The following is a 72,089-nucleotide window of genomic DNA, read 5'->3' as shown; positions in this document are numbered from 1 at the left end:
ACACAAGGAGTGAGGGATCACCCACATATTTTTTTACAGGTATTGAGATTCACCCACCCAACTATCTATCTAATGATTTACCATTTATCCACCCACCCGCCCATTTATCTGTCTATCTAATGATTCACTATCTATACACCTACCCACCCAACAACCCACCCATTTGTCTACCTACCCATCTATCTATCTACAGATAATATGCTCAGTGAAAAAATATGTGGGGCCCAAAGGATAACAACTCCCTGCTGGCTGAGCTGCACTATAACACAAGGAGTGAGGGATCACCCACATATTTTTTACAGGTATTGAGATTCACCCACCCAACTCTCTATCTAATGATTTACCATTTAGCCACCCACCCGCCCATTTATCTGTCTATCTAATGATTCACTAGCTGTACACCTACCCACCCAACATCCCACCCATTTATCTACCTAACCATCTATCTATCCATATATCTATTTATCTATCTACAGTTAATACGCTCAGTGAAAAAATATGAGGGTCCCAAAGGATAACAACTCCCTGCTGGCTGAGCTGCACTATAACACAAGAAGTGAGGGATCACCCACATATTTTTTTACAGGTATTGAGCTTCACCCACCCACCTATCTATCTAATAATTTACCTTTTATCTACCCACCCACCCATTTATCTGTCTATCTAATGATTCACTATCTATACACCTACCCACCCAACATCCCACCCATTTATTTACCTAAACATCTATCTATCTATCTATCCATATATCTATCTATCTATCTATCTATCTATCTACAGTTAATGTGCTCAGTAAAAAAAAGGGGTCCCAAAGGATAACAATTCCCTGCTGGCCGAGCTGTACTTTTACACAAGGAGTGAGGGATCACCCACATATCTTTTACAGATATTGCACTTCAACCACCTAGCCATTTTCTATTTCATGATTTACCATCTACCTACCTACCCAGTTAAGGATCCCACCCTCCCTGCTGGTCAAGCTGCAACATTACAAAGGGAAGAAAGTTGCTGACTGAAAAAAAGTGGGTTACTGACTTCCCTCCCACCCCCATGTCCGTTAAGCTGCCTTAGCGGACAGTGGAGGAAGGTATCAGTTTATCTTTTACTCTTTCTATTTATCTCTACCTATCTCTATCTATTTAACTGTACACTAAGTAATCACAAAGTACAATAATAGAAGAGTTCATAGCTAGAAGTCCTATTTGTGAAGACCAAATGTATACCAAAAACATATTATCAGTAATTAATTTTCATTAATTACCTGACTTCGGTCTCCTGTTGCTCTGCTTAATCTTTGTTTTTTGACTTGAGGAGGATTCTGCAGTCCAGGTCACTTTGCAGTAGTCAGCTGTTATGACCTCATCACATGTCTTATGGAGAATTCTCACCTAAAAAATGGAAATAGGCATGATAATATGTTCTCAGTATACATTGACCGTAAAGCCCTGTCTCTAAAGAAAAGAGATCGCTCAAAAATGCCATTCTGAGCGATAACTTTTCTTTTTGAGTAGCGTTTATGGGGCTTTAGAAAAATTAGAGGGATCCCTTACCTCTTTATCCATGCCTCTACTTTATGAACTATTCTAGCTATGATTTGTCTATTTAATTAATAATTTACCATCTATCTACCTATCCACCCAATTTATCTGTCTATCCAATGATTTACTATCCATGTGCCTACACATCCATCTATCTATCTATCTATCTATCTATCTATCTACGGTTAGTGCGCTCAGTTAAAAAATATGTGGGTCCCAAAGGATAACTCCCTGCTGGCCGAGCTGCACTATTACACAAGGAGTGAGGGATCACCCAAATATATTTTTACAGCTATTGCACTTCTACCACCCACCTATCTATCTAATGATTTAACATATATCTACCCACCCATTTATCTGTCTATCTAATGATTCACTATCTATCCACCTACCCAACCACCCTCCCATTTATCTACCTACCTATCTATCTGTCTATCCACATTTAGTTTGCTCAGTGAAAAAATATGTGGGTGCCAAAGGATAACAACTCCCTGCTGGCCGAGCTGCACTATTACACAAGGAGTGAGGTATCACCCACATATTCTTTTACAGTTATTGAAATCCACCCACCAAACTATCAATCAATCTAATGATTTAACATTTATCCACCCAACCGCCCAGTTATCTGTCTATCTAATGATTCACTATCTATACACCTACCCACCCATTTGTCTACCTACCCATCTATCTATCTACAGATAATGTGCTCAGTGAAAAAATATGTGGGGCCCAAAGGATAACAACTCCCTGCTGGCTAAGCTGCACTATAACACAAGGAGTGAGGGATCACCCACATATTTTTTTACAGGTATTGCGCTTCACCCACTCACCTATCTATCTAATAATTTACCATTTATCTACTCACCCACCCATTTATCTGTCTATCTAATGATTCACTATCTATCCGACCTACCCAACCACTCTCCCATTTATCTACCTACCTATCTATCTACAGTTAGTGCGCTCAGTGAAAAAATATGTGGGGCCCAAAGGATAACAACTCCCTGCTGGCTGAGCTGCACTATAACACAAGGAGTGAGGGATCACCCACATATTTTTTTACAGGTATTGAGATTCACCCACCCAACTATCTATCTAATGATTTACCATTTATCCACCCACCCGCCCATTTATCTGTCTATCTAATGATTCACTAGCTATACACCTACCCACCCAACATCCCACCCATTTATTTACCTAAACATCTATCTATCTATCCATATATCTATCTATCTACAGTTAATATGCTCAGTAAAAAAAAAGGGGTCCCAAAGGATAACAATTCCCTGCTGGCCGAGCTGTACTTTTACACAAGGAGTGAGGGATCACCCACATATCTTTTACAGATATTGCACTTCAACCACCTAGCCATTTTCTATTTCATGATTTACCATCTACCTACCTACCCAGTTAAGGATCCCACCCTCCCTGCTGGTCAAGCTGCAACATTACAAAGGGAAGAAAGTTGCTGACTGAAAAAAAGTGGGTTACTGACTTCCCTCCCACCCCCATGTCCGTTAAGCTGCCTTAGCGGACAGTGGAGGAAGGTATCAGTTTATCTTTTACTCTTTCTATTTATCTCTACCTATCTCTATCTATTTAACTGTACACTAAGTAATCACAAAGTACAATAATAGAAGAGTTCATAGCTAGAAGTCCTATTTGTGAAGACCAAATGTATACCAAAAACATATTATCAGTAATTAATTTTCATTAATTACCTGACTTCGGTCTCCTGTTGCTGTGCTTAATCTTTGTTTTTTGACTTGAGGAGGATTCTGCAGTCCAGGTCACTTTGCAGTAGTCAGCTGTTATGACCTCATCACATGTTTTATGGAGAATTCTCACCTAAAAAATGGAAATAGGCATGATAATATGTTCTCAGTATACATTGACCCTAAAGCCCTGTACACACTGGGAGTCTAGGGGCACCATCTATATAGTCAACTATATCTGTGGTTCCACTATTCACACTGAAAGAAATCTGTTACCGATATCATTCAATGATGTCCCAGTGACCTGCTGAACATGCGGGTCATAGGCTATATGGCCAAAGATGACCTGTATGTTCAGGTGAAGGGGCAGGAGGGTGGTCGTTAAGGATGCGCGGGAGCACACATCATTAACTATATTGAGTATACATACTACAGATTTGTTTTAAAGAAAAGAGATCGCTCAAAAATGCCATTCTGAGCGATAACTTTTCTTTTTGAGTAGCGTTTATGGGGCTTTAGAAAAATGAGAGGGATCCCTCACCTCTTTATCCATGCCTCTACTTTATGAACTATTCTAGCTATGATTTGTCTATTTAATTAATAATTTACCATCTATCTACCTATCCACCCAATTTATCTGTCTATCCAATGATTTACTATCCATGTGCCTACACATCCATCTATCTATCTATCTATCTATCTACGGTTAGTGTGCTCAGTTAAAAAATATGTGGGTCCCAAAGGATAACTCCCTGCTGGCCGAGCTGCACTATTACACAAGGAGTGAGGGATCACCCAAATATATTTTTACAGCTATTGCACTTCTACCACCCACCTATCTATCTAATGATTTAACATATATCTACCCACCCATTTATCTGTCTATCTAATGATTCACTATCTATCCACCTACCCAACCACCCTCCCATTTATCTACCTACCTATCTATCTGTCTATCCACATTTAGTTTGCTCAGTGAAAAAATATGTGGGTGCCAAAGGATAACAACTCCCTGCTGGCCGAGCTGCACTATTACACAAGGAGTGAGGTATCACCCACATATTCTTTTACAGTTATTGAAATCCACCCACCAAACTATCAATCAATCTAATGATTTAACATTTATCCACCCAACCGCCAAGTTATCTGTCTATCTAATGATTCACTATCTATACACCTACCCACCCATTTGTCTACCTACCCATCTATCTTTCTACAGATAATGTGCTCAGTGAAAAAATATGTGGGGCCCAAAGGATAACAACTCCCTGCTGGCTGAGCTGCACTATAACACAAGGAGTGAGGGACCCACATATTTTTTTACAGGTATTGCGCTTCACCCACTCACCTATCTATCTAATGATTTACCATGTATCTACTCACCCACCCATTTATCTGTCTGTCTATCTAATGATTCACTATCTATCCAACCTACCCAACCACCCTCCCATTTATCTACCTACCTATCTATCTATCTATCTACAGTTAGTGCGCTCAGTGAAAAAATATGTGGGGCCCAAAGGATAACAACTCCCTGCTGGCCGAGCTGCACTATTACACAAGGAGTGAGGTATCACCCACATATTCTTTTACAGTTATTGAAATCCACCCACCAAACTATCAATCAATCTAAAGATTTTACATTTTTCCACCCAACCGCCCAGTTATCTGTCTATCTAATGATTCACTATCTATACACCTACCCACCCATTTGTCTACCTACCTATCTATCTATCTACAGATAATGTGCTCAGTGAAAAAATATGTGGGGCCCAAAGGATAACAACTCCCTGCTGGCTGAGCTGCACTATAACACAAGGAGTGAGGGATCACCCACATATTTTTTTACAGGTATTGAGATTCACCCACCAAACTATCTATCTAATGATTTACCATTTATCCACCCACCCGCCCATTTATCTGTCTATCTAATGATTCACTAGCTATACACCTACCCACCCATTTATCTACCTAACCATCTATCTATCCATATATCTATTTATCTAGCTACAGTTAATGCGCTCAGTGAAAAAATATGAGGGGCCCAAAGGATAACAACTCCCTGCTGGCTGAGCTGCACTTTAACACAAGAAGTGAGGGATCACCCACATATTTTTTTACAGGTATTGCGCTTCACCCACTCACCTATCTATCTAATGATTTACCATTTATCTACTCACCCACCCATTTATTTGTCTGTCTATCTAATGATTCACTCTCTATCCAACCTACCCAACCACCCTCCCATTTATCTACCTACCTATCTATCTATCTACAGTTAGTGCGCTCAGTGAAAAAATATGTGGGGCCCAAAGGATAACAACTCCCTGCTCGCTGAGCTGCACTATAACACAAGGAGTGAGGGATCCCCCACATATTTTTTTACAGGTATTGAGCTTCACCCACCCAACTATCTATCTATCTAATGATTTACCATTTATCCACCCACCGCCCATTTATCTGTCTATCTAATGATTCACTATCTATACACCTACCCACCCAACAACCCACCCATTTGTCTACCTACCCATCTATCTATCTACAGATAATATGCTCAGTGAAAAAATATGTGGGGCCCAAAGGATAACAACTCCCTGCTGGCTGAGCTGCACTATAACACAATGAGTGAGGGATCCCCCACATATGTTTTTACAGGTATTGCGCTTCACCCACCCAACTATCTATCTAATGATTTACCATTTATCCACCCACCCGCCCATTTATCTGTCTATCTAATGATTCACTAGCTATACACCTACCCACCCAACATCCCACCCATTTATTTACCTAAACATCTATCTATCTATCTATCCATATATCTATCTATCTATCAATATATCTACAGTTAATATGCTCAGTAAAAAAAAGGGGTCCCAAAGGATAACAATTCCCTGCTGGCCGAGCTGTACTTTTACACAAGGAGTGAGGGATCACCCACATATCTTTTACAGATATTGCACTTCAACCACCTAGCCATTTTCTATTTCATGATTTACCATCTACCTACCTACCCAGTTAAGGATCCCACCCTCCCTGCTGGTCAAGCTGCAACATTACAAAGGGAAGAAAGTTGCTGACTGAAAAAAAGTGGGTTACTGACTTCCCTCCCACCCCCATGTCCGTTAAGCTGCCTTAGCGGACAGTGGAGGAAGGTATCAGTTTATCTTTTACTCTTTCTATTTATCTCTACCTATCTCTATCTATTTAACTGTACACTAAGTAATCACAAAGTACAATAATAGAAGAGTTCATAGCTAGAAGTCCTATTTGTGAAGACCAAATGTATACCAAAAACATATTATCAGTAATTAATTTTCATTAATTACCTGACTTCGGTCTCCTGTTGCTGTGCTTAATCTTTGTTTTTTGACTTGAGGAGGATTCTGCAGTCCAGGTCACTTTGCAGTAGTCAGCTGTTATGACCTCATCACATGTTTTATGGAGAATTCTCACCTAAAAAATGGAAATAGGCATGATAATATGTTCTCAGTATACATTGACCCTAAAGCCCTGTACACACTGGGAGTCTAGGGGCACCATCTATATAGTCAACTATATCTGTGGTTCCACTATTCACACTGAAAGAAATCTGTTACCGATATCATTCAATGATGTCCCAGTGACCTGCTGAACATGCGGGTCATAGGCTATATGGCCAAAGATGACCTGTATGTTCAGGTGAAGGGGCAGGAGGGTGGTCGTTAAGGATGCGCGGGAGCACACATCATTAACTATATTGAGTATACATACTACAGATTTGTTTTAAAGAAAAGAGATCGCTCAAAAATGCCATTCTGAGCGATAACTTTTCTTTTTGAGAAGCGTTTATGGGGCTTTAGAAAAATGAGAGGGATCCCTCACCTCTTTATCCATGCCTCTACTTTATGAACTATTCTAGCTATGATTTGTCTATTTAATTAATAATTTACCATCTATCTACCTATCCACCCAAATTCATCTGTCTATCCAATGATTTACTATCCATGTGCCTACACATCCATCTATCTATCTATCTATCTATCTATCTACGGTTAGTGTGCTCAGTTAAAAAATATGTGGGTCCCAAAGGATAACTCCCTGCTGGCCGAGCTGCACTATTACACAAGGAGTGAGGGATCACCCAAATATATTTTTACAGCTATTGCACTTCTACCACCCACCTATCTATCTAATGATTTAACATATATCTACCCACCCATTTATCTGTCTATCTAATGATTCACTATCTATCCACCTACCCAACCACCCTCCCATTTATCTACCTACCTATCTATCTGTCTATTCACATTTAGTTTGCTCAGTGAAAAAATATGTGGGTGCCAAAGGATAACAACTCCCTGCTGGCCGAGCTGCACTATTACACAAGGAGTGAGGTATCACCCACATATTCTTTTACAGTTATTGAAATCCACCCACCAAACTATCAATCAATCTAATGATTTAACATTTATCCACCCAACCGCCAAGTTATCTGTCTATCTAATGATTCAAACCAAACTATCAATCAATCTAATGATTTAACATTTATCCACCCAACCGCCAAGTTATCTGTCTATCTAATGATTCACTATCTATACACCTACCCACCCATTTGTCTACCTACCCATCTATCTTTCTACAGATAATGTGCTCAGTGAAAAAATATGTGGGGCCCAAAGGATAACAACTCCCTGCTGGCTGAGCTGCACTATAACACAAGGAGTGAGGGACCCACATATTTTTTTACAGGTATTGCGCTTCACCCACTCACCTATCTATCTAATGATTTACCATGTGTCTACTCACCCACCCATTTATCTGTCTGTCTATCTAATGATTCACTATCTATCCAACCTACCCAACCACCCTCCCATTTATCTACCTACCTATCTATCTATCTACAGTTAGTGCGCTCAGTGAAAAAATATGTGGGGCCCAAAGGATAGCAACTCCCTGCTGGCCGAGCTGCACTATTACACAAGGAGTGAGGTATCACCCACATATTCTTTTACAGTTATTGAAATCCACCCACCAAACTATCAATCAATCTAAAGATTTAACATTTTTCCACCCAACCGCCCAGTTATCTGTCTATCTAATGATTCACTATCTATACACCGACCCACCCATTTGTCTACCTACCTATCTATCTATCTACAGATAATGTGCTCAGTGAAAAAATATGTGGGGCCCAAAGGATAACAACTCCCTGCTGGCTGAGCTGCACTATAACACAAGGAGTGAGGGATCACCCACATATTTTTTTACAGGTATTGAGATTCACCCACCAAACTATCTATCTAATGATTTACCATTTATCCACCCACCCGCCCATTTATCTGTCTATCTAATGATTCACTAGCTATACACCTACCCACCCATTTATCTACCTAACCATCTATCTATCCATATATCTATTTATCTAGCTACAGTTAATGCGCTCAGTGAAAAAATATGAGGGGCCCAAAGGATAACAACTCCCTGCTGGCTGAGCTGCACTATAACACAAGAAGTGAGGGATCACCCACATATTTTTTTACAGGTATTGCGCTTCACCCACTCACCTATCTATCTAATGATTTACCATTTATCTACTCACCCACCCATTTATTTGTCTGTCTATCTAATGATTCACTATCTATCCAACCTACCCAACCACCCTCCCATTTATCTACCTACCTATCTATCTATCTACAGTTAGTGCGCTCAGTGAAAAAATATGTGGGGCCCAAAGGATAACAACTCCCTGCTGGCTGAGCTGCACTATAACACAAGGAGTGAGGGATCCCCCACATATTTTTTTACAGGTATTGCGCTTCACCCACTCACCTATCTATCTAATGATTTACCATTTATCTACTCACCCACCAATTTATCTGTCTGTCTATCTAATGATTCACTATCTATCCAACCTACCCAACCACCCTCCCATTTATCTACCTACCTATCTATCTATCTACAGTTAGTGTGCTCAGTGAAAAAATATGTGGGGCCCAAAGTATAACAACTCCCTGCTGGCTGAGCTGCACTATAACACAAGGAGTGAGGGATCACCCACATATTTTTTTACAGGTATTGAGCTTCACCCACCCAACTATCTATCTATCTATCTATCTATCTAATGATTTACCATTTATCCACCCACCGCCCATTTATCTGTCTGTCTAATGATTCACTATCTATACACCTACCCACCCAACAACCCACCCATTTGTCTACCTACCCATCTATCTATCTACAGATAATATGCTCAGTGAAAAAATATGTGGGGCCCAAAGGATAACAACTCCCTGCTGGCTGAGCTGCACTATAACACAATGAGTGAGGGATCCCCCACATATGTTTTTACAGGTATTGCGCTTCACCCACTCACCTATCTATCTAATGATTTACCATTTATCCACCCACCCGCCCATTTATCTGTCTGTCTGTCTGTCTAATGATTCACTAGCTATCCAACCTACCCAACCACCCTCCCATTTATTTACCTAAACATCTATCTATCTACAGTTAGTGCGCTCAGTGAAAAAATATGTGGGGCCCAAAGGATAACAACTCCCTGCTGGCTGAGCTGCACTATAACACAAGGAGTGAGGGATCACCCACATATTTTTTTACAGGTATTGAGATTCACCCACCCAACTATCTATCTAATGATTTACCATTTATCCACCCACCCGCCCATTTATCTGTCTATCTAATGATTCACTATCTATACACCTACCCACCCAACAACCCACCCATTTGTCTACCTACCCATCTATCTATCTACAGATAATATGCTCAGTGAAAAAATATGTGGGGCCCAAAGGATAACAACTCCCTGCTGGCTGAGCTGCACTATAACACAAGGAGTGAGGGATCACCCACATATTTTTTACAGGTATTGAGATTCACCCACCCAACTCTCTATCTAATGATTTACCATTTAGCCACCCACCCGCCCATTTATCTGTCTATCTAATGATTCACTAGCTGTACACCTACCCACCCAACATCCCACCCATTTATCTACCTAACCATCTATCTATCCATATATCTATTTATCTATCTACAGTTAATACGCTCAGTGAAAAAATATGAGGGTCCCAAAGGATAACAACTCCCTGCTGGCTGAGCTGCACTATAACACAAGAAGTGAGGGATCACCCACATATTTTTTTACAGGTATTGAGCTTCACCCACCCACCTATCTATCTAATAATTTACCTTTTATCTACCCACCCACCCATTTATCTGTCTATCTAATGATTCACTATCTATACACCTACCCACCCAACATCCCACCCATTTATTTACCTAAACATCTATCTATCTATCTATCCATATATCTATCTATCTATCTATCTATCTATCTATCTATCTATCTATCTACAGTTAATGTGCTCAGTAAAAAAAAGGGGTCCCAAAGGATAACAATTCCCTGCTGGCCGAGCTGTACTTTTACACAAGGAGTGAGGGATCACCCACATATCTTTTACAGATATTGCACTTCAACCACCTAGCCATTTTCTATTTCATGATTTACCATCTACCTACCTACCCAGTTAAGGATCCCACCCTCCCTGCTGGTCAAGCTGCAACATTACAAAGGGAAGAAAGTTGCTGACTGAAAAAAAGTGGGTTACTGACTTCCCTCCCACCCCCATGTCCGTTAAGCTGCCTTAGCGGACAGTGGAGGAAGGTATCAGTTTATCTTTTACTCTTTCTATTTATCTCTACCTATCTCTATCTATTTAACTGTACACTAAGTAATCACAAAGTACAATAATAGAAGAGTTCATAGCTAGAAGTCCTATTTGTGAAGACCAAATGTATACCAAAAACATATTATCAGTAATTAATTTTCATTAATTACCTGACTTCGGTCTCCTGTTGCTCTGCTTAATCTTTGTTTTTTGACTTGAGGAGGATTCTGCAGTCCAGGTCACTTTGCAGTAGTCAGCTGTTATGACCTCATCACATGTCTTATGGAGAATTCTCACCTAAAAAATGGAAATAGGCATGATAATATGTTCTCAGTATACATTGACCGTAAAGCCCTGTCTCTAAAGAAAAGAGATCGCTCAAAAATGCCATTCTGAGCGATAACTTTTCTTTTTGAGTAGCGTTTATGGGGCTTTAGAAAAATTAGAGGGATCCCTTACCTCTTTATCCATGCCTCTACTTTATGAACTATTCTAGCTATGATTTGTCTATTTAATTAATAATTTACCATCTATCTACCTATCCACCCAATTTATCTGTCTATCCAATGATTTACTATCCATGTGCCTACACATCCATCTATCTATCTATCTATCTATCTATCTATCTATCTATCTATCTATCTATCTATCTACGGTTAGTGCGCTCAGTTAAAAAATATGTGGGTCCCAAAGGATAACTCCCTGCTGGCCGAGCTGCACTATTACACAAGGAGTGAGGGATCACCCAAATATATTTTTACAGCTATTGCACTTCTACCACCCACCTATCTATCTAATGATTTAACATATATCTACCCACCCATTTATCTGTCTATCTAATGATTCACTATCTATCCACCTACCCAACCACCCTCCCATTTATCTACCTACCTATCTATCTGTCTATCCACATTTAGTTTGCTCAGTGAAAAAATATGTGGGTGCCAAAGGATAACAACTCCCTGCTGGCCGAGCTGCACTATTACACAAGGAGTGAGGTATCACCCACATATTCTTTTACAGTTATTGAAATCCACCCACCAAACTATCAATCAATCTAATGATTTAACATTTATCCACCCAACCGCCCAGTTATCTGTCTATCTAATGATTCACTATCTATACACCTACCCACCCATTTGTCTACCTACCCATCTATCTATCTACAGATAATGTGCTCAGTGAAAAAATATGTGGGGCCCAAAGGATAACAACTCCCTGCTGGCTAAGCTGCACTATAACACAAGGAGTGATGGATCACCCACATATTTTTTTATAGGTATTGCGCTTCACCCACTCACCTATCTATCTAATAATTTACCATTTATCTACTCTCCCACCCATTTATCTGTCTATCTAATGATTCACTATCTATCCACCTACCCAACCACCCTCCCATTTATCTACCTACCTATCTATCTGTCTATCCACATTTACTTTGCTCAGTGAAAAAATATGTGGGTGCCAAAGGATAACAACTCCCTGCTGGCCGAGCTGCACTATTACACAAGGAGTGAGGTATCACCCACATATTCTTTTACAGTTATTGAAATCCACCCACCAAACTATCAATCAATCTAATGATTTAACATTTATCCACCCAACCGCCCAGTTATCTGTCTATCTAATGATTCACTATCTATACACCTACCCACCCATTTGTCTACCTACCCATCTATCTATCTACAGATAATGTGCTCAGTGAAAAAATATGTGGGGCCCAAAGGATAACAACTCCCTGCTGGCTAAGCTGCACTATAACACAAGGAGTGAGGGATCACCCACATATTTTTTTTTACAGGTATTGCGCTTCACCCACTCACCTATCTATCTAATAATTTACCATTTATCTACTCACCCACCCATTTATCTGTCTATCTAATGATTCACTATCTATCCGACCTACCCAACCACCCTCCCATTTATCTACCTACCTATCTATCTATCTATCTATCTACCCTTAGTGCGCTCAGTGAAAAAAATATGTGGGGCCCAAAGGATAACAACTCCCTGCTGGCTGAGCTGCACTATAACACAAGGAGTGAGGGATCACCCACATATTTTTTTACAGGTATTGAGATTCCCCCACCCAACTATCTATCTAATGATTTACCATTTATCCACCCACCCGCCCATTTATCTGTCTATCTAATGATTCACTATCTATACACCTACCCACCCAACATCCCACCCATTTATTTACCTTAACATCTATCTATCTATCTATCTATCTATCTACAGTTAATGCACTCAGTGAAAAAATATGTGGGGCCCAAAGGATAACAACTCCCTGCTGGCTGAGCTGCACTATAACACAAGGAGTGAGGGATCACCCACATATTTTTTTACAGGTATTGAGCTTCACCCACCCAACTATCTATCTATCTAATGATTTACCATTTATCCACCCACCGCCCATGTATCTGTCTATCTAATGATTCACTATCTATACACCTACCCACCCAACAACCCACCCATTTGTCTACCTACCCATCTATCTATCTACAGATAATGTGCTCAGTGAAAAAATATGTGGGGCCCAAACGATAACAACTCCCTGCTGGCTGAGCTGCACTATAACAGAAGGAGTGCGGGATCCCCCACATATTTTTTTACAGGTATTGCGCTTCACCCACTCACCTATCTATCTAATGATTTACCATGTATCTACTCACCCACCCATTTATCTGTCTGTCTATCTAATGATTCACTATCTATCCAACCTACCCAACAACCCTCCCATTTATCTACCTACCTATCTATCTATCTACAGTTAGTGCGCTCAGTGAAAAAATATGTGGGGCCCAAAGGATAACAACTCCCTGCTGGCTGAGCTGCACTATAACACAAGGAGTGAGGGATCACCTACATATTTTTTTACAGGTATTGAGATTCACCCACCCAACTATCTATCTAATGATTTACCATTTATCCACCCACCCGCCCATTTATCTGTCTATCTAATGATTCACTAGCTATACACCTACCCACCCAACATCCCACCCATTTATTTACCTAAACATCTATCTATCTATCTATCCATATATCTATCTATCTATCTATCAATATATCTACAGTTAATATGCTCAGTAAAAAAAAGGGGTCCCAAAGGATAACAATTCCCTGCTGGCCGAGCTGTACTTTTACACAAGGAGTGAGGGATCACCCACATATCTTTTACAGATATTGCACTTCAACCACCTAGCCATTTTCAATTTCATGATTTACCATCTACCTACCTACCCAGTTAAGGATCCCACCCTCCCTGCTGGTCAAGCTGGAACATTACAAAGGGAAGAAAGTTGCTGACTGAAAAAAAGTGGGTTACTGACTTCCCTCCCACCCCCATGTCCGTTAAGCTGCCTTAGCGGACAGTGGAGGAAGGTATCAGTTTATCTTTTACTCTTTCTATTTATCTCTACCTATCTCTATCTATTTAACTGTACACTAAGTAATCACAAAGTACAATAATAGAAGAGTTCATAGCTAGAAGTCCTATTTGTGAAGACCAAATGTATACCAAAAACATATTATCAGTAATTAATTTTCATTAATTACCTGACTTCGGTCTCCTGTTGCTATGCTTAATCTTTGTTTTTTGACTTGAGGAGGATTCTGCAGTCCAGGTCACTTTGCAGTAGTCAGCTGTTATGACCTCATCACATGTTTTATGGAGAATTCTCACCTAAAAAATGGAAATAGGCATGATAATATGTTCTCAGTATACATTGACCCTAAAGCCCTGTTCACACTGGGAGTCTAGGGGCACCATCTATATAGTCAACTATATCTGTGGTTCCACTATTCACACTGAAAGAAATCTGTTACCGATATCATTCAATGATGTCCCAGTGACCTGCTGAACATGCGGGTCATAGGCTATATGGCCAAAGATGACCTGTATGTTCAGGTGAAGGGGCAGGAGGGTGGTCGTTAAGGATGCGCGGGAGCACACATCATTAACTATATTGAGTATACATACTACAGATTTGTTTTAAAGAAAAGAGATCGCTCAAAAATGCCATTCTGAGCGATAACTTTTCTTTTTGAGTAGCGTTTATGGGGCTTTAGAAAAATGAGAGGGATCCCTCACCTCTTTATCCATGCCTCTACTTTATGAACTATTCTAGCTATGATTTGTCTATTTAATTAATAATTTACCATCTATCTACCTATCCACCCAATTTATCTGTCTATCCAATGATTTACTATCCATGTGCCTACACATCCATCTATCTATCTATCTACGGTTAGTGCGCTCAGTTAAAAAATATGTGGGTCCCAAAGGATAACTCCCTGCTGGCCGAGCTGCACTATTACACAAGGAGTGAGGGATCACCCAAATATATTTTTACAGCTATTGCACTTCTACCACCCACCTATCTATCTAATGATTTAACATATATCTACCCACCCATTTATCTGTCTATCTAATGATTTACTATCTATCCACCTACCCAACCACCCTCCCATTTATCTACCTACCTATCTATCTATCTGTCTATCCACATTTAGTTTGCTCAGTGAAAAAATATGTGGGTGCCAAAGGATAACAACTCCCTGCTGGCCGAGCTGCACTATTACACAAGGAGTGAGGTATCACCCACATATTCTTTTACAGTTATTGAAATCCACCCACCAAACTATCAATCAATCTAATGATTTAACATTTATCCACCCAACCGCCAAGTTATCTGTCTATCTAATGATTCACTATCTATACACCTACCCACCAATTTGTCTACCTACCCATCTATCTTTCTACAGATAATGTGCTCAGTGAAAAAATATGTGGGGCCCAAAGGATAACAACTCCCTGCTGGCTGAGCTGCACTATAACACAAGGAGTGAGGGACCCACATATTTTTTTACAGGTATTGCGCTTCACCCACTCACCTATCTATCTAATGATTTACCATGTATCTACTCACCCACCCATTTATCTGTCTGTCTATCTAATGATTCACTATCTATCCAACCTACCCAACCACCCTCCCATTTATCTACCTACCTATCTATCTATCTACAGTTAGTGCGCTCAGTGAAAAAATATGTGGGGCCCAAAGGATAACAACTCCCTGCTGGCTGAGCTGCACTATAACACAAGGAGTGAGGGATCACCCACATATTTTTTACAGGTATTGAGATTCACCCACCCAACTATCTATCTAATGATTTACCATTTATCTACTCACCCACCAATTTATCTGTCTGTCTATCTAATGATTCACTATCTATCCAACCTACCCAACCGCCCTCCCATTTATCTACCTACCTATCTATCTATCTACAGTTTGTGTGCTCAGTGAAAAAATATGTGGGTGCCAAAGGATAACAACTCCCTGCTGGCCGAGCTGCACTATTACACAAGGAGTGAGGTATCACACACATATTCTTTTACAGTTATTGAAATCCACCCACCAAACTATCAATCAATCTAAAGATTTAACATTTATCCACCCAACCGCCCAGTTATCTGTCTATCTAATGATTCACTATCTATACACCTACCCACCCATTTGTCTACCTACCTATCTATCTATCTACAGATAATGTGCTCAGTGAAAAAATATGTGGGGCCCAAAGGATAACAACTCCCTGCTGGCTGAGCTGCACTATAACACAAGGAGTGCGGGATCCCACACATATTTTTTTACAGGTATTGCGCTTCACCCACTCACCTATCTATCTAATGATTTACCATGTATCTACTCACCCACCCATTTATCTGTCTGTCTATCTAATGATTCACTATCTATCCAACCTACCCAACAACCCTCCCATTTATCTACCTACCTATCTATCTATCTACAGTTAGTGCGCTCAGTGAAAAAATATGTGGGGCCCAAAGGATAACAACTCCCTGCTGGCTGAGCTGCACTATAACACAAGGAGTGAGGGATCACCCACATATTTTTTTACAGGTATTGAGCTTCACCCACCCAACTATCTATCTAATGATTTACCATTTATCCACCCACCGCCCATTTATCTGTCTATCTAATGATTCACTATCTATACACCTACCCACCCAACAACCCACCCATTTGTCTACCTACCCATCTATCTATCTACAGATAATGTGCTCAGTGAAAAAATATGTGGGGCCCAAACGATAACAACTCCCTGCTGGCTGAGCTGCACTATAACACAAGGAGTGCGGGATCCCCCACATATTTTTTTACAGGTATTGCGCTTCACCCACTCACCTATCTATCTAATGATTTACCATGTATCTAATCACCCACCCATTTATCTGTCTGTCTATCTAATGATTCACTATCTATCCAACCTACCCAACAACCCTCCCATTTATCTACCTACCTATCTATCTATCTACAGTTAGTGCGCTCAGTGAAAAAATATGTGGGGCCCAAAGGATAACAACTCCCTGCTGGCTGAGCTGCACTATAACACAAGGAGTGAGGGATCACCTACATATTTTTTTACAGGTATTGAGATTCACCCACCCAACTATCTATCTAATGATTTACCATTTATCCACCCACCCGCCCATTTATCTGTCTATCTAATGATTCACTAGCTATACACCTACCCACCCAACATCCCACCCATTTATTTACCTAAACATCTATCTATCTATCTATCCATATATCTATCTATCTATCAATATATCTACAGTTAATATGCTCAGTAAAAAAAAGGGGTCCGAAAGGATAACAATTCCCTGCTGGCCGAGCTGTACTTTTACACAAGGAGTGAGGGATCACCCACATATCTTTTACAGATATTGCACTTCAACCACCTAGCCATTTTCTATTTCATGATTTACCATCTACCTACCTACCCAGTTAAGGATCCCACCCTCCCTGCTGGTCAAGCTGCAACATTACAAAGGGAAGAAAGTTGCTGACTGAAAAAAAGTGGGTTACTGACTTCCCTCCCACCCCCATGTCCGTTAAGCTGCCTTAGCGGACAGTGGAGGAAGGTATCAGTTTATCTTTTACTCTTTCTATTTATCTCTACCTATCTCTATCTATTTAACTGTACACTAAGTAATCACAAAGTACAATAATAGAAGAGTTCATAGCTAGAAGTCCTATTTGTGAAGACCAAATGTATACCAAAAACATATTATCAGTAATTAATTTTCATTAATTACCTGACTTCGGTCTCCTGTTGCTGTGCTTAATCTTTGTTTTTTGACTTGAGGAGGATTCTGCAGTCCAGGTCACTTTGCAGTAGTCAGCTGTTATGACCTCATCACATGTTTTATGGAGAATTCTCACCTAAAAAATGGAAATAGGCATGATAATATGTTCTCAGTATACATTGACCCTAAAGCCCTGTACACACTGGGAGTCTAGGGGCACCATCTATATAGTCAACTATATCTGTGGTTCCACTATTCACACTGAAAGAAATCTGTTACCGATATCATTCAATGATGTCCCAGTGACCTGCTGAACATGCGGGTCATAGGCTATATGGCCAAAGATGACCTGTATGTTCAGGTGAAGGGGCAGGAGGGTGGTCGTTAAGGATGCGCGGGAGCACACATCATTAACTATATTGGGTATACATACTACAGATTTGTTTTAAAGAAAAGAGATCGCTCAAAAATGCCATTCTGAGCGATAACTTTTCTTTTTGAGTAGCGTTTATGGGGCTTTAGAAAAATGAGAGGGCTCTCTCACCTCTTTATCCATGCCTCTACTTTATGAACTATTCTAGCTATGATTTGTCTATTTAATTAATAATTTACCATCTATCTACCTATCCACCCAATTTATCTGTCTATCCAATGATTTACTATCCATGTGCCTACACATCCATCTATCTATCTATCTATCTATCTATCTATCTATCTACGGGTAGTGTGCTCAGTTAAAAAATATGTGGGTCCCAAAGGATAACTCCCTGCTGGCCGAGCTGCACTATTACACAAGGAGTGAGGGATCACCCAAATATATTTTTACAGCTATTGCACTTCTACCACCCACCTATCTATCTAATGATTTAACATATATCTACCCACCCATTTATCTGTCTATCTAATGATTCACTATCTATCCACCTACCCAACCACCCTCCCATTTATCTACCTACCTATCTATCTGTCTATCCACATTTAGTTTGCTCAGTGAAAAAAATATGTGGGTGCCAAAGGATAACAACTCCCTGCTGGCCGAGCTGCACTATTACAAAAGGAGTGAGGTATCACCCACATATTCTTTTACAGTTATTGAAATCCACCCACCAAACTATCAATCAATCTAATGATTTAACATTTATCCACCCAACCGCCAAGTTATCTGTCTATCTAATGATTCACTATCTATACACCTACCCACCCATTTGTCTACCTACCCATCTATCTTTCTACAGATAATGTGCTCAGTGAAAAAATATGTGGGGCCCAAAGGATAACAACTCCCTGCTGGCTGAGCTGCACTATAACACAAGGAGTGAGGGACCCACATATTTTTTTACAGGTATTGCGCTTCACCCACTCACCTATCTATCTAATGATTTACCATGTATATACTCACCCACCCATTTATCTGTCTGTCTATCTAATGATTCACTATCTATCCAACCTACCCAACCACCCTCCCATTTATCTACCTACCTATCTATCTATCTATCTACAGTTAGTGCGCTCAGTGAAAAAATATGTGGGGCCCAAAGGATAACAACTCCCTGCTGGCCGAGCTGCACTATTACACAAGGAGTGAGGTATCACCCACATATTCTTTTACAGTTATTGAAATCCACCCACCAAACTATCAATCAATCTAAAGATTTTACATTTTTCCACCCAACCGCCCAGTTATCTGTCTATCTAATGATTCACTATCTATACACCTACCCACCCATTTGTCTACCTACCTACCTATCTATCTATCTACAGATAATGTGCTCAGTGAAAAAATATGTGGGGCCCAAAGGATAACAACTCCCTGCTGGCTGAGCTGCACTATAACACAAGGAGTGAGGGATCACCCACATATTTTTTTACAGGTATTGAGCTTCACCCACCCAACTATCTATCTAATGATTTACCATTTATCCACCCACCGCCCATTTATCTGTCTATCTAATGATTCACTATCTATACACCTACCCACCCAACAACCCACCCATTTGTCTACCTACCCATCTATCTATCTACAGATAATGTGCTCAGTGAAAAAATATGTGGGGCCCAAACGATAACAACTCCCTGCTGGCTGAGCTGCACTATAACACAAGGAGTGCGGGATCCCCCACATATTTTTTTACAGGTATTGCGCTTCACCCACTCACCTATCTATCTAATGATTTACCATGTATCTAATCACCCACCCATTTATCTGTCTGTCTATCTAATGATTCACTATCTATCCAACCTACCCAACAACCCTCCCATTTATCTACCTACCTATCTATCTATCTACAGTTAGTGCGCTCAGTGAAAAAATATGTGGGGCCCAAAGGATAACAACTCCCTGCTGGCTGAGCTGCACTATAACACAAGGAGTGAGGGATCACCTACATATTTTTTTACAGGTATTGAGATTCACCCACCCAACTATCTATCTAATGATTTACCATTTATCCACCCACCCGCCCATTTATCTGTCTATCTAATGATTCACTAGCTATACACCTACCCACCCAACATCCCACCCATTTATTTACCTAAACATCTATCTATCTATCTATCCATATATCTATCTATCTATCTATCTATCAATATATCTACAGTTAATATGCTCAGTAAAAAAAAGGGGTCCGAAAGGATAACAATTCCCTGCTGGCCGAGCTGTACTTTTACACAAGGAGTGAGGGATCACCCACATATCTTTTACAGATATTGCACTTCAACCACCTAGCCATTTTCTATTTCATGATTTACCATCTACCTACCTACCCAGTTAAGGATCCCACCCTCCCTGCTGGTCAAGCTGCAACATTACAAAGGGAAGAAAGTTGCTGACTGAAAAAAAGTGGGTTACTGACTTCCCTCCCACCCCCATGTCCGTTAAGCTGCCTTAGCGGACAGTGGAGGAAGGTATCAGTTTATCTTTTACTCTTTCTATTTATCTCTACCTATCTCTATCTATTTAACTGTACACTAAGTAATCACAAAGTACAATAATAGAAGAGTTCATAGCTAGAAGTCCTATTTGTGAAGACCAAATGTATACCAAAAACATATTATCAGTAATTAATTTTCATTAATTACCTGACTTCGGTCTCCTGTTGCTGTGCTTAATCTTTGTTTTTTGACTTGAGGAGGATTCTGCAGTCCAGGTCACTTTGCAGTAGTCAGCTGTTATGACCTCATCACATGTTTTATGGAGAATTCTCACCTAAAAAATGGAAATAGGCATGATAATATGTTCTCAGTATACATTGACCCTAAAGCCCTGTACACACTGGGAGTCTAGGGGCACCATCTATATAGTCAACTATATCTGTGGTTCCACTATTCACACTGAAAGAAATCTGTTACCGATATCATTCAATGATGTCCCAGTGACCTGCTGAACATGCGGGTCATAGGCTATATGGCCAAAGATGACCTGTATGTTCAGGTGAAGGGGCAGGAGGGTGGTCGTTAAGGATGCGCGGGAGCACACATCATTAACTATATTGAGTATACATACTACAGATTTGTTTTAAAGAAAAGAGATCGCTCAAAAATGCCATTCTGAGCGATAACTTTTCTTTTTGAGTAGCGTTTATGGGGCTTTAGAAAAATGAGAGGGCTCTCTCACCTCTTTATCCATGCCTCTACTTTATGAACTATTCTAGCTATGATTTGTCTATTTAATTAATAATTTACCATCTATCTACCTATCCACCCAATTTATCTGTCTATCCAATGATTTACTATCCATGTGCCTACACATCCATCTATCTATCTATCTATCTATCTATCTATCTATCTATCTATCTATCTATCTACGGGTAGTGTGCTCAGTTAAAAAATATGTGGGTCCCAAAGGATAACTCCCTGCTGGCCGAGCTGCACTATTACACAAGGAGTGAGGGATCACCCAAATATATTTTTACAGCTATTGCACTTCTACCACCCACCTATCTATCTAATGATTTAACATATATCTACCCACCCATTTATCTGTCTATCTAATGATTCACTATCTATCCACCTACCCAACCACCCTCCCATTTATCTACCTACCTATCTATCTGTCTATCCACATTTAGTTTGCTCAGTGAAAAAAATATGTGGGTGCCAAAGGATAACAACTCCCTGCTGGCCGAGCTGCACTATTACAAAAGGAGTGAGGTATCACCCACATATTCTTTTACAGTTATTGAAATCCACCCACCAAACTATCAATCAATCTAATGATTTAACATTTATCCACCCAACCGCCAAGTTATCTGTCTATCTAATGATTCACTATCTATACACCTACCCACCCATTTGTCTACCTACCCATCTATCTTTCTACAGATAATGTGCTCAGTGAAAAAATATGTGGGGCCCAAAGGATAACAACTCCCTGCTCGCTGAGCTGCACTATAACACAAGGAGTGAGGGATCCCCCACATATTTTTTTACAGGTATTGCGCTTCACCCACTCACCTATCTATCTAATGATTTACCATTTATCTACTCACCCACCAATTTATCTGTCTGTCTATCTAATGATTCACTATCTATCCAACCTACCCAACCACCCTCCCATTTATCTACCTACCTATCTATCTATCTACAGTTAGTGTGCTCAGTGAAAAAATATGTGGGGCCCAAAGTATAACAACTCCCTGCTGGCTGAGCTGCACTATAACACAAGGAGTGAGGGATCACCCACATATTTTTTTACAGGTATTGAGCTTCACCCACCCAACTATCTATCTATCTAATGATTTACCATTTATCCACCCACCGCCCATTTATCTGTCTATCTAATGATTCACTATCTATACACCTACCCACCCAACAACCCACCCATTTGTCTACCTACCCATCTATCTATCTACAGATAATATGCTCAGTGAAAAAATATGTGGGGCCCAAAGGATAACAACTCCCTGCTGGCTGAGCTGCACTATAACACAATGAGTGAGGGATCCCCCACATATGTTTTTACAGGTATTGCGCTTCACCCACTCACCTATCTATCTAATGATTTACCATTTATCCACCCACCCGCCCATTTATCTGTCTGTCTAATGATTCACTAGCTATCCAACCTACCCAACCACCCTCCCATTTATTTACCTAAACATCTATCTATCTACAGTTAGTGCGCTCAGTGAAAAAATATGTGGGGCCCAAAGGATAACAACTCCCTGCTGGCTGAGCTGCACTATAACACAAGGAGTGAGGGATCACCCACATATTTTTTTACAGGTATTGAGATTCACCCACCCAACTATCTATCTAATGATTTACCATTTATCCACCCACCCGCCCATTTATCTGTCTATCTAATGATTCACTAGCTATACACCTACCCACCCAACATCCCACCCATTTATTTACCTAAACATCTATCTATCTATCTATCCATATATCTATCTATCTATCTATCAATATATCTACAGTTAATATGCTCAGTAAAAAAAAGGGGTCCCAAAGGATAACAATTCCCTGCTGGCCGAGCTGTACTTTTACACAAGGAGTGAGGGATCACCCACATATCTTTTACAGATATTGCACTTCAACCACCTAGCCATTTTCTATTTCATGATTTACCATCTACCTACCTACCCAGTTAAGGATCCCACCCTCCCTGCTGGTCAAGCTGCAACATTACAAAGGGAAGAAAGTTGCTGACTGAAAAAAAGTGGGTTACTGACTTCCCTCCCACCCCCATGTCCGTTAAGCTGCCTTAGCGGACAGTGGAGGAAGGTATCAGTTTATCTTTTACTCTTTCTATTTATCTCTACCTATCTCTATCTATTTAACTGTACACTAAGTAATCACAAAGTACAATAATAGAAGAGTTCATAGCTAGAAGTCCTATTTGTGAAGACCAAATGTATACCAAAAACATATTATCAGTAATTAATTTTCATTAATTACCTGACTTTGGTCTCCTGTTGCTGTGCTTAATCTTTGTTTTTTGACTTGAGGAGGATTCTGCAGTCCAGGTCACTTTGCAGTAGTCAGCTGTTATGACCTCATCACATGTTTTATGGAGAATTCTCACCTAAAAAATGGAAATAGGCATGATAATATGTTCTCAGTATACATTGACCCTAAAGCCCTGTACACACTGGGAGTCTAGGGGCACCATCTATATAGTCAACTATATCTGTGGTTCCACTATTCACACTGAAAGAAATCTGTTACCGATATCATTCAATGATGTCCCAGTGACCTGCTGAACATGCGGGTCATAGGCTATATGGCCAAAGATGACCTGTATGTTCAGGTGAAGGGGCAGGAGGGTGGTCGTTAAGGATGCGCGGGAGCACACATCATTAACTATATTGAGTATACATACTACAGATTTGTTTTAAAGAAAAGAGATCGCTCAAAAATGCCATTCTGAGCGATAACTTTTCTTTTTGAGTAGCGTTTATGGGGCTTTAGAAAAATGAGAGGGATCCCTCACCTCTTTATCCATGCCTCTACTTTATGAACTATTCTAGCTATGATTTGTCTATTTAATTAATAATTTACCATCTATCTACCTATCCACCCAATTTATCTGTCTATCCAATGATTTACTATCCATGTGCCTACACATCCATCTATCTATCTATCTATCTATCTATCTACGGTTAGTGCGCTCAGTTAAAAAATATGTGGGTCCCAAAGGATAACTCCCTGCTGGCCGAGCTGCACTATTAAACAAGGAGTGAGGGATCACCCAAATATATTTTTACAGCTATTGCACTTCTACCACCCACCTATCTATCTAATGATTTAACATATATCTACCCACCCATTTATCTGTCTATCTAATGATTCACTATCTATCCACCTACCCAACCACCCTCCCATTTATCTACCTACCTATCTATCTGTCTATCCACATTTAGTTTGCTCAGTGAAAAAATATGTGGGTGCCAAAGGATAACAACTCCCTGCTGGCCGAGCTGCACTATTACACAAGGAGTGAGGTATCACCCACATATTCTTTTACAGTTATTGAAATCCACCCACCAAACTATCAATCAATCTAATGATTTAACATTTATCCACCCAACCGCCAAGTTATCTGTCTATCTAATGATTCACTATCTATACACCTACCCACCCATTTGTCTACCTACCCATCTATCTTTCTACAGATAATGTGCTCAGTGAAAAAATATGTGGGGCCCAAAGGATAACAACTCCCTGCTGGCTGAGCTGCACTATAACACAAGGAGTGAGGGACCCACATATTTTTTTACAGGTATTGCGCTTCACCCACTCACCTATCTATCTAATGATTTACCATGTATCTACTCACCCACCCATTTATCTGTCTGTCTATCTAATGATTCACTATCTATCCAACCTACCCAACCACCCTCCCATTTATCTACCTACCTATCTATCTATCTACAGTTAGTGCGCTCAGTGAAAAAATATGTGGGGCCCAAAGGATAACAACTCCCTGCTGGCTGAGCTGCACTATAACACAAGGAGTGAGGGATCACCCACATATTTTTTTACAGGTATTGAGATTCACCCACCCAACTATCTATCTAATGATTTACCATTTATCTACTCACCCACCAATTTATCTGTCTGTCTATCTAATGATTCACTATCTATCCAACCTACCCAACCGCCCTCCCATTTATCTACCTACCTATCTATCTATCTACAGTTTGTGTGCTCAGTGAAAAAATATGTGGGTGCCAAAGGATAACAACTCCCTGCTGGCCGAGCTGCACTATTACACAAGGAGTGAGGTATCACCCACATATTCTTTTACAGTTATTGAAATCCACCCACCAAACTATCAATCAATCTAAAGATTTAACATTTATCCACCCAACCGCCCAGTTATCTGTCTATCTAATGATTCACTATCTATACACCTACCCACCCATTTGTCTACCTACCTATCTATCTATCTACAGATAATGTGCTCAGTGAAAAAATATGTGGGGCCCAAAGGATAACAACTCCCTGCTGGCTGAGCTGCACTATAACACAAGGAGTGCGGGATCCCCCACATATTTTTTTACAGATATTGCGCTTCACCCACTCACCTATCTATCTAATGATTTACCATGTATCTACTCACCCACCCATTTATCTGTCTGTCTATCTAATGATTCACTATCTATCCAACCTACCCAACAACCCTCCCATTTATCTACCTACCTATCTATCTATCTATCTACAGTTAGTGCGCTCAGTGAAAAAATATGTGGGGCCCAAAGGATAACAACTCCCTGCTGGCTGAGCTTCACTATAACACAAGGAGTGAGGGATCACCCACATATTTTTTTACAGGTATTGAGCTTCACCCACCCAACTATCTATCTATCTAATGATTTACCATTTATCCACCCACCGCCCATTTATCTGTCTATCTAATGATTCACTATCTATACACCTACCCAACCAACAACCCACCCATTTGTCTACCTACCCATCTATCTATCTACAGATAATGTGCTCAGTGAAAAAATATGTGGGGCCCAAACGATAACAACTCCCTGCTGGCTGAGCTGCACTATAACACAAGGAGTGCGGGATCCCCCACATATTTTTTTACAGGTATTGCGCTTCACCCACTCACCTATCTATCTAATGATTTACCATGTATCTACTCACCCACCCATTTATCTGTCTGTCTATCTAATGATTCACTATCTATCCAACCTACCCAACAACCCTCCCATTTATCTACCTACCTATCTATCTATCTACAGTTAGTGCGCTCAGTGAAAAAATATGTGGGGCCCAAAGGATAACAACTCCCTGCTGGCTGAGCTGCACTATAACACAAGGAGTGAGGGTTTACCTACATATTTTTGTACAGGTATTGAGATTCACCCACCCAACTATCTATCTAATGATTTACCATTTATCCACCCACCCGCCCATTTATCTGTCTATCTAATGATTCACTAGCTATACACCTACCCACCCAACATCCCACCCATTTATTTACCTAAACATCTATCTATCTATCCATATATCTATCTATCTATCTATCTATCAATATATCTACAGTTAATATGCTCAGTAAAAAAAGGGGTCCCAAAGGATAACAATTCCCTGCTGGCCGAGCTGTACTTTTACACAAGGAGTGAGGGATCACCCACATATCTTTTACAGATATTGCACTTCAACCACCTAGCCATTTTCTATTTCATGATTTACCATCTACCTACCTACCCAGTTAAGGATCCCACCCTCCCTGCTGGTCAAGCTGCAACATTACAAAGGGAAGAAAGTTGCTGACTGAAAAAAAGTGGGTTACTGACTTCCCTCCCACCCCCATGTCCGTTAAGCTGCCTTAGCGGACAGTGGAGGAAGGTATCAGTTTATCTTTTACTCTTTCTATTTATCTCTACCTATCTCTATCTATTTAACTGTACACTAAGTAATCACAAAGTACAATAATAGAAGAGTTCATAGCTAGAAGTCCTATTTGTGAAGACCAAATGTATACCAAAAACATATTATCAGTAATTAATTTTCATTAATTACCTGACTTCGGTCTCCTGTTGCTGTGCTTAATCTTTGTTTTTTGACTTGAGGAGGATTCTGCAGTCCAGGTCACTTTGCAGTAGTCAGCTGTTATGACCTCATCACATGTTTTATGGAGAATTCTCACCTAAAAAATGGAAATAGGCATGATAATATGTTCTCAGTATACATTGACCCTAAAGCCCTGTACACACTGGGAGTCTAGGGGCACCATCTATATAGTCAACTATATCTGTGGTTCCACTATTCACACTGAAAGAAATCTGTTACCGATATCATTCAATGATGTCCCAGTGACCTGCTGAACATGCGGGTCATAGGCTATATGGCCAAAGATGACCTGTATGTTCAGGTGAAGGGGCAGGAGGGTGGTCGTTAAGGATGCGCGGGAGCACACATCATTAACTATATTGAGTATACATACTACAGATTTGTTTTAAAGAAAAGAGATCGCTCAAAAATGCCATTCTGAGCGATAACTTTTCTTTTTGAGAAGCGTTTATGGGGCTTTAGAAAAATGAGAGGGATCCCTCACCTCTTTATCCATGCCTCTACTTTATGAACTATTCTAGCTATGATTTGTCTATTTAATTAATAATTTACCATCTATCTACCTATCCACCCAAATTCATCTGTCTATCCAATGATTTACTATCCATGTGCCTACACATCCATCTATCTATCTATCTATCTATCTATCTATCTATCTACGGTTAGTGTGCTCAGTTAAAAAATATGTGGGTCCCAAAGGATAACTCCCTGCTGGCCGAGCTGCACTATTACACAAGGAGTGAGGGATCACCCAAATATATTTTTACAGCTATTGCACTTCTACCACCCACCTATCTATCTAATGATTTAACATATATCTACCCACCCATTTATCTGTCTATCTAATGATTCACTATCTATCCACCTACCCAACCACCCTCCCATTTATCTACCTACCTATCTATCTGTCTATTCACATTTAGTTTGCTCAGTGAAAAAATATGTGGGTGCCAAAGGATAACAACTCCCTGCTGGCCGAGCTGCACTATTACACAAGGAGTGAGGTATCACCCACATATTCTTTTACAGTTATTGAAATCCACCCACCAAACTATCAATCAATCTAATGATTTAACATTTATCCACCCAACCGCCAAGTTATCTGTCTATCTAATGATTCAAACCAAACTATCAATCAATCTAATGATTTAACATTTATCCACCCAACCGCCAAGTTATCTGTCTATCTAATGATTCACTATCTATACACCTACCCACCCATTTGTCTACCTACCCATCTATCTTTCTACAGATAATGTGCTCAGTGAAAAAATATGTGGGGCCCAAAGGATAACAACTCCCTGCTGGCTGAGCTGCACTATAACACAAGGAGTGAGGGACCCACATATTTTTTTACAGGTATTGCGCTTCACCCACTCACCTATCTATCTAATGATTTACCATGTGTCTACTCACCCACCCATTTATCTGTCTGTCTATCTAATGATTCACTATCTATCCAACCTACCCAACCACCCTCCCATTTATCTACCTACCTATCTATCTATCTATCTACAGTTAGTGCGCTCAGTGAAAAAATATGTGGGGCCCAAAGGATAACAACTCCCTGCTGGCCGAGCTGCACTATTACACAAGGAGTGAGGTATCACCCACATATTCTTTTACAGTTATTGAAATCCACCCACCAAACTATCAATCAATCTAAAGATTTAACATTTTTCCACCCAACCGCCCAGTTATCTGTCTATCTAATGATTCACTATCTATACACCGACCCACCCATTTGTCTACCTACCTATCTATCTATCTACAGATAATGTGCTCAGTGAAAAAATATGTGGGGCCCAAAGGATAACAACTCCCTGCTGGCTGAGCTGCACTATAACACAAGGAGTGAGGGATCACCCACATATTTTTTTACAGGTATTGAGATTCACCCACCAAACTATCTATCTAATGATTTACCATTTATCCACCCACCCGCCCATTTATCTGTCTATCTAATGATTCACTAGCTATACACCTACCCACCCATTTATCTACCTAACCATCTATCTATCCATATATCTATTTATCTAGCTACAGTTAATGCGCTCAGTGAAAAAATATGAGGGGCCCAAAGGATAACAACTCCCTGCTGGCTGAGCTGCACTATAACACAAGAAGTGCGGGATCACCCACATATTTTTTTACAGGTATTGCGCTTCACACACTCACCTATCTATCTAATGATTTACCATTTATCTACTCACCCACCCATTTATTTGTCTGTCTATCTAATGATTCACTATCTATCCAACCTACCCAACCACCCTCCCATTTATCTACCTACCTATCTATCTATCTACAGTTAGTGCGCTCAGTGAAAAAATATGTGGGGCCCAAAGGATAACAACTCCCTGCTGGCTGAGCTGCACTATAACACAAGGAGTGAGGGATCCCCCACATATTTTTTTACAGGTATTGCGCTTCACCCACTCACCTATCTATCTAATGATTTACCATTTATCTACTCACCCACCAATTTATCTGTCTGTCTATCTAATGATTCACTATCTATCCAACCTACCCAACCACCCTCCCATTTATCTACCTACCTATCTATCTATCTACAGTTAGTGTGCTCAGTGAAAAAATATGTGGGGCCCAAAGTATAACAACTCCCTGCTGGCTGAGCTGCACTATAACACAAGGAGTGAGGGATCACCCACATATTTTTTTACAGGTATTGAGCTTCACCCACCCAACTATCTATCTATCTATCTAATGATTTACCATTTATCCACCCACCGCCCATTTATCTGTCTGTCTAATGATTCACTATCTATACACCTACCCACCCAACAACCCACCCATTTGTCTACCTACCCATCTATCTATCTACAGATAATATGCTCAGTGAAAAAATATGTGGGGCCCAAAGGATAACAACTCCCTGCTGGCTGAGCTGCACTATAACACAATGAGTGAGGGATCCCCCACATATGTTTTTACAGGTATTGCGCTTCACCCACTCACCTATCTATCTAATGATTTACCATTTATCCACCCACCCGCCCATTTATCTGTCTGTCTGTCTGTCTAATGATTCACTAGCTATCCAACCTACCCAACCACCCTCCCATTTATTTACCTAAACATCTATCTATCTACAGTTAGTGCGCTCAGTGAAAAAATATGTGGGGCCCAAAGGATAACAACTCCCTGCTGGCTGAGCTGCACTATAACACAAGGAGTGAGGGATCACCCACATATTTTTTTACAGGTATTGAGATTCACCCACCCAACTATCTATCTAATGATTTACCATTTATCCACCCACCCGCCCATTTATCTGTCTATCTAATGATTCACTATCTATACACCTACCCACCCAACAACCCACCCATTTGTCTACCTACCCATCTATCTACAGATAATATGCTCAGTGAAAAAATATGTGGGGCCCAAAGGATAACAACTCCCTGCTGGCTGAGCTGCACTATAACACAAGGAGTGAGGGATCACCCACATATTTTTTACAGGTATTGAGATTCACCCACCCAACTCTCTATCTAATGATTTACCATTTAGCCACCCACCCGCCCATTTATCTGTCTATCTAATGATTCACTAGCTGTACACCTACCCACCCAACATCCCACCCATTTATCTACCTAACCATCTATCTATCCATATATCTATTTATCTATCTACAGTTAATACGCTCAGTGAAAAAATATGAGGGTCCCAAAGGATAACAACTCCCTGCTGGCTGAGCTGCACTATAACACAAGAAGTGAGGGATCACCCACATATTTTTTTACAGGTATTGAGCTTCACCCACCCACCTATCTATCTAATAATTTACCTTTTATCTACCCACCCACCCACCCACCCACCCATTTATCTGTCTATCTAATGATTCACTATCTATACACCTACCCACCCAACATCCCACCCATTTATTTACCTAAACATCTATCTATCTATCCATATATCTATCTATCTATCTATCTATCTACAGTTAATGTGCTCAGTAAAAAAAAGGGGTCCCAAAGGATAACAATTCCCTGCTGGCCGAGCTGTACTTTTACACAAGGAGTGAGGGATCACCCACATATCTTTTACAGATATTGCACTTCAACCACCTAGCCATTTTCTATTTCATGATTTACCATCTACCTACCTACCCAGTTAAGGATCCCACCCTCCCTGCTGGTCAAGCTGCAACATTACAAAGGGAAGAAAGTTGCTGACTGAAAAAAAGTGGGTTACTGACTTCCCTCCCACCCCCATGTCCGTTAAGCTGCCTTAGCGGACAGTGGAGGAAGGTATCAGTTTATCTTTTACTCTTTCTATTTATCTCTACCTATCTCTATCTATTTAACTGTACACTAAGTAATCACAAAGTACAATAATAGAAGAGTTCATAGCTAGAAGTCCTATTTGTGAAGACCAAATGTATACCAAAAACATATTATCAGTAATTAATTTTCATTAATTACCTGACTTCGGTCTCCTGTTGCTGTGCTTAATCTTTGTTTTTTGACTTGAGGAGGATTCTGCAGTCCAGGTCACTTTGCAGTAGTCAGCTGTTATGACCTCATCACATGTCTTATGGAGAATTCTCACCTAAAAAATGGAAATAGGCATGATAATATGTTCTCAGTATACATTGACCGTAAAGCCCTGTACACACTGGGAGTCTAGGGGCACCATCTATATAGTCAACTATATCTGTGGTTTCACTATTCACACTGAAAGAAATCTGTTACCGATATCATTAAATGATGTCCCAGTGACCTGCTGAACATGCGGGTCATAGGCTATATGGCCAAAGATGACCTGTATGTTCAGGTGAAGGGGCAGGAGGGTGGTCTTGAAGGATGCGCGGGAGCACACATCATTAACTATATTGAGTATACATACTACAGATTTGTTTTAAAGAAAAGAGATCGCTCAAAAATGCCATTCTGAGCGATAACTTTTCTTTTTGAGTAGCGTTTATGGGGCTTTAGAAAAATTAGAGGGATCCCTCACCTCTTTATCCATGCCTCTACTTTATGAACTATTCTAGCTATGATTTGTCTATTTAATTAATAATTTACCATCTATCTACCTATCCACCCAATTTATCTGTCTATCCAATGATTTACTATCCATGTGCCTACACATCCATCTATCTATCTATCTATCTATCTACGGTTAGTGCGCTCAGTTAAAAAATATGTGGGTCCCAAAGGATAACTCCCTGCTGGCCGAGCTGCACTATTACACAAGGAGTGAGGGATCACCCAAATATATTTTTACAGCTATTGCACTTCTACCACCCACCTATCTATCTAATGATTTAACATATATCTACCCACCCATTTATCTGTCTATCTAATGATTCACTATCTATCCACCTACCCAACCACCCTCCCATTTATCTACCTACCTATCTATCTGTCTATCCACATTTAGTTTGCTCAGTGAAAAAATATGTGGGTGCCAAAGGATAACAACTCCCTGCTGGCCGAGCTGCACTATTACACAAGGAGTGAGGTATCACCCACATATTCTTTTACAGTTATTGAAATCCACCCACCAAATTATCAATCAATCTAATGATTTAACATTTATCCACCCAACCGCCCAGTTATCTGTCTATCTAATGATTCACTATCTATACACCTACCCACCCATTTGTCTACCTACCCATCTATCTATCTACAGATAATGTGCTCAGTGAAAAAATATGTGGGGCCCAAAGGATAACAACTCCCTGCTGGCTAAGCTGCACTATAACACAAGGAGTGATGGATCACCCACATATTTTTTTATAGGTATTGCGCTTCACCCACTCACCTATCTATCTAATAATTTACCATTTATCTACTCTCCCACCCATTTATCTGCCTATCTAATGATTCACTATCTATCCACCTACCCAACCACCCTCCCATTTATCTACCTACCTATCTATCTGTCTATCCACATTTACTTTGCTCAGTGAAAAAATATGTGGGTGCCAAAGGATAACAACTCCCTGCTGGCCGAGCTGCACTATTACACAAGGAGTGAGGTATCACCCACATATTCTTTTACAGTTATTGAAATCCACCCACCAAACTATCAATCAATCTAATGATTTAACATTTATCCACCCAACCGCCCAGTTATCTGTCTATCTAATGATTCAGTATCTATACACCTACCCACCCATTTGTCTACCTACCCATCTATCTATCTACAGATAATGTGCTCAGTGAAAAAATATGTGGGGCCCAAAGGATAACAACTCCCTGCTGGCTAAGCTGCACTATAACACAAGGAGTGAGGGATCACCCACATATTTTTTTTTACAGGTATTGCGCTTCACCCACTCACCTATCTATCTAATAATTTACCATTTATCTACTCACCCACCCATTTATCTGTCTATCTAATGATTCACTATCTATCCGACCTACCCAACCACCCTCCCATTTATCTACCTACCTATCTATCTATCTATCTACCCTTAGTGCGCTCAGTGAAAAAAATATGTGGGGCCCAAAGGATAACAACTCCCTGCTGGCTGAGCTGCACTATAACACAAGGAGTGAGGGATCACCCACATATTTTTTTACAGGTATTGAGATTCCCCCACCCAACTATCTATCTAATGATTTACCATTTATCCACCCACCCGCCCATTTATCTGTCTATCTAATGATTCACTATCTATACACCTACCCACCCAACATCCCACCCATTTATTTACCTTAACATCTATCTATCTATCTACAGTTAATGCACTCAGTGAAAAAATATGTGGGGCCCAAAGGATAACAACTCCCTGCTGGCTGAGCTGCACTATAACACAAGGAGTGAGGGATCACCCACATATTTTTTTACAGGTATTGAGCTTCACCCACCCAACTATCTATCTATCTAATGATTTACCATTTATCCACCCACCGCCCATTTATCTGTCTATCTAATGATTCACTATCTATACACCTACCCACCCAACAACCCACGCATTTGTCTACCTACCCATCTATCTATCTACAGATAATGTGCTCAGTGAAAAAATATGTGGGGCCCAAACGATAACAACTCCCTGCTGGCTGAGCTGCACTATAACACAAGGAGTGCGGGATCCCCCACATATTTTTTTACAGGTATTGCGCTTCACCCACTCACCTATCTATCTAATGATTTACCATGTATCTACTCACCCACCCATTTATCTGTCTGTCTATCTAATGATTCACTATCTATCCAACCTACCCAACAACCCTCCCATTTATCTACCTACCTATCTATCTATCTACAGTTAGTGCGCTCAGTAAAAAAATATGTGGGGCCCAAAGGATAACAACTCCCTGCTGGCTGAGCTGCACTATAACACAAGGAGTGAGGGATCACCCACATATTTTTTTACAGGTATTGAGCTTCACCCACCCAACTATCTATCTATCTAATGATTTACCATTTATCCACCCACCGCCCATTTATCTGTCTATCTAATGATTCACTATCTATACACCTACCCACCCAACAACCCACCCATTTGTCTACCTACCCATCTATCTATCTACAGATAATGTGCTCAGTGAAAAAATATGTGGGGCCCAAACGATAACAACTCCCTGCTGGCTGAGCTGCACTATAACACAAGGAGTGTGGGATCCCCCACATATTTTTTTACAGGTATTGCGCTTCACCCACTCACCTATCTATCTAATGATTTACCATGTATCTACTCACCCACCCATTTATCTGTCTGTCTATCTAATGATTCACTATCTATCCAACCTACCCAACAACCCTCCCATTTATCTACCTACCTATCTATCTATCTACAGTTAGTGCGCTCAGTGAAAAAATATGTGGGGCCCAAAGGATAACAACTTCCTGCTGGCTGAGCTGCACTATAACACAAGGAGTGAGGGATCACCTACATATTTTTTTACAGGTATTGAGATTCACCCACCCAACTATCTATCTAATGATTTACCATTTATCCACCCACCCGCCCATTTATCTGTCTATCTAATGATTCACTAGCTATACACCTACCCACCCAACATCCCACCCATTTATTTACCTAAACATCTATCTATCTATCTATCTATCCATATATCTATCTATCTATCTATCAATATATCTACAGTTAATATGCTCAGTAAAAAAAAGGGGTCCCAAAGGATAACAATTCCCTGCTGGCCGAGCTGTACTTTTACACAAGGAGTGAGGGATCACCCACATATCTTTTACAGATATTGCACTTCAACCACCTAGCCATTTTCTATTTCATGATTTACCATCTACCTACCTACCCAGTTAAGGATCCCACCCTCCCTGCTGGTCAAGCTGCAACATTACAAAGGGAAGAAAGTTGCTGACTGAAAAAAAGTGGGTTACTGACTTCCCTCCCACCCCCATGTCCGTTAAGCTGCCTTAGCGGACAGTGGAGGAAGGTATCAGTTTATCTTTTACTCTTTCTATTTATCTCTACCTATCTCTATCTATTTAACTGTACACTAAGTAATCACAAAGTACAATAATAGAAGAGTTCATAGCTAGAAGTCCTATTTGTGAAGACCAAATGTATACCAAAAACATATTATCAGTAATTAATTTTCATTAATTACCTGACTTCGGTCTCCTGTTGCTGTGCTTAATCTTTGTTTTTTGACTTGAGGAGGATTCTGCAGTCCAGGTCACTTTGCAGTAGTCAGCTGTTATGACCTCATCACATGTTTTATGGAGAATTCTCACCTAAAAAATGGAAATAGGCATGATAATATGTTCTCAGTATACATTGACCCTAAAGCCCTGTACACACTGGGAGTCTAGGGGCACCATCTATATAGTCAACTATATCTGTGGTTCCACTATTCACACTGAAAGAAATCTGTTACCGATATCATTCAATGATGTCCCAGTGACCTGCTGAACATGCGGGTCATAGGCTATATGGCCAAAGATGACCTGTATGTTCAGGTGAAGGGGCAGGAGGGTGGTCGTTAAGGATGCGCGGGAGCACACATCATTAACTATATTGAGTATACATACTACAGATTTGTTTTAAAGAAAAGAGATCGCTCAAAAATGCCATTCTGAGCGATAACTTTTCTTTTTGAGTAGCGTTTATGGGGCTTTAGAAAAATGAGAGGGATCCCTCACCTCTTTATCCATGCCTCTACTTTATGAACTATTCTAGCTATGATTTGTCTATTTAATTAATAATTTACCATCTATCTACCTATCCACCCAAATTCATCTGTCTATCCAATGATTTACTATCCATGTGCCTACACATCCATCTATCTATCTATCTATCTATCTATCTATCTATCTATCTACGGTTAGTGTGCTCAGTTAAAAAATATGTGGGTCCCAAAGGATAACTCCCTGCTGGCCGAGCTGCACTATTACACAAGGAGTGAGGGATCACCCAAATATATTTTTACAGCTATTGCACTTCTACCACCCACCTATCTATCTAATGATTTAACATATATCTACCCACCCATTTATCTGTCTATCTAATGATTCACTATCTATCCACCTACCCAACCACCCTCCCATTTATCTACCTACCTATCTATCTGTCTATCCACATTTAGTTTGCTCAGTGAAAAAATATGTGGGTGCCAAAGGATAACAACTCCCTGCTGGCCGAGCTGCACTATTACACAAGGAGTGAGGTATCACCCACATATTCTTTTACAGTTATTGAAATCCACCCACCAAACTATCAATCAATCTAATGATTTAACATTTATCCACCCAACCGCCAAGTTATCTGTCTATCTAATGATTCACACCAAACTATCAATCAATCTAATGATTTAACATTTATCCACCCAACCGCCAAGTTATCTGTCTATCTAAAGATTCACTATCTATACACCTACCCACCCATTTGTCTACCTACCCATCTATCTTTCTACAGATAATGTGCTCAGTGAAAAAATATGTGGGGCCCAAAGGATAACAACTCCCTGCTGGCTGAGCTGCACTATAACACAAGGAGTGAGGGACCCACATATTTTTTTACAGGTATTGCGCTTCACCCACTCACCTATCTATCTAATGATTTACCATGTATCTACTCACCCACCCATTTATCTGTCTGTCTATCTAATGATTCACTATCTATCCAACCTACCCAACCACCCTCCCATTTATCTACCTACCTATCTATCTATCTACAGTTAGTGCGCTCAGTGAAAAAATATGTGGGGCCCAAAGGATAACAACTCCCTGCTGGCCGAGCTGCACTATTACACAAGGAGTGAGGTATCACCCACATATTCTTTTACAGTTATTGAAATCCACCCACCAAACTATCAATCAATCAATCTAAAGATTTAACATTTTTACACCCAACCGCCCAGTTATCTGTCTATCTAATGATTCACTATCTATACACCTACCCACCCATTTGTCTACCTACCTATCTATCTATCTACAGATAATGTGCTCAGTGAAAAAATATGTGGGGCCCAAAGGATAACAACTCCCTGCTGGCTGAGCTGCACTATAACACAAGGAGTGAGGGATCACCCAGATATTTTTTTAGAGGTATTGAGATTCACCCACCAAACTATCTATCTAATGATTTACCATTTATCCACCCACCCGCCCATTTATCTGTCTATCTAATGATTCACTAGCTATACACCTACCCACCCATTTATCTACCTAACCATCTATCTATCCATATATCTATTTATCTAGCTACAGTTAATGCGCTCAGTGAAAAAATATGAGGGGCCCAAAGGATAACAACTCCCTGCTGGCTGAGCTGCACTATAACACAAGAAGTGAGGGATCACCCACATATTTTTTTACAGGTATTGCGCTTCACCCACTCACCTATCTATCTAATGATTTACCATTTATCTACTCACCCACCCATTTATTTGTCTGTCTATCTAATGATTCACTATCTATCCAACCTACCCAACCACGCTCCCATTTATCTACCTACCTATCTATCTATCTACAGTTAGTGCGCTCACTGAAAAAATATGTGGGGCCCAAAGGATAACAACTCCCTGCTGGCTGAGCTGCACTATAACACAAGGAGTGAGGGATCCCCCACATATTTTTTTACAGGTATTGCGCTTCACCCACTCACCTATCTATCTAATGATTTACCATTTATCTACTCACCCACCAATTTATCTGTCTGTCTATCTAATGATTCACTATCTATCCAACCTACCCAACCACCCTCCCATTTATCTACCTACCTATCTATCTACAGTTAGTGTGCTCAGTGAAAAAATATGTGGGGCCCAAAGTATAACAACTCCCTGCTGGCTGAGCTGCACTATAACACAAGGAGTGAGGGATCACCCACATATTTTTTTACAGGTATTGAGCTTCACCCACCCAACTATCTATCTATCTAATGATTTACCATTTATCCACCCACCGCCCATTTATCTGTCTATCTAATGATTCACTATCTATACACCTACCCACCCAACAACCCACCCATTTGTCTACCTACCCATCTATCTATCTACAGTTAGTGCGCTCAGTGAAAAAATATGTGGGGCCCAAAGGATAACAACTCCCTGCTGGCTGAGCTGCACTATAACACAAGGAGTGAGGGATCACCCACATATTTTTTTACTAGTATTGAGATTCACCCACCCAACTATCTATCTAATGATTTACCATTTATCCACCCACCCGCCCATTTATCTGTCTATCTAATGATTCACTAGCTATACACCTACCCACCCAACAACCCACCCATTTGTCTACCTACCCATCTATCTATCTATCCATATATCTATCTATCTACAGTTAATGTGCTCAGTAAAAAAAAAGGGGTCCCAAAGGATAACAATTCCCTGCTGGCCGAGCTGTACTTTTACACAAGGAGTGAGGGATCACCCACATATCTTTTACAGATATTGCACTTCAACCACCTAGCCATTTTCTATTTCATGATTTACCATCTACCTACCTACCCAGTTAAGGATCCCACCCTCCCTGCTGGTCAAGCTGCAACATTACAAAGGGAAGAAAGTTGCTGACTGAAAAAAAGTGGGTTACTGACTTCCCTCCCACCCCCATGTCCGTTAAGCTGCCTTAGCGGACAGTGGAGGAAGGTATCAGTTTATCTTTTACTCTTTCTATTTATCTCTACCTATCTCTATCTATTTAACTGTACACTAAGTAATCACAAAGTACAATAATAGAAGAGTTCATAGCTAGAAGTCCAATTTGTGAAGACCAAATGTATACCAAAAACATATTATCAGTAATTAATTTTCATTAATTACCTGACTTCGGTCTCCTGTTGCTGTGCTTAATCTTTGTTTTTTGACTTGAGGAGGATTCTGCAGTCCAGGTCACTTCGCAGTAGTCAGCTGTTATGACCTCATCATATGTTTTATGGAGAATTCTCACCTAAAAAATGGAAATAGGCATGATAATATGTTCTCAGTATACATTGACCCTAAAGCCCTGTACACACTGGGAGTCTAGGGGCACCATCTATATAGTCAACTATATCTGTGGTTCCACTATTCACACTGAAAGAAATCCGTTACCGATATCATTCAATGATGTCCCAGTGACCTGCTGAACATGCTGAACCAAGACACACTCTTTCTTCTCTGTGTATTTTTTAATATTAGGACACACTGCAGTGCTGCCAATACACATTATACTACACAGCATCCCCAATTCCTATTGTCATAGTATCCTCAGTTCATATTATGCCACATTACAGTTCCCCCTGTTTATACTGTGCCTCACTGCAGTGTCCTCCAGTACAAATTATGCTATGTCATAGTGCATCTATTTCATATTGTACCATATTACAGTGCCTTAGTTCTTATTATGTAATATTAGTGTCATGCACATTACACAGAGCAGATCAGATTGACAGATTACAGTGGCCTCCAGTTTAAATTAGGCCACATTACACTTAGGGATGGCCATCGACCATCAATGATTCGAAATCTTCGATGGTTCATGGCCGATGTCGAATACTTTTGCCATTGATGTGGGAGAACCAGATGGTTTCCTTCCATCGATGGAACAGCAAAATTATGTTTTTATTTTTTTTTAAAGTGCCGTGACACGGAGCATAGCCCCGCCCCTGTGTTTTGATTGGCCCAAACGCCAATCAATCAAACACAATGGATGACCATCGATATGTAAAAATATCGATGGTCATCCATTCCATAGTTAAGCACTATTGATGGCCAGTTGCCGATTTGCCCTCGATGACAAACATCGATGGCAATGGCAACGATGGCCATCCCTAATTACACTTCCCCCTTATCATTTCATACCCTCCAACATTTGAAGGGCAAAAATTGGTACACATACGGACACACCCCCTTTCCGAATGTGTACTGGGCATTTTTTTAATGCATGATGTGAAGTTAAATTCCTATAATCTACTAATATACATATATTATATACCTGTGTGTGTGTGTGTGTGTGTGTATATATATATATATACAGTGCTCGAAGTGGAAATTTTAAAGTGGGGGTATGGAAAAATAAAGGACTTATTTATGCGCGCGCCGGGTGTGGCCACTGAAAAAGGGGGCGTGTCTTTACGTGTAGCGTACCATACCACATACCCCTCATATACCACACTAGTAGGACCCCTTATACTATCTAGTACTAGTGCCCCTTGCACATTGTGCCACACTGTGAGAGCCCAAATTCAAGGACAGCAAGGACAAACAGACAGAGTGACAGCAAAGAGAGACTGACAGCGGGAACAAAGAGAGAAAGTGACAGGGACAGCCACATATGTATATTGGGTATCACGGTGTGTGGCAAATGTATAATGAGCATCACTGTGTTTGGCATTTGCTCATTATACATTTGCCACACACCGTGATGCCCAATATACATTTGCCACACACCGTTGTGTCCAATATACATTTGCCACACACCGTTGTGTCCAATATACATTTGCCACACACCGTGATGGGTGAGAAGGAGGTTAAGCAGAGGAGAGGAGTAGTGGAAGAGGAGAAGGGGAGAGGAGGTAGGGGGAAGGGTAGGGTAGGGGAGGAGGTATGGAGGAGGAGGAGAAGGAGCGGAGAAGGGAGAGCAGTACAAGTGGGAGCTGTGTACCTCCTGTCACGATCAGCAGCGATGGTAGTTGCTCCTGTTCCCAGATCTGCTCCAGTTTTTTTCTGCTCCTGTTCCCAGGTCTGCTGCACTCCACCCCCCCCTCCCCGGCAACTCCTGTTCCCTGACGGTCTAGAGCTATTTATAACAAATTTACGGTCCAGTATTATCACTGTAAACAATTTTGTTGTATTGTCACCAGGTTTGCAGAACCAGACTTGTTTTACTATATTTCATCCATTATCTCCCTGTCACTCACTGCCTCCATGTCACTTCACGCATTATTTCTCTGTCACCCACTGCCTCCATGTCACATCATCTGCCTCTCCCCCTCACTTACTGCCTGTGCATCTCCAACTATCGCTCCCTTTCACTTTTCTCTCCTGTTACCCACTTTCACTCCCTTTGAACGTCTACGCCGCAAGCTACCTTCCCCTGTCATCACCCACTTCCTCCCCCCTATCATCCAATCCCCTTACATTATCCATTGCCTCCCTGTCACCCATTCCCTGGTGAGGATGCGGTCATTTGGTCTACAGCATGATGGTAGACAGTTATTAGGTCGACACCATTAGGACGACATGGGAGAAGGTTCGACATGGGTCTAGGTCGACATAGGAAAAGGTCGACATGGTTCTAGGTCGACAGGTCATTAGTTCGACAGGTCATTAGTTCAACAGTGTCTAGGTCGACAGTTAAAAGGTCAACATGAGGTTTTTCACTGTTTTTTGAGCCGACATGTGCCGGCATGCGGTATTTCATGCCATCCACTAGGGCGTGTAATGGGAGAATAAAATAGTGTGCTGAGCGTAGTGAGGCACCATGCCCGACGGATTGCAAGTGCAGCGAGCGATGCGAGGGGATGCGGTGCACTTTAAACTGTGTCCATGTAGACTGCTTACATTCAGGTAAAAAAAACAGTGAAAAACCCCATGTCGACCTTTTCACTGTCGACCTAGACATTGTCGAACTAACGACCTGTCGATCTAACGACCTGTCGAACTAATGACCTTTTGACCTAGAACCATTTCGACCTAGAACCTTGTTGACCTAGACCCATGCCGACCTTTTCCCATGTCAACCTAATGGTGTCAACCTAATGACTGTCGACCATCATGCTGTAGACCAAATGATCCCAACCCAACGGTGTTACCCAATGCTATCACTTTCACTCTTTGCCTCTCTGTCTTCCACTAATTCTTCCTATCACCTACTGCCTCACTATCATCCACTCTCCTTTCTATAAACCTCTGTCTCTCCTTCTCCCCACCACCTTTTTGCTACTTCCGGTCACCTACTGCCTATCCCAGGGGCGGGCAACAGATGGCCCTCGAGCCACATGCGGCCCGCGAATAGCTCCTGATTGGCCCGCCACTTGGCGCTGCTGTATGTGTGCTCAATGTATGTGCACTTGGTGAAGTCCTGTGTAGCCGACGCTCAGCCTGTGCCTAGCATGTGCCAGGTGCAGTCCGGCACTTTTGCGAAAGGCCACAGGACTACACCGTGCATGCACACAGCCACCATTGGACACACATAAAGCAGCGCCGTGCCACCCTCCCCCCACATGTCACTACAGCCGCAGCACCGCCACTGAGGATGGGTTAGTCGCCGTGACTGCATGGGACTGCAATCAGCGCCATTTTTCGAGGCTGGCACGCAGATGTTTGGAATTTCTAAAGAGGGGCAGGTGTGTGGAATAACTAAGGGGGAGCTGTTGTGTGGAATTACTAATGGGGGAAGGTGTGTGGAATAAATAAGGGGGACTTGCTGTGTGGAAATATGAGGGACGTGGAATAACGTGAATTTTTAGTATTTCAGTGTGTAATTTGACTCATTCCGTATGGCAGTGTTTTTCAACCACTGTGCCGTGGCACACTAGTGTGCCTTGAGCTGTTCTCAAGTGTGCCCCCAGATCTAGAGATGCCCAAACTAGTTTACAGCCACCACCAGTTCAAATGTTATTTACTGGTCTCTTCTTTTCATGTAAAGGGCCAATGTATTTTATTTGTGTTACCTGTGGGGACCAGTGTGATTGTTTTTTATATGGGGGGCAATAGGTTTGGTTTTTTCCTGTGGGGGCCAATGTGTTTTGCCCTATGGAGATCTCATGGTGTGCCTTGGCAATTTTAAAATCTTATTTAGTGTGCCGCAAGGTAAAAAGGTTGAAAATCACTGCCGTATGGCATAACGTGACTTTTGGCTCAATCTGTGCGGCATAATATGTAAGGGGCAAGTATAAGGGGCCTACTATTGTGTTGCATGATGTGTAAAAGTGTATATGTATATGGTATTCTATAATACATTCAAAGACACACCCCCTCTTGAGTAACCACACCCCCTATTTCTGGAGTGCGGCCCTCAAATATCTGCTGGAAATATTAAGTGGCCCCCCCCAGCTGAAATAATTGTCCACCCCTGGCCTATCCCCGTCATGTTCTCCCTCTCACCCACAGCCTTTTTCCATCATCCTTTTCTGTCACCTACTGTGTCTCCATCTCACTCCCTCTAATGCTCCTTATCACCTTTCTCTCCTATCACAATCTAAATGTCGCACGCTACCTCTGCCCATCATCCTCTACGTCACTCACTGCCTACCCCTAGCATAACCCACTTCCTTCCCATCATTCATCATTTGAGATCACACCCATTGTTATGAGGCCACATCTATTTCCCCAAGTAAACACTTCCTCTCCTTCCCCTGACATTCAGTTCAGGGTCCACCCTGTCTGTAAATACCATTCTAGTGCCTTAGTTAAAATTATGCCCCATAGTAGTGCCCTAGTTTATTTTATGATGAACCATCGTAGAGCCCTAGTTTATATTAGGACACACTGCAGTGCTGTCAATACACATTATACTACACAGCATCCCCAATTCCTATTGTCATAGTATCCTCAGTTCATATTATGCCACATTACAGTTCCCCCTGTTTATACTGTGCCTCACTGCAGTGTCCTCCAGTACAAATTATGCTATGTCATAGTGCATCTATTTCATATTATTATAATTATTATTATAATTTTATTTATAAGGCGCCACAAGTGTTTCGCAGCGCCGTACAAAGGAACAATACAGGGAGACAAAACTTGGCATAACATTGAATAAATAACAAAAATACAGTACAAATAAAGAGCACCACAGTTCAATACACATTACAGCTTAAATGTAAGTAGTGAGGACCCAATCAACATACAACTAGAGGCTTGAGGCCAATGATGGAGATGAGTATGAAGATGGTCACTGAGTGTTGGAGTAAAGGAGAGCTGTGAGTAAAATGTGAAGAGAAGTGGGCTTTGACAACAGGAGGGAAGAGGGCCCTACTCGGAGGAGCTTACAATCTAGTAGGAAGGGGAGACAGACAGATTACAAGAGGTGCAAGCGAGGGGGTGGTGGTTAGATAGCAGGATGTAAACAGGAAACAGGCAAGGGGTCGGAGAACCAGCTGGTTTATGCAGTGGAAGGGTACGCTTTGATGAATAGGTGAGTTTTCAGTGCCCGTTTGAAGCTTTGCAAGGTCGGGGAGAGTCTAATGGAGCGAGGGAGTGCATTCCACTGAAGGGGTGCAGCACGGGCAAAGTCCTGTACTCTAGCATGGGAAGCAGTGATCAGGGTGGAGGAGAGACGACAGTCGTCAGCTGACCGTAGAGGGCGGGAGGGTGTATGAATGGAGATGAGGTTAGAGATATATGGAGCAATGGAATTAGAGATGGCCCTGTATGTGAGTGTGAGGTGTTTGAAGAGGATTCTGTAGGGGAATGGAAGCCAGTGCAGATTTTGTTGAAGGGGAGTAGCAGAGTTAGAGCGGCGGGAGAGGAAGATAAGCCTGGCTGCAGCATTGAGGACAGATTGGAGAGGAGCTAGTTGGGATTGAGCGAGGCCGGTGAGGAGAACATTACAGTATTGTACCATATATTGTACAATATTGTACCATATTACAGTGCCTTAGTTCTTATTATGTAATATTAGTGTCATGCACATTACACAGAGCAGATCAGATTGACAGATTACAGTGGCCTCCAGTTTAAATTAGGCCACATTACACTTAGGGATGGCCATCGACCATCAATGATTCAAAATCTTCGATGGTTCATGGCCGATGTCGAATACTTTTGCCATTGATGTGGGAGAACCAGATGGTTTCCTTCCATCGATGGAACAGCAAAATTATGTTTTTATTTTTTTTTAAAGTGCCGTGACACGGAGCATAGCCCCGCCCCGTGTTTTGATTGGCCCAAACGCCAATCAATCAAACACAATGGATGACCATCGATATGTAAAAATATCGATGGTCATCCATTCCATAGTTAAGCACTATCGATGGTCAGTTGCCGATTTGCCCTCGATGACAAACATCGATGGCAATGGCAACGATGGCCATCCCTAATTACACTTCCCCCTTACCATTTCATACCCTCCAACATTTGAAGGGCAAAAATTGGTACACATATGGACACACCCCGTTTCCGAATGTGTACTGGGCATTTTTTTAATGCATGATGTGAAGTTAAATTCCTATAATATACTAATATACATATATTATATACCTGTGTGTGTGTGTGTATATATATATATATATCTATATATATATAGATATATACAGGTTGAGTATCCCGTATCCAAAATGCTCGGGACCAGGAGAATTTTGGATAACGGATTATTCCGTATTTCGGAATATTTTAATATTTCAATGATGTATTTTGAAGTATCTTGCATTTATGCTGTATAAACACATAATATACACACAAATACATTTTATTACCACATAAAATACACACAAACATATTTTAATTGTTCAAAAAACAAGGTTTCAAAAACGTGAAACAAAATGTGTGTACTATCTCAGCACTGAATTTGAATGCCAAGCAATCATGTTCTTGTACATATATAGTGCCAGTTACATATCATGTCCCCAGTGATGCTGTTACATATGTCCCCAGTGAGTTTTTAGCAAAAAAAAAAATTTTTTTTCACTTTCTGGAATGTCCGTATTTCGGAATAATTCGGATAACGGATATTCGGATACGGGATACTCGACCTGTATATATATATCTATATATATATAGATATATATATATATATATATGCGTAGAAAGAATATATATATATACTATGTGTATGCCCACTCACTGTGTGCCACTGAACCATGCTCTCCTCTCACTGTGTCCCACCAGCCGCCGCAGGTACTCCATAGTAGGGATGGCCATCGACACTCGATGATTTGAAATCATCGATGGTTCATGGCCGATGTCGAATACTTTTGACATAGCTCCACCCCTGACACCCACGAAGCCCCACCCCCTGTTTTGATTGGCCCACAGGCCAATCAATCAAATACAAAGGATGACCATCGATATGTAAAAATATCGATGGTCATCCATTGCATAGTTAAGCACTATTGATGGCCAGTTGCAGAATTGCCATCGATGGCAACCATTGATGGCAATGGCAACGATGGCCATCCCTACTCCAGAGTCCTCCTGCTCCATGGCGCCTTGTAAGAGCATGCGCCGATGGAGGAGTGCTGGAGGGTACGTGCCGGAGCCTCGTGACGTCAGCGTGATGCACGCTGGCCGGGGCCCGCAAAGCACCACTGGGAACGGGTGCTAGTGTTTACTACCCGCGGCATGGGCCGATCGAGGGAAGAAGGAAGACCTCCTGAAACCAGGCTGAAAATCGGTACATCGGTACACTTTGTTTTTTGCCGGTACAGACTCAATTGCATACCTCCCAACTTTTCGTCATGCTGAGGAGAGACAAATGCAAGCGCTGAAAGTGCATGGCTGGAATTAGAGGAGGGGCCCGGCCTAAAATCGCGTCGCCCCGCGAGGCCACGCCCCCCACTTTTGACGATGTGGGGGCATGGCCATGCACTCCAGCCATGCACTCCAGCCGGGGATGGCTGCTGCTGCTGCCACCGGGGAGATGTGTAGAAGACGCGCCCTCCAATCACAGTGGCTGTGGAGGGGATGCGCCGGCAGTGATTGGCGGGCACGCCTTCTGCACATCTCCTCGGCGGCAGCAGCAGCAGCCATCCCCGGCGGCTGGTATGAAATGTAGGCGGCCGGGCGGATGATACTTCTGTAGTATTGGCGGGCGGGCGGCTGTAATATAGGCAGGCGGGCGGGCCGGACAAACTGGGTGCGGGGGCCGTATCCGGCCCGCGGGCCGGAGGTTCCCCACCCCTGCTCTAGACCCCTTACCCTTGCACCCCAGCAACAGTGAATGGTGGTATTATAAAATATACATTCAGCTCTGGGTTACAAACCCTAGATTCTATTTTCAGAATAATTAAACTGTAACGTTGGAATTTTTTTTATAACCTTCTCTGGCTGTGATAATCTCTTACCTACACAACATACTAACTGACACTCACATAGATGCTGTGTACAGCTTGGCAGTCCATGAGATGCTGCCTCTATTGTCTGACGGTTGGCTTGTGTTGTACAGTATATTAAAGACCGTGTATACTTGTACAGTATACCGCATATTTAGTTCCGCTCATGCACGCCTAGTAGTACATATGGCTGTATGTCCACAATTAAGCAGTGAACACAATTTATTCGTAGGTGAAGCCACCACGGCCACCGTCGACGACGACGACGACGCCGCGTGAAATGAATAGTTACCATGCCAACTGCCAACACAGAATATGTGTTACGTAACAGTACTGCCCTAGTCACGCCCCTCAGTTGACGCGAGACTCACGTGCTCAAATGGGCAGCCAATGGTCGGGTCCCGCGAGGAGACGTGGGAAGGTGGAGCGTGCGCAATATGGGTGAATGAATGATATATTTGCAGCGGTGGATGATGAATGATAGCAGCGGACGCCAGCAGAAGGGGACAGAGTCAGACATGTGGCCGTGCGTGCGGGCAGCAGAGTGGTGGAGACCGGGGGTAGCCGCTGCATTGCTTTAGGGGGCAGGGGAGAGACTTTCGACAGTATGTGGTGATGCATGACCTGACAAGTCAGGTTGCAGCTGCGATGACAGATGGACGGAGGCGGTGTGATCGTGTGTCTGTGGCTGTGCTGCTCTCTTTCCTCACTGGTGGTAACACAGGGGGAGAGGTGCTTACTGACACAGGGTCCGTAGTGTCACCAGTACAGCTTACTAACCATTTCTTCTAGTGTCATCTCCACGTTAACAGTGCGCCTCACATAGGTAGTCATATCATCTGTAGTGTCACTGCAACATTGCCATCATCACGAAATCCCAGCACAAATCACAGCCACGCACCTCTCTCCCTCCATCCGCCACCCCAGCAGTCTGCACAGCAGCATTAGGATGTGGGATTGAGCTTTTAGAGCATATTGGAAGCCCCATAGACCATGTAGCACAGTAGGGGACTTGTTAGTTATACCCCTTTTACACCAAAAACCCTGGTCCGACCCTGGTCTTTAAACGCTGGAGTTTCCAGGGTCTGACCCTGCTTTATACTGCATTTACACAGCACTTCGACCTGGGTCTGCACCATTTACACTGGACCTGGGTCAGCCCTGCCTTGTCATTACAAATGGCCTGCAGCAGCAGCACCACATCACCCCCTGCACATCATCACCCCCCCCCCCCTGCAGCATCACATCAATCCCCCCCTGCACATCATCACCCCCCCTAGCAGCAGCAGCACCCCCCCCCCACCTGTACATTATCACCCCCCTGCAACATCAAATCACACCCCCCCCCCCCCCTGCACATCATCACCCCCCTGAAGCAGCATCAAATCACACACCCCCTGAAGCAGCATCACCCCCTGCACCTTATGACCCCCCTGCAGCATCAAATCACAGGCTGCTGAGGGGGGAGACGGAGGGGATGCTCCCCGCTGCTGTAACTCCCCCCTGCAGCCGCGGGGCCGGGAGTGGAGGCAGCGGGAATCAGCAGTGCAGGTGGGCAGGGGACATCATCACCTGTAGAATCATATCATCACCCCCCCAGCGCGGGGTCCAGCCTCCAGGCAGCGGGGTCCGGCAGTGCAGGCGGGGGATCCATTCAGCGTATACGAAGTTGCCGGCGGGGTCCCCCCAGTGTATGGGAACTAGTAGCGGCAGTTCCCAGCCGCCGCAGTGACGCTCGCTGGTTACTTCCCATACGCTGGAGGGACCCCGCCGGCAACTTCGCATACGCTGAATGGATCCCCCGCCTGTACTGCCGGACCCCGCTGCCTGGAGGCTGGACCCCGCGCTGGGGGGGTGATGATATGATTCTACAGGTGATGATGTCCCCTGCCCACCTGCACTGCTGATTCCCGCTGCCTCCACTCCCGGCCCCGCGGCTGCAGGGGGGAGTTACAGCAGCGGGGAGCATCCCCTCCATCTCCCCCCCTCAGCAGCCTGACAGTTCACCCCAGGCCCTTAGCAGCCGCAGACACCCCTCTCCTCCTGCAGCAGCTGGGGACAGCTTCCCCAGCGCTGCATGCCGTGCACGGACCCGCTGCGGGTGCCTGGACCCGCAGCGGAAACATTTACACCGGCCTCTACACGGGTCCTAACCGTGTTCTACCCAGGTCAGGACCTGGGTAGAGGACCCGTGTAAATGGACACGGCTTGACCCCATTTACACCGCCGAAGGTCCGGGTCTGACACGCCACTGACCCGGATTTTTCAGCGGTGTAAAAGGGGTATTACTGTCTGTGTTGGTCTACCTTTCTATGGGATTCAAAGATGACAATAATGCACCTCTGTGACTCCTGCACAGGTGACCACTACACAACTCTCCCTCTCCACAAACTAATTGTCAGAGGAGCAGACTCTCAGTCCCTGGCATGGCAAGGGTTAATTCATCTTCTTGAGAAGTGCATTCAACTGTATATACACAGACTGGCTGAGCTGGCACTGACTGTATGTGCACAGTGTAGATGTAGACTATCTGCCTGCTGGTCAGTGGGAAGGATGGATTCCACCATTGAAGGGTTAATTTAGTGTAATTTGACACCGTTAAATAAACAGATAGTAAACATTCTTTTTCTGCAGACATAGTACTGGCCCTGATAATTAAACTGAACCCTATACGTTAATGTTAGAATTTTGTTATATATAAAATTCCAGCGCAATTAATGTGTAAAGACAGCCAGTAACAGCATTTTATTTGTGCCCTATTCACTTACCAAGTCCCAGCGCCTCTTCCAAAAAACACAATAATGTAGAACGAGGAAGGCTACATATATGGTACGATGTATTGTCAATTTAATAGACCGTGGGTTGTTTAATCTGTATCTTTTAATAATTTTCCTACATGAAAACGGAGGAATAATAGATTTTCCCTATAAATTGGCCAGGCAATGCAGCAGACACCCCATCTCACCATCACCCTTGTCACTGGTTTGTTTACTAGTTTATTTAAATTAAAATAAACCGGCTTCTGCTGAATGCACATCATTATCTCTGAGACCATAATTAGGCAGCAAATCCCATATCTGAATCAGCCCTGCCTTTCCTTGTGCATGTCATTAAAAATGCTTGCTCGTTGCCAAGGGGCAGGGCCATCTTAAGATCATTAGGGCCCCCGGGCAAAGCAGTGCAGTGGGGCATATAATATATATATATTAATATACTCCAAGTCTGCCGGCACTCTGTGAAAACATCCAAGCAACGCAACGGGCCTCGGTGCCCAAATGATAGTCGATACACACACTCCAAAAGAAGGCCCCGCCGGAGGCAGAAAAAGTTGAGGACACAAAAACTTGTATTGAAACAAGCTTTCGGGGTTTGATCCCCTTCGTCAGTGTATCCTGACGAAGGGGATCAAACCCCGAAAGCTTGTTTCAATACACGTTTTTATGTGCTGAACTTTTTCTGCCTCTGGAGTGCCATTCTATTGGAGTGTGTATATATATATATATATATATATATATATATATTCCACTTCTGTTCTATAAAAATACTGAGGGGGAAGAGGGGGGTCCTTGCGGCTGCTGAGGGGTGTGGGGGGAGTACCTGTCAGCCTGAGGGGGGAGTCGGAGGGGATGATGTCCACCGCTGCCACTGCTGTACCTCCCCCCTGCAGCCGCGAGGTACCTGTGGCGAATGGGCAGTCAGCGGCGGGGGTCTCTCCGGCACATGGAAACTAGTACTAGTTCCCATGCGCCGGAGGGACCGCCGATGCTGACTGTCCATTCGCTGCAGTGACCGGCTGCCAGGGGGAGGTACAGCAGAGGCGGCAGACAGCATCCCCTCCGACTCCCCCCTCAGGCTGACAGGTACTCCCCCCCCCCCCCCCTCAGCAGCCGCAGGGACGACCCTCCTCCCGCAGCAATTTTATATTGGTGTAATGTGTATTCTAGTTATTTTGCCAGCTATAAGTCCATTCATGTGTTTCCATGTCGAAATGTTATTTATTTATTTAAACCAACAAATTGATAAACCAGATGTGTTAACCCTTACAAAGCATAACATAAAGGGTTAAAGTGCTCCGACATCCCGAGTCTGTAACTGCACCCAGAGTTAACAGATGTGTGTTGGTGCTGATGATTCAATATAAATGTATCTATCTCTCATTTCTTTTTTCCCCAAAAATGTAACAGTGTAATGTGGGCTAGGTGACATGAGGGAGATTGCTAGACTAATGAGGGAGATTACTGCTATGTCAGGGAGTCTCCTGCAGAATGCAGGAGGGGAGGTAAGTATAATGTAACAGTGTAATGTGGGCTAGGTGACATGAGGGAGATTGGTGGACTTATGAGGGAGAGAGGGAGATTGCTGCTATTTCAGGGAGTCTCCTGCAGAATGGGAGGGTAGGCAATGATGGTTAAATGGCATGTGATTCATCACATGCAATACTTGGCACACCAAGTTCCAAATCGTGCGAGAGCCCTCCCGCATAGTTGAAAAGTCCTTCGATGGTTACTTTCTTATTCACACAGCTAAAAGGAAGGCCAGGACTTAATTTTCGGCTGCACAGTTTTCTCCAAATTGGAGAGGGGGGTGCGCCTCCGGGACCCCTGCACCACTGTAACACCCCCCGCCCCCATGTCTTCTGTTTATATCTGGGGCTCCGCCCCCTGACTGGGACTTAGGCCCGCCCACCAACCAATCATGGTCTGGCATCGGGAAATCCCAGACCATGATTGACTGGTGGGCGGGCCTAACTACCGGTCGGGGGGATGGAGCCCCAGAAGTAAACGGAAGACCAGAACTTGGTTACAGCAGTGCAGGGGTCCCGGAGAAGCGCTGAAGACTGCTGGTGAGTATGTTTTCTATCCACAGGTACCCACATGCATACAACTGGACAAGGGGACCGATGCTCCATGGCAATATAAGTGAGTATTGGATGAATGGGCTCCGTGTGTAATAAAGTTTTACTGTCAGTGTGTGTGTGTGTGTGTGTATTTATTTAACTATTTGTACTACTGTGGGACTACAGGTCCCAGCGGTGCAGGCTTGCTGGGACTTCTAGTTCCACAGCAATATGCAACAGGATTCTTTCTATTTTTTACACCATTTTATCAGCTCGATGACCACTGCCCAGGGGCATCGAGGACAGCCCCGGGCTTCAACATGGGCAGGTAAGTTCAGGAGGGGGGGACCCCTTCTTTGGGGGGGTCCCCACTTCCCCAAGACCCCTGCCCATGTTGACCGGTCAGAAACGACTTTGGCCGGGGGGACTTGTATAAAAAGTCTCTCCACGGCTGTGGCATTAACCTGCTGGCTGGTTGGGCCCGGTGCTGGTTCTTGAAATACGGGGGACCCCTAGTCATTTTGTCCCACCGTATTTTGGGAACAAGGACTGGCCCTTGAGCCTGGTGCTGGTTTTGTAAAATAAAGGGAACCCCAACTTGTTTGTCCCTGTGATTTTATGAAACCAGGACCGGCTCATTACATATGCAAATTTGTGGCAAAAAAGGTGCGACTTGGTGCGATTTTTAAACATGACCAAAAATCGCCACCTATTACATTTCGCCCTTATTTAGTAATTAAGTGAAGGAGTGATACTCAGTTTTAGACATATCTTATGCTTTTATGTAATAGACTAGTTAAAACCAGTTGAATGTATTTAATGTTATTTATGATTGCACTTTCTTTGACATCAAGAATAGTAAACTGAATTTTGATACCATTCCTCATAACTAGCATGCGTGTGACTCCCTGATTGTCAGGAAGATCCTGTGGCATTGTAGCAATCTCCCTGATGAGTCTACACATATCACTGATTGCACCTTAATCCCATTATCTTGCTGCTATAGTCTTGGGGGGGGGGGGGAATAATTGATTTAAATAAAGATTATACCGATGTTATAACAACAACAGGCTTGCCGTGGTATTTCATTTTTTCAGATTGGCAGTCACTGGCATTTACAAATTTTTCTTTAAAACAATTTTAATAGTGTAACATGCAGGGGCTAGTTGTGGGGAAGTTTGTGTGTGTGTGTGGGGGGGGGGGGTAGCAGAGGATATGCCCATATGTCTCTCACTACCCTCTCCCTCTATACAGTATGTCTTACATCACCCTTTCCCTCCATATGTCTCTCACTACCCTCTCCTCCATGCATCTCACTACCCTCTTCCTCCATATATCTCTCACTACCCTCTCCTTCCATGTATCTCACGACCCTCTTCCTTCATATGTCTCTCACTACCCTCTCCTCCATGTATCTCACTACCCTCTCCCTCCATATGTCTCTCACTACCCTCTCCTCCATGTATCCCACTACCCTCTTCCTCCATATATCTCTCACTACCCTCTCCTCCATGTCTCTCACTACCCTCTTCCTCCATATATCTCTCACTACCCTCTCCTCCATGTCTCTCACTACCCTCTTCCTTCACATGTCTCTCACTACCCTCTTCTTCCATGTATCTCACTACCCTCTTCCTCCATATATCTCTCACTACCCTCTCCTCCATGTCTCTCACTACCCTCTTCCTCCATATATCTCTCACTACCCTCTTCTTCCATGTATCTCACTACCCTCTTCCTTCATATATCTCTCACTACCCTCTCCTCCATGTATCTCACTACCCTCTTCCTCCATATATCTCTCACTACCCTCTCCTCCATGTCTCTCTATAAAAGTGTATATGTATATGGTATTCTATAATACATTCAAAGACACACCCCCTCTTGAGTAACCACACCCCCTATTTCTGGAGTGCGGCCCTCAAATATCTGCTGGAAATATTAAGTGGCCCCCCCCAGCTGAAATAATTGTCCACCCCTGGCCTATCCCCGTCATGTTCTCCCTCTCACCCACAGCCTTTTTCCATCATCCTTTTCTGTCACCTACTGTGTCTCCATCTCACTCCCTCTAATGCTCCTTATCACCTTTCTCTCCTATCACAATCTAAATGTCGCACGCTACCTCTGCCCATCATCCTCTACGTCACTCACTGCCTACCCCTAGCATAACCCACTTCCTTCCCATCATTCATCATTTGAGATCACACCCATTGTTATGAGGCCACATCTATTTCCCCAAGTAAACACTTCCTCTCCTTCCCCTGACATTCAGTTCAGGGTCCACCCTGTCTGTAAATACCATTCTAGTGCCTTAGTTAAAATTATGCCCCATAGTAGTGCCCTAGTTTATTTTATGATGAACCATCGTAGAGCCCTAGTTTATATTAGGACACACTGCAGTGCTGTCAATACACATTATACTACACAGCATCCCCAATTCCTATTGTCATAGTATCCTCAGTTCATATTATGCCACATTACAGTTCCCCCTGTTTATACTGTGCCTCACTGCAGTGTCCTCTAGTACAAATTATGCTATGTCATAGTGCATCTATTTCATATTGTACCATATTACAGTGCCTTAGTTCTTATTATGTAATATTAGTGTCATGCACATTACACAGAGCAGATCAGATTGACAGATTACAGTGGCCTCCAGTTTAAATTAGGCCACATTACACTTAGGGATGGCCATCGACCATCAATGATTCAAAATCTTCGATGGTTCATGGCCGATGTCGAATACTTTTGCCATTGATGTGGGAGAACCAGATGGTTTCCTTCCATCGATGGAACAGCAAAATTATGTTTTTATTTTTTTTTAAAGTGCCGTGACACGGAGCATAGCCCCGCCCCGTGTTTTGATTGGCCCAAACGCCAATCAATCAAACACAATGGATGACCATCGATATGTAAAAATATCGATGGTCATCCATTCCATAGTTAAGCACTATCGATGGTCAGTTGCCGATTTGCCCTCGATGACAAACATCGATGGCAATGGCAACGATGGCCATCCCTAATTACACTTCCCCCTTACCATTTCATACCCTCCAACATTTGAAGGGCAAAAATTGGTACACATATGGACACACCCCGTTTCCGAATGTGTACTGGGCATTTTTTTAATGCATGATGTGAAGTTAAATTCCTATAATATACTAATATACATATATTATATACCTGTGTGTGTGTGTGTATATATATATATATCTATATATATATAGATATATCTATATGTATATAGATATATATATATATATATATGCGTAGAAAGAATATATATATATACTATGTGTATGCCCACTCACTGTGTGCCACTGAACCATGCTCTCCTCTCACTGTGTCCCACCAGCCGCCGCAGGTACTCCATAGTAGGGATGGCCATCGACACTCGATGATTTGAAATCATCGATGGTTCATGGCCGATGTCGAATACTTTTGACATAGCTCCACCCCTGACACCCACGAAGCCCCACCCCCTGTTTTGATTGGCCCACAGGCCAATCAATCAAATACAAAGGATGACCATCGATATGTAAAAATATCGATGGTCATCCATTGCATAGTTAAGCACTATTGATGGCCAGTTGCAGAATTGCCATCGATGGCAACCATTGATGGCAATGGCAACGATGGCCATCCCTACTCCAGAGTCCTCCTGCTCCATGGCGCCTTGTAAGAGCATGCGCCGATGGAGGAGTGCTGGAGGGTACGTGCCGGAGCTTCGTGACGTCAGCGTGATGCACGCTGGCCGGGGCCCGCAAAGCACCACTGGGAACGGGTGCTAGTGTTTACTACCCGCGGCATGGGCCGATCGAGGGAAGAAGGAAGACCTCCTGAAACCAGGCTGAAAATCGGTACATCGGTACACTTTGTTTTTTGCCGGTACAGACTCAATTGCATACCTCCCAACTTTTCGTCATGCTGAGGAGAGACAAATGCAAGCGCTGAAAGTGCATGGCTGGAATTAGAGGAGGGGCCCGGCCTAAAATCGCGTCGCCCCGCGAGGCCACGCCCCCCACTTTTGACGATGTGGGGGCATGGCCATGCACTCCAGCCATGCACTCCAGCCGGGGATGGCTGCTGCTGCTGCCACCGGGGAGATGTGTAGAAGACGCGCCCTCCAATCACAGTGGCTGTGGAGGGGATGCGCCGGCAGTGATTGGCGGGCACGCCTTCTGCACATCTCCTCGGCGGCAGCAGCAGCAGCCATCCCCGGCGGCTGGTATGAAATGTAGGCGGCCGGGCGGATGATACTTCTGTAGTATTGGCGGGCGGGCGGCTGTAATATAGGCAGGCGGGCGGGCCGGACAAACTGGGTGCGGGGGCCGTATCCGGCCCGCGGGCCGGAGGTTCCCCACCCCTGCTCTAGACCCCTTACCCTTGCACCCCAGCAACAGTGAATGGTGGTATTATAAAATATACATTCAGCTCTGGGTTACAAACCCTAGATTCTATTTTCAGAATAATTAAACTGTAACGTTGGAATTTTTTTTATAACCTTCTCTGGCTGTGATAATCTCTTACCTACACAACATACTAACTGACACTCACATAGATGCTGTGTACAGCTTGGCAGTCCATGAGATGCTGCCTCTATTGTCTGACGGTTGGCTTGTGTTGTACAGTATATTAAAGACCGTGTATACTTGTACAGTATACCGCATATTTAGTTCCGCTCATGCACGCCTAGTAGTACATATGGCTGTATGTCCACAATTAAGCAGTGAACACAATTTATTCGTAGGTGAAGCCACCACGGCCACCGTCGACGACGCCGCGTGAAATGAATAGTTACCATGCCAACTGCCAACACAGAATATGTGTTACGTAACAGTACTGCCCTAGTCACGCCCCTCAGTTGACGCGAGACTCACGTGCTCAAATGGGCAGCCAATGGTCGGGTCCCGCGAGGAGACGTGGGAAGGTGGAGCGTGCGCGATATGGGTGAATGAATGATATATTTGCAGCGGTGGATGATGAATGATAGCAGCGGACGCCAGCAGAAGGGGACAGAGTCAGACATGTGGCCGTGCGTGCGGGCAGCAGAGTGGTGGAGACCGGGGTAGCCGCTGCATTGCTTTAGGGGGCAGGGGAGAGACTTTCGACAGTATGTGGTGATGCATGACCTGACAAGTCAGGTTGCAGCTGCGATGACAGATGGACGGAGGCGGTGTGATCGTGTGTCTGTGGCTGTGCTGCTCTCTTTCCTCACTGGTGGTAACACAGGGGGAGAGGTGCTTACTGACACAGGGTCCGTAGTGTCACCAGTACAGCTTACTAACCATTTCTTCTAGTGTCATCTCCACGTTAACAGTGCGCCTCACATAGGTAGTCATATCATCTGTAGTGTCACTGCAACATTGCCATCATCACGAAATCCCAGCACAAATCACAGCCACGCACCTCTCTCCCTCCATCCGCCACCCCAGCAGTCTGCACAGCAGCATTAGGATGTGGGATTGAGCTTTTAGAGCATATTGGAAGCCCCATAGACCATGTAGCACAGTAGGGGACTTGTTAGTTATACCCCTTTTACACCAAAAACCCTGGTCCGACCCTGGTCTTTAAACGCTGGAGTTTCCAGGGTCTGACCCTGCTTTATACTGCATTTACACAGCACTTCGACCTGGGTCTGCACCATTTACACTGGACCTGGGTCAGCCCTGCCTTGTCATTACAAATGGCCTGCAGCAGCAGCACCACATCACCCCCTGCACATCATCACCCCCCCCCCCCTGCAGCATCACATCAATCCCCCCCTGCACATCATCACCCCCCCTAGCAGCAGCAGCACCCCCCCCCACCTGTACATTATCACCCCCCTGCAACATCAAATCACACCCCCCCCCCTGCACATCATCACCCCCCTGAAGCAGCATCAAATCACACACCCCCTGAAGCAGCATCACCCCCTGCACCTTATGACCCCCCTGCAGCATCAAATCACAGGCTGCTGAGGGGGGAGACGGAGGGGATGCTCCCCGCTGCTGTAACTCCCCCCTGCAGCCGCGGGGCCGGGAGTGGAGGCAGCGGGAATCAGCAGTGCAGGTGGGCAGGGGACATCATCACCTGTAGAATCATATCATCACCCCCCCAGCGCGGGGTCCAGCCTCCAGGCAGCGGGGTCCGGCAGTGCAGGCGGGGGATCCATTCAGCGTATACGAAGTTGCCGGCGGGGTCCCCCCAGTGTATGGGAACTAGTAGCGGCAGTTCCCAGCCGCCGCAGTGACGCTCGCTGGTTACTTCCCATACGCTGGAGGGACCCCGCCGGCAACTTCGTATACGCTGAATGGATCCCCCGCCTGTACTGCCGGACCCCGCTGCCTGGAGGCTGGACCCCGCGCTGGGGGGGGTGATGATATGATTCTACAGGTGATGATGTCCCCTGCCCACCTGCACTGCTGATTCCCGCTGCCTCCACTCCCGGCCCCGCGGCTGCAGGGGGGAGTTACAGCAGCGGGGAGCATCCCCTCCATCTCCCCCCCTCAGCAGCCTGACAGTTCACCCCAGGCCCTTAGCAGCCGCAGACACCCCTCTCCTCCTGCAGCAGCTGGGGACAGCTTCCCCAGCGCTGCATGCCGTGCACGGACCCGCTGCGGGTGCCTGGACCCGCAGCGGAAACATTTACACCGGCCTCTACACGGGTCCTAACCGTGTTCTACCCAGGTCAGGACCTGGGTAGAGGACCCGTGTAAATGGACACGGCTTGACCCCATTTACACCGCCGAAGGTCCGGGTCTGACACGCCACTGACCCGGATTTTTCAGCGGTGTAAAAGGGGTATTACTGTCTGTGTTGGTCTACCTTTCTATGGGATTCAAAGATGACAATAATGCACCTCTGTGACTCCTGCACAGGTGACCACTACACAACTCTCCCTCTCCACAAACTAATTGTCAGAGGAGCAGACTCTCAGTCCCTGGCATGGCAAGGGTTAATTCATCTTCTTGAGAAGTGCATTCAACTGTATATACACAGACTGGCTGAGCTGGCACTGACTGTATGTGCACAGTGTAGATGTAGACTATCTGCCTGCTGGTCAGTGGGAAGGATGGATTCCACCATTGAAGGGTTAATTTAGTGTAATTTGACACCGTTAAATAAACAGATAGTAAACATTCTTTTTCTGCAGACATAGTACTGGCCCTGATAATTAAACTGAACCCTATACGTTAATGTTAGAATTTTGTTATATATAAAATTCCAGCGCAATTAATGTGTAAAGACAGCCAGTAACAGCATTTTATTTGTGCCCTATTCACTTACCAAGTCCCAGCGCCTCTTCCAAAAAACACAATAATGTAGAACGAGGAAGGCTACATATATGGTACGATGTATTGTCAATTTAATAGACCGTGGGTTGTTTAATCTGTATCTTTTAATAATTTTCCTACATGAAAACGGAGGAATAATAGATTTTCCCTATAAATTGGCCAGGCAATGCAGCAGACACCCCATCTCACCATCACCCTTGTCACTGGTTTGTTTACTAGTTTATTTAAATTAAAATAAACCGGCTTCTGCTGAATGCACATCATTATCTCTGAGACCATAATTAGGCAGCAAATCCCATATCTGAATCAGCCCTGCCTTTCCTTGTGCATGTCATTAAAAATGCTTGCTCGTTGCCAAGGGGCAGGGCCATCTTAAGATCATTAGGGCCCCCGGGCAAAGCAGTGCAGTGGGGCATATAATATATATATATTAATATACTCCAAGTCTGCCGGCACTCTGTGAAAACATCCAAGCAACGCAACGGGCCTCGGTGCCCAAATGATAGTCGATACACACACTCCAAAAGAAGGCCCCGCCGGAGGCAGAAAAAGTTGAGGACACAAAAACTTGTATTGAAACAAGCTTTCGGGGTTTGATCCCCTTCGTCAGTGTATCCTGACGAAGGGGATCAAACCCCGAAAGCTTGTTTCAATACACGTTTTTATGTGCTGAACTTTTTCTGCCTCTGGAGTGCCATTCTATTGGAGTGTGTATATATATATATATATATATATATATATATATATTCCACTTCTGTTCTATAAAAATACTGAGGGGGAAGAGGGGGGTCCTTGCGGCTGCTGAGGGGTGTGGGGGGAGTACCTGTCAGCCTGAGGGGGGAGTCGGAGGGGATGATGTCCACCGCTGCCACTGCTGTACCTCCCCCCTGCAGCCGCGAGGTACCTGTGGCGAATGGGCAGTCAGCGGCGGGGGTCTCTCCGGCACATGGAAACTAGTACTAGTTCCCATGCGCCGGAGGGACCGCCGATGCTGACTGTCCATTCGCTGCAGTGACCGGCTGCCAGGGGGAGGTACAGCAGAGGCGGCAGACAGCATCCCCTCCGACTCCCCCCTCAGGCTGACAGGTACTCCCCCCCCCCTCAGCAGCCGCAGGGACGACCCTCCTCCCGCAGCAATTTTATATTGGTGTAATGTGTATTCTAGTTATTTTGCCAGCTATAAGTCCATTCATGTGTTTCCATGTCGAAATGTTATTTATTTATTTAAACCAACAAATTGATAAACCAGATGTGTTAACCCTTACAAAGCATAACATAAAGGGTTAAAGTGCTCCGACATCCCGAGTCTGTAACTGCACCCAGAGTTAACAGATGTGTGTTGGTGCTGATGATTCAATATAAATGTATCTATCTCTCATTTCTTTTTTCCCCAAAAATGTAACAGTGTAATGTGGGCTAGGTGACATGAGGGAGATTGCTAGACTAATGAGGGAGATTACTGCTATGTCAGGGAGTCTCCTGCAGAATGCAGGAGGGGAGGTAAGTATAATGTAACAGTGTAATGTGGGCTAGGTGACATGAGGGAGATTGGTGGACTTATGAGGGAGAGAGGGAGATTGCTGCTATTTCAGGGAGTCTCCTGCAGAATGGGAGGGTAGGCAATGATGGTTAAATGGCATGTGATTCATCACATGCAATACTTGGCACACCAAGTTCCAAATCGTGCGAGAGCCCTCCCGCATAGTTGAAAAGTCCTTCGATGGTTACTTTCTTATTCACACAGCTAAAAGGAAGGCCAGGACTTAATTTTCGGCTGCACAGTTTTCTCCAAATTGGAGAGGGGGGTGCGCCTCCGGGACCCCTGCACCACTGTAACACCCCCCGCCCCCATGTCTTCTGTTTATATCTGGGGCTCCGCCCCCTGACTGGGACTTAGGCCCGCCCACCAACCAATCATGGTCTGGCATCGGGAAATCCCAGACCATGATTGACTGGTGGGCGGGCCTAACTACCGGTCGGGGGGATGGAGCCCCAGAAGTAAACGGAAGACCAGAACTTGGTTACAGCAGTGCAGGGGTCCCGGAGAAGCGCTGAAGACTGCTGGTGAGTATGTTTTCTATCCACAGGTACCCACATGCATACAACTGGACAAGGGGACCGATGCTCCATGGCAATATAAGTGAGTATTGGATGAATGGGCTCCGTGTGTAATAAAGTTTTACTGTCAGTGTGTGTGTGTGTGTGTGTATTTATTTAACTATTTGTACTACTGTGGGACTACAGGTCCCAGCGGTGCAGGCTTGCTGGGACTTCTAGTTCCACAGCAATATGCAACAGGATTCTTTCTATTTTTTACACCATTTTATCAGCTCGATGACCACTGCCCAGGGGCATCGAGGACAGCCCCGGGCTTCAACATGGGCAGGTAAGTTCAGGAGGGGGGACCCCTTCTTTGGGGGGGTCCCCACTTCCCCAAGACCCCTGCCCATGTTGACCGGTCAGAAACGACTTTGGCCGGGGGGACTTGTATAAAAAGTCTCTCCACGGCTGTGGCATTAACCTGCTGGCTGGTTGGGCCCGGTGCTGGTTCTTGAAATACGGGGGACCCCTAGTCATTTTGTCCCACCGTATTTTGGGAACAAGGACTGGCCCTTGAGCCTGGTGCTGGTTTTGTAAAATAAAGGGAACCCCAACTTGTTTGTCCCTGTGATTTTATGAAACCAGGACCGGCTCATTACATATGCAAATTTGTGGCAAAAAAGGTGCGACTTGGTGCGATTTTTAAACATGACCAAAAATCGCCACCTATTACATTTCGCCCTTATTTAGTAATTAAGTGAAGGAGTGATACTCAGTTTTAGACATATCTTATGCTTTTATGTAATAGACTAGTTAAAACCAGTTGAATGTATTTAATGTTATTTATGATTGCACTTTCTTTGACATCAAGAATAGTAAACTGAATTTTGATACCATTCCTCATAACTAGCATGCGTGTGACTCCCTGATTGTCAGGAAGATCCTGTGGCATTGTAGCAATCTCCCTGATGAGTCTACACATATCACTGATTGCACCTTAATCCCATTATCTTGCTGCTATAGTCTTGGGGGGGGGGGGGAATAATTGATTTAAATAAAGATTATACCGATGTTATAACAACAACAGGCTTGCCGTGGTATTTCATTTTTTCAGATTGGCAGTCACTGGCATTTACAAATTTTTCTTTAAAACAATTTTAATAGTGTAACATGCAGGGGCTAGTTGTGGGGAAGTTTGTGTGTGTGTGTGGGGGGGGGGGGGGTAGCAGAGGATATGCCCATATGTCTCTCACTACCCTCTCCCTCTATACAGTATGTCTTACATCACCCTTTCCCTCCATATGTCTCTCACTACCCTCTCCTCCATGCATCTCACTACCCTCTTCCTCCATATATCTCTCACTACCCTCTCCTTCCATGTATCTCACGACCCTCTTCCTTCATATGTCTCTCACTACCCTCTCCTCCATGTATCTCACTACCCTCTCCCTCCATATGTCTCTCACTACCCTCTCCTCCATGTATCCCACTACCCTCTTCCTCCATATATCTCTCACTACCCTCTCCTCCATGTCTCTCACTACCCTCTTCCTCCATATATCTCTCACTACCCTCTCCTCCATGTCTCTCACTACCCTCTTCCTTCACATGTCTCTCACTACCCTCTTCTTCCATGTATCTCACTACCCTCTTCCTCCATATATCTCTCACTACCCTCTCCTCCATGTCTCTCACTACCCTCTTCCTCCATATATCTCTCACTACCCTCTTCTTCCATGTATCTCACTACCCTCTTCCTTCATATATCTCTCACTACCCTCTCCTCCATGTATCTCACTACCCTCTTCCTCCATATATCTCTCACTACCCTCTCCTCCATGTCTCTCTATAAAAGTGTATATGTATATGGTATTCTATAATACATTCAAAGACACACCCCCTCTTGAGTAACCACACCCCCTATTTCTGGAGTGCGGCCCTCAAATATCTGCTGGAAATATTAAGTGGCCCCCCCCAGCTGAAATAATTGTCCACCCCTGGCCTATCCCCGTCATGTTCTCCCTCTCACCCACAGCCTTTTTCCATCATCCTTTTCTGTCACCTACTGTGTCTCCATCTCACTCCCTCTAATGCTCCTTATCACCTTTCTCTCCTATCACAATCTAAATGTCGCACGCTACCTCTGCCCATCATCCTCTACGTCACTCACTGCCTACCCCTAGCATAACCCACTTCCTTCCCATCATTCATCATTTGAGATCACACCCATTGTTATGAGGCCACATCTATTTCCCCAAGTAAACACTTCCTCTCCTTCCCCTGACATTCAGTTCAGGGTCCACCCTGTCTGTAAATACCATTCTAGTGCCTTAGTTAAAATTATGCCCCATAGTAGTGCCCTAGTTTATTTTATGATGAACCATCGTAGAGCCCTAGTTTATATTAGGACACACTGCAGTGCTGTCAATACACATTATACTACACAGCATCCCCAATTCCTATTGTCATAGTATCCTCAGTTCATATTATGCCACATTACAGTTCCCCCTGTTTATACTGTGCCTCACTGCAGTGTCCTCCAGTACAAATTATGCTATGTCATAGTGCATCTATTTCATATTATTATAATTATTATTATAATTTTATTTATAAGGCGCCACAAGTGTTTCGCAGCGCCGTACAAAGGAACAATACAGGGAGACAAAACTTGGCATAACATTGAATAAATAACAAAAATACAGTACAAATAAAGAGCACCACAGTTCAATACACATTACAGCTTAAATGTAAGTAGTGAGGACCCAATCAACATACAACTAGAGGCTTGAGGCCAATGATGGAGATGAGTATGAAGATGGTCACTGAGTGTTGGAGTAAAGGAGAGCTGTGAGTAAAATGTGAAGAGAAGTGGGCTTTGACAACAGGAGGGAAGAGGGCCCTACTCGGAGGAGCTTACAATCTAGTAGGAAGGGGAGACAGACAGATTACAAGAGGTGCAAGCGAGGGGGTGGTGGTTAGATAGCAGGATGTAAACAGGAAACAGGCAAGGGGTCGGAGAACCAGCTGGTTTATGCAGTGGAAGGGTACGCTTTGATGAATAGGTGAGTTTTCAGTGCCCGTTTGAAGCTTTGCAAGGTCGGGGAGAGTCTAATGGAGCGAGGGAGTGCATTCCACTGAAGGGGTGCAGCACGGGCAAAGTCCTGTACTCTAGCATGGGAAGCAGTGATCAGGGTGGAGGAGAGACGACAGTCGTCAGCTGACCGTAGAGGGCGGGAGGGTGTATGAATGGAGATGAGGTTAGAGATATATGGAGCAATGGAATTAGAGATGGCCCTGTATGTGAGTGTGAGGTGTTTGAAGAGGATTCTGTAGGGGAATGGAAGCCAGTGCAGATTTTGTTGAAGGGGAGTAGCAGAGTTAGAGCGGCGGGAGAGGAAGATAAGCCTGGCTGCAGCATTGAGGACAGATTGGAGAGGAGCTAGTTGGGATTGAGCGAGGCCGGTGAGGAGAACATTACAGTATTGTACCATATATTGTACAATATTGTACCATATTACAGTGCCTTAGTTCTTATTATGTAATATTAGTGTCATGCACATTACACAGAGCAGATCAGATTGACAGATTACAGTGGCCTCCAGTTTAAATTAGGCCACATTACACTTAGGGATGGCCATCGACCATCAATGATTCAAAATCTTCGATGGTTCATGGCCGATGTCGAATACTTTTGCCATTGATGTGGGAGAACCAGATGGTTTCCTTCCATCGATGGAACAGCAAAATTATGTTTTTATTTTTTTTTAAAGTGCCGTGACACGGAGCATAGCCCCGCCCCGTGTTTTGATTGGCCCAAACGCCAATCAATCAAACACAATGGATGACCATCGATATGTAAAAATATCGATGGTCATCCATTCCATAGTTAAGCACTATCGATGGTCAGTTGCCGATTTGCCCTCGATGACAAACATCGATGGCAATGGCAACGATGGCCATCCCTAATTACACTTCCCCCTTACCATTTCATACCCTCCAACATTTGAAGGGCAAAAATTGGTACACATATGGACACACCCCGTTTCCGAATGTGTACTGGGCATTTTTTTAATGCATGATGTGAAGTTAAATTCCTATAATATACTAATATACATATATTATATACCTGTGTGTGTGTGTGTATATATATATATATCTATATATATATAGATATATATATATATATCTATATATATATAGATATATATATATGCGTAGAAAGAATATATATATATACTATGTGTATGCCCACTCACTGTGTGCCACTGAACCATGCTCTCCTCTCACTGTGTCCCACCAGCCGCCGCAGGTACTCCATAGTAGGGATGGCCATCGACACTCGATGATTTGAAATCATCGATGGTTCATGGCCGATGTCGAATACTTTTGACATAGCTCCACCCCTGACACCCACGAAGCCCCACCCCCTGTTTTGATTGGCCCACAGGCCAATCAATCAAATACAAAGGATGACCATCGATATGTAAAAATATCGATGGTCATCCATTGCATAGTTAAGCACTATTGATGGCCAGTTGCAGAATTGCCATCGATGGCAACCATTGATGGCAATGGCAACGATGGCCATCCCTACTCCAGAGTCCTCCTGCTCCATGGCGCCTTGTAAGAGCATGCGCCGATGGAGGAGTGCTGGAGGGTACGTGCCGGAGCCTCATGACGTCAGCGTGATGCACGCTGGCCGGGGCCCGCAAAGCACCACTGGGAACGGGTGCTAGTGTTTACTACCCGCGGCATGGGCCGATCGAGGGAAGAAGGAAGACCTCCTGAAACCAGGCTGAAAATCGGTACATCGGTACACTTTGTTTTTTGCCGGTACAGACTCAATTGCATACCTCCCAACTTTTCGTCATGCTGAGGAGAGACAAATGCAAGCGCTGAAAGTGCATGGCTGGAATTAGAGGAGGGGCCCGGCCTAAAATCGCGTGCCCCGCGAGGCCACGCCCCCCACTTTTGACGATGTGGGGGCATGGCCATGCACTCCAGCCATGCACTCCAGCCGGGGATGGCTGCTGCTGCTGCCACCGGGGAGATGTGTAGAAGACGCGCCCTCCAATCACAGTGGCTGTGGAGGGGATGCGCCGGCAGTGATTGGCGGGCACGCCTTCTGCACATCTCCTCGGCGGCAGCAGCAGCAGCCATCCCCGGCGGCTGGTATGAAATGTAGGCGGCCGGGCGGATGATACTTCTGTAGTATTGGCAGGCGGGCGGCTGTAATATAGGCAGGCGGGCGGGCCGGACAAACTGGGTGCGGGGGCCGTATCCGGCCCGCGGGCCGGAGGTTCCCCACCCCTGCTCTAGACCCCTTACCCTTGCACCCCAGCAACAGTGAATGGTGGTATTATAAAATATACATTCAGCTCTGGGTTACAAACCCTAGATTCTATTTTCAGAATAATTAAACTGTAACGTTGGAATTTTTTTTATAACCTTCTCTGGCTGTGATAATCTCTTACCTACACAACATACTAACTGACACTCACATAGATGCTGTGTACAGCTTGGCAGTCCATGAGATGCTGCCTCTATTGTCTGACGGTTGGCTTGTGTTGTACAGTATATTAAAGACCGTGTATACTTGTACAGTATACCGCATATTTAGTTCCGCTCATGCACGCCTAGTAGTACATATGGCTGTATGTCCACAATTAAGCAGTGAACACAATTTATTCGTAGGTGAAGCCACCACGGCCACCGTCGACGACGACGACGACGCCGCGTGAAATGAATAGTTACCATGCCAACTGCCAACACAGAATATGTGTTACGTAACAGTACTGCCCTAGTCACGCCCCTCAGTTGACGCGAGACTCACGTGCTCAAATGGGCAGCCAATGGTCGGGTCCCGCGAGGAGACGTGGGAAGGTGGAGCGTGCGCAATATGGGTGAATGAATGATATATTTGCAGCGGTGGATGATGAATGATAGCAGCGGACGCCAGCAGAAGGGGACAGAGTCAGACATGTGGCCGTGCGTGCGGGCAGCAGAGTGGTGGAGACCGGGGGTAGCCGCTGCATTGCTTTAGGGGGCAGGGGAGAGACTTTCGACAGTATGTGGTGATGCATGACCTGACAAGTCAGGTTGCAGCTGCGATGACAGATGGACGGAGGCGGTGTGATCGTGTGTCTGTGGCTGTGCTGCTCTCTTTCCTCACTGGTGGTAACACAGGGGGAGAGGTGCTTACTGACACAGGGTCCGTAGTGTCACCAGTACAGCTTACTAACCATTTCTTCTAGTGTCATCTCCACGTTAACAGTGCGCCTCACATAGGTAGTCATATCATCTGTAGTGTCACTGCAACATTGCCATCATCACGAAATCCCAGCACAAATCACAGCCACGCACCTCTCTCCCTCCATCCGCCACCCCAGCAGTCTGCACAGCAGCATTAGGATGTGGGATTGAGCTTTTAGAGCATATTGGAAGCCCCATAGACCATGTAGCACAGTAGGGGACTTGTTAGTTATACCCCTTTTACACCAAAAACCCTGGTCCGACCCTGGTCTTTAAACGCTGGAGTTTCCAGGGTCTGACCCTGCTTTATACTGCATTTACACAGCACTTCGACCTGGGTCTGCACCATTTACACTGGACCTGGGTCAGCCCTGCCTTGTCATTACAAATGGCCTGCAGCAGCAGCACCACATCACCCCCTGCACATCATCACCCCCCCCCCCCCTGCAGCATCACATCAATCCCCCCCTGCACATCATCACCCCCCCTAGCAGCAGCAGCACCCCCCCCCCACCTGTACATTATCACCCCCCTGCAACATCAAATCACACCCCCCCCCCCCCCTGCACATCATCACCCCCCTGAAGCAGCATCAAATCACACACCCCCTGAAGCAGCATCACCCCCTGCACCTTATGACCCCCCTGCAGCATCAAATCACAGGCTGCTGAGGGGGGAGACGGAGGGGATGCTCCCCGCTGCTGTAACTCCCCCCTGCAGCCGCGGGGCCGGGAGTGGAGGCAGCGGGAATCAGCAGTGCAGGTGGGCAGGGGACATCATCACCTGTAGAATCATATCATCACCCCCCCAGCGCGGGGTCCAGCCTCCAGGCAGCGGGGTCCGGCAGTGCAGGCGGGGGATCCATTCAGCGTATACGAAGTTGCCGGCGGGGTCCCCCCAGTGTATGGGAACTAGTAGCGGCAGTTCCCAGCCGCCGCAGTGACGCTCGCTGGTTACTTCCCATACGCTGGAGGGACCCCGCCGGCAACTTCGTATACGCTGAATGGATCCCCCGCCTGTACTGCCGGACCCCGCTGCCTGGAGGCTGGACCCCGCGCTGGGGGGGTGATGATATGATTCTACAGGTGATGATGTCCCCTGCCCACCTGCACTGCTGATTCCCGCTGCCTCCACTCCCGGCCCCGCGGCTGCAGGGGGGAGTTACAGCAGCGGGGAGCATCCCCTCCATCTCCCCCCCTCAGCAGCCTGACAGTTCACCCCAGGCCCTTAGCAGCCGCAGACACCCCTCTCCTCCTGCAGCAGCTGGGGACAGCTTCCCCAGCGCTGCATGCCGTGCACGGACCCGCTGCGGGTGCCTGGACCCGCAGCGGAAACATTTACACCGGCCTCTACACGGGTCCTAACCGTGTTCTACCCAGGTCAGGACCTGGGTAGAGGACCCGTGTAAATGGACACGGCTTGACCCCATTTACACCGCCGAAGGTCCGGGTCTGACACGCCACTGACCCGGATTTTTCAGCGGTGTAAAAGGGGTATTACTGTCTGTGTTGGTCTACCTTTCTATGGGATTCAAAGATGACAATAATGCACCTCTGTGACTCCTGCACAGGTGACCACTACACAACTCTCCCTCTCCACAAACTAATTGTCAGAGGAGCAGACTCTCAGTCCCTGGCATGGCAAGGGTTAATTCATCTTCTTGAGAAGTGCATTCAACTGTATATACACAGACTGGCTGAGCTGGCACTGACTGTATGTGCACAGTGTAGATGTAGACTATCTGCCTGCTGGTCAGTGGGAAGGATGGATTCCACCATTGAAGGGTTAATTTAGTGTAATTTGACACCGTTAAATAAACAGATAGTAAACATTCTTTTTCTGCAGACATAGTACTGGCCCTGATAATTAAACTGAACCCTATACGTTAATGTTAGAATTTTGTTATATATAAAATTCCAGCGCAATTAATGTGTAAAGACAGCCAGTAACAGCATTTTATTTGTGCCCTATTCACTTACCAAGTCCCAGCGCCTCTTCCAAAAAACACAATAATGTAGAACGAGGAAGGCTACATATATGGTACGATGTATTGTCAATTTAATAGACCGTGGGTTGTTTAATCTGTATCTTTTAATAATTTTCCTACATGAAAACGGAGGAATAATAGATTTTCCCTATAAATTGGCCAGGCAATGCAGCAGACACCCCATCTCACCATCACCCTTGTCACTGGTTTGTTTACTAGTTTATTTAAATTAAAATAAACCGGCTTCTGCTGAATGCACATCATTATCTCTGAGACCATAATTAGGCAGCAAATCCCATATCTGAATCAGCCCTGCCTTTCCTTGTGCATGTCATTAAAAATGCTTGCTCGTTGCCAAGGGGCAGGGCCATCTTAAGATCATTAGGGCCCCCGGGCAAAGCAGTGCAGTGGGGCATATAATATATATATATTAATATACTCCAAGTCTGCCGGCACTCTGTGAAAACATCCAAGCAACGCAACGGGCCTCGGTGCCCAAATGATAGTCGATACACACACTCCAAAAGAAGGCCCCGCCGGAGGCAGAAAAAGTTGAGGACACAAAAACTTGTATTGAAACAAGCTTTCGGGGTTTGATCCCCTTCGTCAGTGTATCCTGACGAAGGGGATCAAACCCCGAAAGCTTGTTTCAATACACGTTTTTATGTGCTGAACTTTTTCTGCCTCTGGAGTGCCATTCTATTGGAGTGTGTGTGTATATATATATATATATATATATATATATATATATTCCACTTCTGTTCTATAAAAATACTGAGGGGGAAGAGGGGGGTCCTTGCGGCTGCTGAGGGGTGTGGGGGGAGTACCTGTCAGCCTGAGGGGGGAGTCGGAGGGGATGATGTCCACCGCTGCCACTGCTGTACCTCCCCCCTGCAGCCGCGAGGTACCTGTGGCGAATGGGCAGTCAGCGGCGGGGGTCTCTCCGGCACATGGAAACTAGTACTAGTTCCCATGCGCCGGAGGGACCGCCGATGCTGACTGTCCATTCGCTGCAGTGACCGGCTGCCAGGGGGAGGTACAGCAGAGGCGGCAGACAGCATCCCCTCCGACTCCCCCCTCAGGCTGACAGGTACTCCCCCCCCCCCCCCCCTCAGCAGCCGCAGGGACGACCCTCCTCCCGCAGCAATTTTATATTGGTGTAATGTGTATTCTAGTTATTTTGCCAGCTATAAGTCCATTCATGTGTTTCCATGTCGAAATGTTATTTATTTATTTAAACCAACAAATTGATAAACCAGATGTGTTAACCCTTACAAAGCATAACATAAAGGGTTAAAGTGCTCCGACATCCCGAGTCTGTAACTGCACCCAGAGTTAACAGATGTGTGTTGGTGCTGATGATTCAATATAAATGTATCTATCTCTCATTTCTTTTTTCCCCAAAAATGTAACAGTGTAATGTGGGCTAGGTGACATGAGGGAGATTGCTAGACTAATGAGGGAGATTACTGCTATGTCAGGGAGTCTCCTGCAGAATGCAGGAGGGGAGGTAAGTATAATGTAACAGTGTAATGTGGGCTAGGTGACATGAGGGAGATTGGTGGACTTATGAGGGAGAGAGGGAGATTGCTGCTATTTCAGGGAGTCTCCTGCAGAATGGGAGGGTAGGCAATGATGGTTAAATGGCATGTGATTCATCACATGCAATACTTGGCACACCAAGTTCCAAATCGTGCGAGAGCCCTCCCGCATAGTTGAAAAGTCCTTCGATGGTTACTTTC

Source organism: Crinia signifera, chromosome 5 (assembly GCF_055691185.1).
Source record: "Crinia signifera chromosome 5, ASM5569118v1, whole genome shotgun sequence".
Taxonomy (NCBI): Eukaryota; Metazoa; Chordata; class Amphibia; order Anura; family Myobatrachidae; genus Crinia; species Crinia signifera.
The sequence above is the reverse complement of the archived record's forward strand: the minus strand, read 5'-3'. Positions refer to the sequence as shown.